The sequence below is a fragment of the Lolium perenne genome, chromosome 4 (genome assembly GCF_019359855.2).
Source record: "Lolium perenne isolate Kyuss_39 chromosome 4, Kyuss_2.0, whole genome shotgun sequence".
Taxonomy (NCBI): domain Eukaryota; kingdom Viridiplantae; phylum Streptophyta; class Magnoliopsida; order Poales; family Poaceae; genus Lolium; species Lolium perenne.
In genome coordinates this window covers 393,970,122-394,042,210 of record NC_067247.2, presented here as the reverse complement: position 1 = coordinate 394,042,210, position 72,089 = coordinate 393,970,122, and the positions used below count along the sequence as shown (strand labels likewise).

Genomic DNA, 72,089 nt, shown 5'->3' with positions numbered 1-72,089 from the left:
TATCACTAACTATGGATACAATAATTTGGAATAAAAAGTAGTAGTTGGTGATCCCCGATCATCTGATTTTCTCTTACATAGTTTAGTCCTACATTTGAACCTCCACGCAACAGATTACTTTTGTGCAAAAAATATGTAAAGTAAGTGCTTTACCCGACGATGACATCTATAAGCGGTGGTTTGTGCAATTTCCTCTAAGGGCCCTAAATATAGATAAGAAAAGACAAATGAGTCCCTCTCTCAAATGAAAAGAAGATGATCACGTCGATGCTATGGCCGACCGAATCAGCACCATGCATGAACATTGAGTTGCAAAACACCTCACTCATAGTACTTTGCAGCTCAAACCCTCCTTCCGAATTTTAAGGGTAATGAAAGCATCACACGAAAGTGATATCATGTATGTTGAGTTTAGCTAGGTTTTTCTACCTAGTTGACTATGTTCGTTGCAAAGTCCATTGCAACTTAATTTATCGTTAATCACCCCTAAATCGGCATATATGAGAATCTAGTCAAGCCAGACAACATCGACAATTACATTGTATGAAGATTTATTATGAATTGTACCTACCTTTGGCTTGATTCCAGGTCGAACTATCGGTGTCTGTTATGTATTCTACTTGGATGCAGCGCACAGACATGTTTGGCCATTAATTGTTTTGGGCTTCCACACATCTTCGATCGGGGCATGTCCACGTATTTACCTTTTTTGAATTGTAATTCATGTACCCTTCCTCCCAATTAAATTTGAAATAAAACTAATTTAGCCCAAAAATAATTCAGTATATGGTTGCACACAAAGATAATTAATGGATCGTTGGAAATTGCCATCGTAGCTACAATGTATCATATGTCTACCTGTGAAAATTGGATTGGTGGTAGGAGTGTGCACATGCACTTCATGCGGTAGCCCCTTGATAGAAAACAACCATTTAATTTAATTTTTCTCCTTTGAGCAATAATCATAAGAAAAAAAACATATATACGAGTGGTAAACCGCCCCTTAAAACTAGTTTGCAACTTGATGGCAATGAAAAAAATATATATATATATATGTGTGTGTGTGTGTGTGCGCGCGTGAAAAAATAGGGTCAGGATTCAAAAGTTTGCCCTAGTTCTTGCAGTAACCATGTGCATATATATGCACGTGGGAAATTGAAGAAGCAAGGCAAACTCCAACATATGAATGGTGAGAGAACCTGTTAAAGGTTCTTCTAACAAATTAAGGTCATGGTTGGTATTATTTTACCTACGTAGTATATATATTGTACATCACAAATGTGACATGAAAAGATGTGCATCTCTATATATAAACCCGGCCTAAACCCTAAACCCCCTAACCCTTACCCTAAACCCTAACCCTAAATCCTAAACCATAAACATATATATATATATATATCACTACCAAAAAATGAGTCATGATTCAAAGGTTTGCCATTGTTTTCTTGTAGTAATATATACATTGCTCCCACACGCTTTTGGGAAGTGAGCGAGGCGAACGTACTTAAACACATGGTACCAAAAACTGTGCAGGGTTCTTCGAAAAAGATTAGAATTGTATATATGCCATGTTTATTTGGTATTATTCATAGAGGTAGTAAGTATGTAAACCACAAATGATATGAATCTCCATGCTTTGTTTCGACCTTAATTTTTCTATCGAGTCCCACAATAACTTTGGCTTGTTTTAAAATTTAGGTCGATCGATCAATCTCATGAGAGCTCGCCCTTATTTTGTGCTCTCTAGTTGGATGCGGCGACGCATGTGTTTGGCCATTATATATTGTACCATGGCTCCACACATTCGGGTCACACACCCATGTATTTTTTCAATTATTTGTTTGAAATGTACTTCATCTACCCACTGCTCAAATTTGCATTTAAGCGGATTTAGCCCAAAAAAATTTTATATGCATGAAACCTTGGAAATGGCCATCATGTCACATGTTTCCCCACAAATGAAAATTGGATTGGTGGCTGACAAGTAAAGGCACATTTATATGTGCGGTAACCCAAAATGCACATATTTTGCAAAGTTTTCATGCGTGCATGAAAAGCTGCAAATATATACATAAAATTGGGCCCTAATTCAAAAGTTTGACATGATTTTTTGAACCACCTTTGACTTGATTTCAAATTTAGGCCAAACTATCGGTGTATGTTATGTGTTCTACTTAGATGCAGCGCACACACATGTTTGGCCATTAATTTTTTTGGGCTTCCACACATCTTCGACCGGGGCATGTCCACGTATTTACCTTTTTTGAATTGTAATTCATGTACCCTTCCTCCCAATTAAATTTGAAATAAAACTGATTTAGCCCAAAAATAATTTAGTATATTGTTGCACACAAAGATTATTCACGGACCGTTGGAAATTGCCATCGTAGCTACCATGTCTCATATGCAAACCTGTGAAAATTGGATTGTTGGTAGTGTGCACATGCACTTCATGCGGTAGCCACTTGATAGAAAACGCCCATTTAATCTAATTTTGCTCCTTTGAGCAATAATCAAAATAAAAAAACATATTTATGAGTGGTAAACCCGAAAAAACTAGTTTGCAACTTGATGGCAATGAAAATTTGTGTATATATATGTGTGCGAAAAATAGGGTCACGATTCAAAAGTTCGCCCTAGTTCTTGCAGTAACCATGTGCATATATATGCACGTGGGAAATTGAAGACACAAGGCAAACTCCAACATATGGATGGTGACAGAACCTGGTAAAGCTAGGTTCTTCTAACAAATTAAGGTCATGGTTGGTATTATTTTACCTAGATAGTATATATATGGTACATCACAAATGTGAAATAAAAAGATGTGCATCTCTATAAACTTGGCCTAAAACCTAATAAACCCCCTAACCCTTACCCTAAACTACCCTAGCGACCCTAAACCCTAGCTAAACCATAAACATATATATATATATATATCACTGCCAAAAAATGAGTCATGATTCAAAGGTTTTCCATTTGTTTTCTTGTAGTAATACATTGCTCCCACGCTTTTGGGAAGCGAGGCGAACATACTCAAACACACGGTGCCAAAAACTGTGCAGGGTTCTTCTAAAAGAATAGAAGTTGATAAACAAGGTCTAGACATATTCAAACCAGAAAAATCATGTATCTACCCCCTAACCCTAAACTCTGTCTTATGAAGTCAAGCATGAAGAGAACTGGTTTTGGGTTTCAAACATGGAAATTTCAAAAACCTCCCAAAAGCTTCATTTTAGAGTGACTAAGAAGGATCCAGGCTTACTTTTTCATTTTCACGTTTTAAACTTGTTTAAATCTTGGTCAAACCTAGGATTTGACCAAGATTCAAATGGGCATAAAAATTCAAAAAAAAACAAAAAAAAATGAAAAACCAAAGCACACAGCCTTCTTTTGTCATATAGTAAGTATTCAAGTTGATAAACAAGGTCTAGACATATTCAAACCAGAAAAATCATGTATCTACCCCCTAACCCTAAACTCTATCTTATGAAGTCAAGCATGAAGAGAAGTGGTTTTGGGTTTTAAACATGGAAATTTCAAAAACCTCCCAAAAGCTTCATTTTAGAGTGACTAAGAAGGATCCAGGCTTACCTTTTACATTTTCATGTTTCAAACTTGTTTAAATCTTGGTCAAACCTAGGATTTGACCAAGATTCAAATGGGTATAAAAATTCAGAAAAAAATCAAAAAAATTGAAAGCCAAAGCACATAGTCTTCTTATGTCATATAGTAAGCATTCAAGTTGATAAATAAGGTCTAGGCATATCCAAACCAGAAAAATCCTGTATCTACCCCTAACCCTAAACTATGTCTTATGAAGTCAAGCATGAAAAGAAGTGGTTTTAGGTTTCAAACATGGAAATTTCAAAAACCTCCCAAAAGTTTCATTTTAGAGTGACTAAGAAGGATCCATGCTTACTTTTTCATTTTCATTTTTAAACTTGTTTAAATCTTGGTCAAACCTAGGATTTGACCAAATTCAAATGGGCATAAATATTCAAAAAAACAAAAAATCAAAAACCAAAGCACACAGTCTTCTTATGTCATATAGTAAGCATTCAAGTTGATAAACAAGGTCTAGACATATTCAAACCAGAAAAATCATGTATCTACCTCCTAACCCTAAACTCCGGCTTATGAAGTCAAGCATGAAGAGAAGTGGTTTTGCGTTTCAAACATGGGAATTTCAAAAACCTCCCAAAAGCTTCATTTTAGAGTGACTAAGAAGAATCCAGGCTTACTTTTTCATTTTCATGTTTAAACTTGTTTAAATCTTGGTCAAACCTAGGATTTGACCAAGATTCAAATGGGCATAAAAATTCATAAAAAAATCAAAAAAATGAAAAGCCAAAGCACTTAGTCTTCTTATGTCATATAGTAAGCATTCAAGTTGGTAAACAAGGTCTAGGCATATTCAAACCAGAAAAAACATGTATCTACCCCCTAACCCTAAACTCTCTCTTATGAAGTCAAGCATGAAGAGAAGTGGTTTTGGGTTTCAAACATGGAAATTTCAAAAACCTCCCAAAAGCTTCATTTTGGAGTGACTAAGAAGGATCCAGGCTTACTTTTTCATTTTCCAAAAGCTCCCAAACATGGAATCAAGTTTTTTGGGGTCCCACAAATTCAAGGTAGCATCATGCCCCCTCCCCCCTTCCCGCGCGGAAAAATTGTGTTAGGTAGGTAGTAGAATGGCATGACCAACAAGGTAAATTTTTTGAATATAACCAAAATGTACCAATTGATAGATGACTTAACTTGGCTTCATGGAAAAAATACTTTCATGTAAATGAGTTAACTTGGCTTTCCTACCCTTGGATCCATAGGAAACTTTGTACTAACACAGTATAATAAGCACCCGAGTTATTACACCAACAGGTTTGTCACTTACGTGTGGTTCCCATGCGTGAGGTCCCACACTTCAGTGAGCATAAGTCACCTGCGGTAGGTAGACAAAATCCCAGCCATCTTCTTTGTCAAGAGAAGACGCATCAAGACCCGATCGCATTTCTTGCTTTCAGCCTGGGGTCCTCCATGTAAAAGTTAGGGATTTAGATGTAATTTCATGTTTATTGTGTATCCTGTTGTAAACTGTGCTCTGATGCGTATTGGAAATATGTGTCCTTCAAGATCCTTCGGTTGTCCCTCTCTCCCGAAAAAAAACATCTCTCTCATTCTCTGCCTCGCTCGCTCGACTCGCTCGCTCGCTCGCACCTCCTGCGCACTGACAAACCATGCACAACAGTCAACATCACCCGAAAAAGGGGAGACACCATAAATAAGAGGGACCCCGTGACTGCTCTCCCTTCATCTCCTTGAGTGTGATCCCTAGGTAAAATAACTTGAAAATTTCAACCCCTTGTATGAATTGCAGAGGGGGTAAATTTGAATCCCGTGGCGGGAATTCTCGCTACCTCACTCCTCCTGATTTATAGGCCCCTGCCGCCTCTCCCCATTCTTCTTTAAAATCCAATATCTTCAACATGTACAGTGCTCGTCGGTGGCTCTACCATCCATAACCTCTGTATTAGCACCTCCCCGCACCCCCAGCATCCGGCGATGAATCCCGCGAGTGGACTAGGGGGCCTGTCAGGTGTGCGGCCCACCATCGTAATCCCCCAGCAGCAACTACAGGACCTCGTCGCTGACTCGCACGCCCCCCCCCCCCCCAGCAGCTGCAGCAGGCGCATGGCGGCCTCGCCGTTGAGTCTGATGTGCCCACCAAGCGGTAGCTGATCAACGACCTCGCCATGGGCTCAGACGTGACAGTCCTGCTGCAGCTGCAAGACAACCTCGCCGTCGCCGTGGAGTCGGTCCTCTCCAAGGAGGAGAGCTTCGAGGTCAGTGGTTCATGTAGTTTAATCCTTGGTTTAAAACTAGTTAGCCCCCTACTGAGTATTATTTGGAGGGGATTTGGTGCAGAATACTTCATTCACCGTGTTTTGGCGTGAGTATTTGTGGCAGATCAGGACAACCTAAGAGATAGCCTGGCCTGGGGCATTATTAGTTTTTTTAGGGGTTCCTCAGGCCTTATTAGTGAAGCCTCCAATTTGTATTCACGTGATCCATGCCAGCATGCCTCAGGACTTGTAATTTTGCATTGGAATCAATCCCTCAGCATGATCCATGCTAGACCAGGGTGGAGGCCTGGAAGGAGAAGCAGCAATCGGAGCACGTATGTGCAATGACCAGAAACGCGAGAGCACAGAGGTGTTGCGGTTCCACGTCAACCCGAAGTGTGTGGAAGTGTTTTCTGGGGATCCCCGCGACTTTGATCATGTCCAATACTCTCCTGCCAAACAGATCAAATGTGTTTTTATTAAGTAAGACCCAGATAATACTCACTGAATCATGTGAAAACACGTCAACCAAACTGTAACATCCCAAATTTTAAAACAAAGAAGAAAATGAATTTCCCTTTTTCCAAAAATTGGAGCCAACAAAAACTTTAATTCCATTGAGTTTGGTGCATAGTGCTCCTACACAATTGTTGTGAGTTTTGCTAAGATGCTTGTGTGAAGTATTTTGAAATGTTTTCTAAACCCTAACCCTACCCTTCTCAAAACCAAAGAGGAACTTTTAGAAAGAAAAAAAATAAAGGGGTGAGGCATATGTGGGCTTAGGGCCATTTCTCTAATAATGGCCTATGCCCTATTTACTTTACCCAAGTAGTGAAACCCTCCATCAACCCAACCCACCTCAATTTAACCCAAAACCATGATCCTTTGGATCAAGAGAAGTAAAGAAAAAAGAAAAGAAAAATAAAATAACAACACATATGGGCCTATGGCCATTTTTGAAAATCTTTAACCTAGGCCATATAAACTTGTGCCAATGGTTTGGAAACTCTTTTAAACTCAAAAGAATCCCTTTTGCACCAAAGAAACCAAAATCAAATCAAAGAAAAATCAAAAACCAAGCCACATATGATAATGGTCATATGTGACAGTTTTAACATCTTACCCACTTTGAGCCCCTGGATTAAGAATTTCTTAAACCAAACAATCCCAACTCTTTGCACCTCATCCAAGACCTCATCAAGATGAACAACTTTGGTCAAGACCACCCCTACAAATTCTTTCTCAATTCCTTAATATCATCAAGCAAAGTAGGAACATCAAATCAGATTCTAGATTATGCCACTTTTGGATTTTTGCAAACCAACTTCATTTTGCACCCCACCACCACCATTGTGTGCCAAATAATATATAAATGAACTCCACCAAAAATCACTACAAATTTCCAAAATTTATTTCTTGCGGCCATTTGGTCGAGCACCTTGCAGGCAAGGGGCAGCTAAGTGCCCATGCTGAGTTTGGAGAGTGGACCAAGTCCACCCTGACCTCCACTGCCTCCCTATGCACCGCACTAGCCCCTCCATGCCTGTGCATCACTGCACCTTGGTCACCACGACCAAGACCTGACCATGCCGAGGCATGACCACACTCCACCATGCCACCCCTCTCTCCCTTCACCTCAGCCGTGCACCACCATGTCCTGGAGACTCTACACGTCACCCTGGTCATGCTCGTGCCAGCCCAGGGCAAAGGAGAGCACCACTTTGGCCGGAACGCGACGCGCCCAGACACGCCCAGACGCGCCAGGACGCGCACGGACACGACTCTGGACGCGCCAGTGCACCACCTCGCCCCGTCGCCTCAGACTTCCCCTCGCCCTCTCCTTTCACCAGTAGCCTCGCCACGACACCAGGAAGCTCCCAGACACGCTCACCTGCCCGCGCTAGCTCTGTAGCCACCATCACCAGGAACGATTGCCGCCACGGTACTGCCAGTCCGGTCACGCTCCCCGTCGCGTCCGACCACCTTTCACTATGCCGCCAAGCGCGTGATGACCTCCATGACCCCAGGAACAGCCCAGCCTCCATACCTTGCCCCTTCGCACCACTAGACGCCGTCGCCATGGAGGACCTCACCGCAGCACCACGGCCTCGCCCCGCCGCTATAAAAGGAGGCCTCCCCTCTCTCAAATCTTCACACCACCAGCATCCCCTCCCCTCAGAACCTCTCCTCGACCATCTCCACCTCGACATTAGCCACCGTCGCCCTCCAATTTCACCGCCGGAGCCGTGGAGCCGCCGCAGAAGGAGGAGAAGATTGGCGCCACCTCCAGCGACGCCACCGGTACCAGGCGAGCCGCCGTCCTCGACAACGTCGCTGCGCACCTCGCCGACCATCGCCGGAGCTCCGGTGAGCTCTCCGACCCCCCACCCACGCCGCCAGTAAGCCCACCTCTCGCCGTCGATGACGATGCACATGATCCGTTGGATCGTGTTCTAATCGTGCGATCCAGATAGAACCATACCGTTTTGGCGTTTAAGTTACGCTGACGGGTGGAGCCCACCTGTCAGGCAGCCCACTCGCGCTGGACGCGTAGCTGGGCCGGCCCAGTTATTTTTCTCCCCTTTGGCCTGTTAGACTATTCCCGCCAAGCCCACGATTTCAAATTTTGAATTTCAGTTTAATCCAAATTCAATGCTGGGTCCAACTTCAAATTTAAATTCAGGAAGATCTACTGAACCAAATTTGGTAAATTTTATATATTTGGAAAGCTTATGAAATTCCCTAAACAACTACACTGGTCTCAACCCTAGATTCATTGTAGATTTAATGTACTCAAAATAACAAGGCAGTAAGTTTTCAGATTTCAAACAATTATTAAAAATCAACCATAAATGCTTTTGAGTTGATTCCAACTCTCAAAATTCACATTTCATATTGTCTACCTGAATATGTAAAAATATTACATGGGTGTTTCATATGATCATGGGCTAGAATAAATAATGGCTATATGGCTATTTCTAGTCCATTTAATTTATCCAAAATTATTTATTAAATAGTATGAGAGATTTTATCTCATTTAAATCTTTGTCTCAAGTAATCCAACATGAGGTAAGGACTTTGGTCTAAATAATCTCATATTGTATTATTTGGAGATTTAAATTATTACTGTGTTAGTGTTAAATTGCATGAGGTGTAATACCTCATTTAAATCATTTTCCCAAGTGATAATTATGAAGTGTTGACCTTGGTCAACATGTGTGCATACATTATTATTTGAGGAGATTAAATCTTAACAAGATTCAATGAGAGGAAATTATTTCTCCAAAGAACTAAATAGAAACCCTAACAAATATTTCAATGAAAGGAAATTATTTTCCTTAACAAGAACACAAAGTCCACCAACATGTTAAGAATGTTGTGATGCTAGAATAACTGGTGTGAACCCTTTGTGTGCTTAGTCTAGCCTTAAGATTGGTTTGGTGATTGTGTACCTCGTATTCGTTTATAGACGCTAGTACCGAGGAGTACCAGGAGGAGGAGGTATTCTACCAAGAAGAAGAGGAGAACTTTGATCACTACACCAATCAAGGCAAGCTATACTCTTGCAAGCTACATGCAAAGCTCTACTAGAGCAAGGCACCATTACAATTTTATTCTATGTCTCAGGATCCCATCCCAAGTTTTATTCTTGCAAAGTTTTTACTTTACTTATTAAAGCTTCCTTTTATAGTTAACTTTGGTCTAAGTATGGAGTAGTACAAGAGCATCAAACTTAGCCTAGATAGCTACAAATTAGTTAGCACCCCTCCTGACTAGTTGCTAGTGCTAAAATTAAAATTGACTACTCTAGATGGGAACCTGTGAAACAAGGATTTTGAAAACCTTAGGATGATGAGTCATTCTATTAAAAGTTTTGAAGGTGAATATGACCTGTGAAGGACATGGTGAATTTGACAAAAGCTGATGGTTGGGTTCGGATGCGATACCATTCCAATTTTTGAGTACCCCCACAGTACCTGATTATGGGTAGGGCTTAACTGGAAGTTTATGTGCGTTAGTATGGGTTCCCTCTAAACAAGCGTCATAGGGGTTATGCCGAGGCTGCCTCCCTAAAAAGTGAAATGACGTGGATTTGAGGTGAATGTCCGACCCAAGCCCTGTGCAGTTCCCAGGTTAGCAGATGGTTATCACTGGGAGACCAAGCTCATGGGGAGAGGTGCCTATACTAGGGTATGTAAGTGAAAGGTTATGGTTGATGATCCGCATACTGAGTATGATTATTCAGGGCGATCCCTGACGGATGTAATCAAAAGTTGTGGCACAAGTGTACAACCTCTGCAGAGTGTAAACCTATTCGAATAGCCGCGTCCGCGGTCATGGACAGTTGGAAAGGCCATACTGTTCCATCATCAGAATTTTTCAAAAATGTTACACGTGACTGGTGACTTGACATTTTGAACTTGAAAGGTGAATTTGACTTGAATCATAATAGAGTTGTGGGAATGACACTAATGTTCCCACTTGAGTTAAGTTAGGCAAATGAAGAGTCTTTTATTACTAAGTGCTTATGAAATAAAACTGGCTTTATGCAAATAAACCTAGAGCTTAGAACCCCTTTACCATTGTTGATAGTGCTTACACTAGTATTAGTTTCAGTACTTTAAAGTACTCATGGCTGTGTCCCTGGCTATTCAAATGGCCAGACTATGAAGAGGAGCACCAGTACCGTGAAGATGGACAGCAGGACGTCTATGATAACTAGGACCACTCCTGACATCAACAGTTGCCTGTGGAACAGATGGACCACAACCGCTACTTCGCTTCCGCTATGTGTTTTGTAATTGGATCTCTAGATCCACTATGTTGTAAGACTGGATCATGTGATCCTTTTATTGTAAGACTATTATGGTTTGTAATGAATGATGTTCTGTGATATCAATCTATTATGTCTCGCAAAAACAATATTCCTGGGATTGCGATGTATGGCATAATAGGCATCTGGACTTAAAAATCCGGATGTTGACAAGTTGGTATCAGAGCCATTGTTTGACCTTAGGAGACCCTAGTTAGAATGGACGTCTGGAAAACTGAGTTTCAAAACAAATGAATTGAATATTTATGAAAACTTATTCTCACTCTTATCCTTGAGATCTTTTCCAAATGAGAAACCCATGCTCTATTTTTCCCTTAGACTACTACATAAAATTTTGACACACTGCTCACTTCTCTAACTTACTCATCCTCATTGCTCACAGATGGAGTACCACTATGAGTCCTACCAGCTTGGCCACGGAGGAAACCTAATGTTTGAGAAAAATTTGGAGCAACTAGTTGAATATTTAGGACGCCCGTATCCCGAGTTCTTTGGAGTGCCACTCAATAATCAGTCAGGAAGACAACCTCAGTGGGTAGTTACTGCAGATCTGAGAGGAAAGCTAGGAGCCCCAATTTGGGAAACCATCTGGTTTTCTCGTCGTGGGAAATACTTGGAAGGAAGGATTAGCTCGAGCCATGCAGGAAGCACTTGCCCGTCTGTGTGGACAGAATGTGAACAAGATCAAGAACACTAGTTTTGTTTACTACCCAAGACATGATCCCATGGGAAGGCCAATAACCATGCCACCGCACACGGAGATGAACCACTATGTGGCATACCTGGATTTCATGCTGTACAAGACCCGCAAGGAGTTGGACAACGCCCGCGCCTTTCGCCAAGCACATTATCCATGAAGACGAAGAACCCATCATTCCGGATGAAGAGCAGTATCACTAGAGCACTCTCGTAGGTGTGAGTTTGTATCAGTCTCCTATGTATCGTAGAACGAATGAATGGTTCTTAAAACCACCGGTGTGATTAGTTATGTAATGTGTGATGTTTGGTATGAATGAAAAAGTGTTGTTGGTTTTACCCCCTCAACACTACTCAAGTTTTCAAGTTTTGAACTTTTTGAACTTTAAACCAAACAAACCATAGAAATTTCCCTCTTATCTTATCATCTACCTCAATGTTCAGATGGCCCCACCAACCCGCAGCACCAACCAAGACGCCATGCTGCAGATGTTGCAGATGATGATGGCAGACCGAGAAGTAGAAAGAGCTGAAAGACAAGCCAATATTGTTGCACTGCAACAAATAGCTCAGAACAACCAAGGCCATGGAAACCATGATCATCCTGGATCGAAGTTGAAGAATTTCCAGAATACTAATCCCCCCATGTTTAGCAAGACTGAAGAGCCGTTAGATGCCGACGATTGGCTTCAGACTATGGAGAACAACCTGGAAGTTGCGGGAGTAGAAGCCGCAGAGAAAGTATTGTTCGCCACCCACTACCTGTCAGGACCTGCCAGAGCCTGGTGGACGAGTGCCCGTGTAATGAATATCGGACAAATGATGACTTGGGAAGACTTCAAACTCAAGTTCAGCAAATACCATGTACCCCAAGGACTGATCAAGAAGATGAGAGATGAGTTCCGCGAACTCAAACAAGGAAGGATGTCCGTGGTGGAATACCGCGACAGGTTCCTTACTCTGTCAAGGTACGCCCCGGATGAGACCGACACCAACGAGAAAAGGAAGGAGAGATTTCTGAATGGACTGCACGATGAGATGCAGACTGTGTTAGTGAACATCCCGTTTGCTGACCTCGAAGCCCTGGTGGACTCCGCCATCCAGATGGAAGGGAAGCTGCATCAAGCCAACGAGAAGCGCAAGCGCAGGATGATGCACCAGAATGAACCCAGCAATACACAGAAGTACCGCAACAATTCATCTGGAGGATTTGCCCCAAGACACAACAAGCCACCTGCTCAGACGTACCGCCCAAACTACACCAACAACAATGGAGGACCCCCGAAGCCCGGAGGCAACAACAACAACAACAACAACAACCACAATAGCAACCACAACCATAATGGTAACAACAACAACACCAATACTGCCCCAAGGACTGGAAGCAATGTTGTTCCCATCACCCCCAAGGACAAGTCAACAATAACTTGTTATGAATGTGGAATTGTGGGTCACTACTCCAATGAGTGCCCCAAGAGGTTAGCCAAGACTGCCCCCAATGCCGCTGCACCTGCTCAGCAGCAACGCCGTGTCTCAACCGGAAGGAATCTGAACAATCGCAACGGTCGTTACTACCGCATGAATGCCACTGAAGCCCAGGAAGCACCCCAGGCCATGCAGAGTATGTTTTCCTGTTAACCCCTCTACCCAATCTCTCTTAGGAACCTAACTTTTCTTAAAATCTCGGGACGAGATTTGTTTAAGGGGGAAGGTTTTGTAACATCCCAAATTTTAAAACAAAGAAGAAAATGAATTTCCCTTTTTCCAAAAATTGGAGCCAACAAAAACTTTAATTCCATTGAGTTTGGTGCATAGTGCTCCTACACAATTGTTGTGAGTTTTGCTAAGATGCTTGTGTGAAGTATTTTGAAATTTTTTCTAAACCCTAACCCTACCCTTCTCAAAACCAAAGAGGAACTTTTAGAAAGAAAACAAAATAAAGGGGTGAGGCATATGTGGGCTTAGGGCCATTTCTCTAATAATGGCCTATGCCCTATTTACTTTACCCAAGTAGTGAAACCCTCCATCAACCCAACCCACCTCAATTTAACCCAAAACCATGATCCTTTGGATCAAGAGAAGTAAAGAAAAAAGAAAAGAAAAATAAAATAACAACGCATATGGGCCTATGGCCATTTTTGAAAATCTTTAACCTAGGCCATATAAACTTGTGACAATGGTTTGGAAACTCTTTTAAACTCAAAAGAATCCCTTTTGCACCAAAGAAACCAAAATCAAATCAAAGAAAAATCAAAAACCAAGCCACATATGATAATGGTCATATGTGACAGTTTTAACATCTTACCCACTTTGAGCCCCTGGATTAAGAATTTCTTAAACCAAACAATCCCAACTCTTTGCACCTCATCCAAGACCTCATCAAGATGAACAACTTTGGTCAAGACCACCCCTGCAAATTCTTTCTCAATTCCTTAATATCATCAAGCAAAGTAGGAACATCAAATCAGATTCTAGATTATGCCACTTTTGGATTTTTGCAAACCAACTTCATTTTGCACCCCACCACCACCATTGTGTGCCAAATAATATATAAATGAACTCCACCAAAAATCATTGCAAATTTCCAAAATTTATTTCTTGCGGCCATTTGGTCGAGCACCTTGCAGGCAAGGGGCAGCTAAGTGCCCATGCTGAGTTTGGAGAGTGGACCAAGTCCACCCTGACCTCCACTGCCTCCCTCTGCACCCCACTAGCCCCTCCATGCCTCTGCATCACTGCACCTTGGTCACCACGACCAAGACCTGACCATGCCGTGGCATGACCACACTCCACCATGCCACCCCTCTCTCCCTTCACCTCAGCCGTGCACCACCATGTCCTGGAGACTCTACACGTCACCCTGGTCACGCTCGTGCCAGCCCAGGGCAAAGGAGAGCACCACTTTGGCCGGAACGCGACGCGCCCAGACACGCCCAGACGCGCCAGGACGCGCACGGACACGACTCTGGACGCGCCAGTGCACCACCTCGCCCCGTCGCCTCAGACTTCCCCTCGCCCTCTCCTTTCACCAGTAGCCTCGCCACGACACCAGGAAGCTCCCAGACATGCTCACCTGCCCGCGCTAGCTCTGTAGCCACCGTCACCAGGAACGATTGCCGCCACGGTACTGCCAGTCCGGTCACGCTCCCCGTCGCGTCCGACCACCTTTCACTATGCCGCCAAGCGCGTGATGACCTCCATGACCCCAGGAACAGCCCAGCCTCCATACCTTGCCCCTTCGCACCACTAGACGCCGTCGCCATGGAGGACCTCACCGCAGCACCACGGCCTCGCCCCGCCGCTATAAAAGGAGGCCTCCCCTCTCTCAAATCTTCACACCACCAGCATCCCCTCCCCTCAGAACCTTTCCTCGACCATCTCCACCTCGACATTAGCCACCGTCACCCTCCAATTTCACCGCCGGAGCCATGGAGCCACCGCAGAAGGAGGAGAAGATTGGCACCACCTCCAGCGACGCCACCGGTACCAGGCGAGCCGCCGTCCTCGACAACGTCGCTGCGCACCTCGCCGACCATCGCCGGAGCTCCGGTGAGCTCTCCGACCCCCCACCCACGCCGCCAGTAAGCCCACCTCTCGCCGTCGACGACGATGCACATGATCCGTTGGATCGTGTTCTAATCGTGCGATCCAGATAGAACCATACCGTTTCGGCGTTTAAGTTACGCTGACGGGTGGAGCCCACCTGTCAGGCAGCCCACTCGCGCTGGACGCGTAGCTGGGCCGGCCCAGTTATTTTTCTCCCCTTTGGCCTGTTAGACTATTCCCGCCAAGCCCACGATTTCAAATTTTGAATTTCAGTTTAATCCAAATTCAATGCTGGGTCCAACTTCAAATTTAAATTCAGGAAGATCTACTGAACCAAATTTGGTAAATTTTATATATTTGGAAAGCTTATGAAATTCCCTAAACAACTACACTGGTCTCAACCCTAGATTCATTGTAGATTTAATGTACTCAAAATAACAAGGCAGTAAGTTTTCAGATTTCAAACAATTATTAAAAATCAACCATAAATGCTTTTGAGTTGATTCCAACTCTCAAAATTCACATTTCATATTGTCTACCTGAATATGTAAAAATATTACATGGGTGTTTCATATGATCATGGGCTAGAATAAATAATGGCTATATGGCTATTTCTAGTCCATTTAATTTATCCAAAATTATTTATTAAATAGTATGAGAGATTTTATCTCATTTAAATCTTTGTCTCAAGTAATCCAACATGAGGTAAGGACTTTGGTCTAAATAATCTCATATTGTATTATTTGGAGATTTAAATTATTACTGTGTTAGTGTTAAATTGCATGAGGTGTAATACCTCATTTAAATCATTTTCCCAAGTGATAATTATGAAGTGTTGACCTTGGTCAACATGTGTGCATACATTATTATTTGAGGAGATTAAATCTTAACAAGATTCAATGAGAGGAAATTATTTCTCCAAAGAACTAAATAGAAACCCTAACAAATATTTCAATGAAAGGAAATTATTTTCCTTAACAAGAACACAAAGTCCACCAACATGTTAAGAATGTTGTGATGCTAGAATAACTGGTGTGAACCCTTTGTGTGCTTAGTCTAGCCTTAAGATTGGTTTGGTGATTGTGTACCTCGTATTCGTTTATAGACGCTAGTACCGAGGAGTACCAGGAGGAGGAGGTATTCTACCAAGAAGAAGAGGAGAACTTTGATCACTACACCAATCAAGGCAAGCTATACTCTTGCAAGCTACATGCAAAGCTCTACTAGAGCAAGGCACCATTACAATTTTATTCTATGTCTCAGGATCCCATCCCAAGTTTTATTCTTGCAAAGTTTTTACTTTACTTATTAAAGCTTCCTTTTATAGTTAACTTTGGTCTAAGTATGGAGTAGTACAAGAGCATCAAACTTAGCCTAGATAGCTACAAATTAGTTAGCACCCCTCCTGACTAGTTGCTAGTGCTAAAATTAAAATTGACTACTCTAGATGGGAACCTGTGAAACAAGGATTTTGAAAACCTTAGGATGATGAGTCATTCTATTAAAAGTTTTGAAGGTGAATATGACCTGTGAAGGACATGGTGAATTTGACAAAAGCTGATGGTTGGGTTCGGATGCGATACCATTCCAATTTTTGAGTACCCCCACAGTACCTGATTATGGGTAGGGCTTAACTGGAAGTTTATGTGCGTTAGTATGGGTTCCCTCTAAACAAGCGTCATAGGGGTTATGCCGAGGCTGCCTCCCTAAAAAGTGAAATGACATGGATTTGAGGTGAATGTCCGACCCAAGCCCTGTGCAGTTCCCAGGTTAGCAGATGGTTATCACTGGGAGGCCAAGCTCATGGGGAGAGGTGCCTATACTAGGGTATGTAAGTGAAAGGTTATGGTTGATGATCCGCATACTGAGTATGATTATTCAGGGCGATCCCTGACGGATGTAATCAAAAGTTGTGGCACAAGTGTACAACCTCTGCAGAGTGTAAACCTATTCGAATAGCCGCGTCCGCGGTCATGGACAGTTGGAAAGGCCATACTGTTCCATCATCAGAATTTTTCAAAAATGTTACACGTGACTGGTGACTTGAGATTTTGAACTTGAAAGGTGAATTTGACTTGAATCATAATAGAGTTGTGGGAATGACACTAATGTTCCCACTTGAGTTAAGTTAGGCAAATGAAGAGTCTTTTATTACTAAGTGCTTATGAAATAAAACTGGCTTTATGCAAATAAACCTAGAGCTTAGAACCCCTTTACCATTGTTGATAGTGCTTACACTAGTATTAGTTTGCGAGTACTTTAAAGTACTCATGGCTGTGTCCCTGGCTATTCAAATGGCCAGACTATGAAGAGGAGCACCAGTACCGTGAAGATGGACAGCAGGACGTCTATGATAACTAGGACCACTCCTGACGTCAACAGTAGCCTGTGGAACAGATGGACCACAACCGCTACTTCGCTTCCGCTATGTGTTTTGTAATTGGATCTCTAGATCCACTATGTTGTAAGACTGGATCATGTGATCCTTTTATTGTAAGACTATTATGGTTTGTAATGAATGATGTTCTGTGATATCAATCTATTATGTCTCGCAAAAACAATATTCCTGGGATTGCGATGTATGGCATAATAGGCATCTGGACTTAAAAATCCGGATGTTGACAAGTTGGTATCAGAGCCATTGTTTGACCTTAGGAGACCCTAGTTAGAATGGACGTCTGGAAAACTGAGTTTCAAAACAAATGAATTGAATATTTATGAAAACTTATTCTCACTCTTATCCTTGAGATCTTTTCCAAATGAGAAACCCATGCTCTATTTTTCCCTTAGACTACTACATAAAATTTTGACACACTGCTCACTTCTCTAACTTACTCATCCTCATTGCTCACAGATGGAGTACCACTATGAGTCCTATCAGCTTGGCCACGGAGGAAACCTAATGTTTGAGAAAAATTTGGAGCAACTAGTTGAATATTTAGGACGCCCGTATCCCGAGTTCTTTGGAGTGCCACTCAATAATCAGTCAGGAAGACAACCTCAGTGGGTAGTTACTGCAGATCTGAGAGGAAAGCTAGGAGCCCCAATTTGGGAAACCATCTGGTTTTCTGTCAGGGGAAATACTTGGAAGGAAGGATTAGCTCGAGCCATGCAGGAAGCACTTGCCCGTCTGTGTGGACAGAATGTGAACAAGATCAAGAACACTAGTTTTGTTTACTACCCAAGACATGATCCCATGGGAAGGCCAATAACCATGCCACCGCACCCGGAGATGAACCACTATGTGGCATACCTGGATTTCATGCTGTACAAGACCCGCAAGGAGTTGGACAACGCCCGCGCCTTTCGCCAAGCACATTATCCATGAAGACGAAGAACCCATCATTCCGGATGAAGAGCAGTATCACTAGAGCACTCTCGTAGGTGTGAGTTTGTATCAGTCCCCTATGTATCGTAGAACGAATGAATGGTTCTTAAAACCACCGGTGTGATTAGTTATGTAATGTGTGATGTTTGGTATGAATGAAAAAGTGTTGTTGGTTTTACCCCCTCAACACTACTCAAGTTTTCAAGTTTTGAACTTTTTGAACTTTAAACCAAACAAACCATAGAAATTTCCCTCTTATCTTATCATCTACCTCAATGTTCAGATGGCCCCACCAACCCGCAGCACCAACCAAGACGCCATGCTGCAGATGTTGCAGATGATGATGGCAGACCGAGAAGTAGAAAGAGCTGAAAGACAAGCCAATATTGTTGCACTGCAACAAATAGCTCAGAACAACCAAGGCCATGGAAACCATGATCATCCTGGATCGAAGTTGAAGAATTTCCAGAATACTAATCCCCCCATGATTAGCAAGACTGAAGAGCCGTTAGATGCCAACGATTGGCTTCAGACTATGGAGAACAACCTGGAAGTTGCGGGAGTAGAAGCCGCAGAGAAAGTACTGTTCGCCACCCACTACCTGTCAGGACCTGCCAGAGCCTGGTGGACGAGTGCCCGTGTAATGAATACCGGACAAATGATGACTTGGGAAGACTTCAAACTCAAGTTCAGCAAATACCATGTACCCCAAGGACTGATCAAGAAGATGAGAGATGAGTTCCGCGAACTCAAACAAGGAAGGATGTCCGTGGTGGAATACCGCGACAGGTTCCTTACTCTGTCAAGGTACGCCCCGGATGAGACCGACACTAACGAGAAAAGGAAGGAGAGATTTCTTAATGGACTGCACGATGAGATGCAGACTGTGTTAGTGAACATCCCGTTTGCTGACCTCGAAGCCCTGGTGGACTCCGCCATCCAGATGGAAGGGAAGCTGCATCAAGCCAACGAGAACCGCAAGCGCAGGATGATGCACCAGAATGAACCCAGCAATACACAGAAGTACCGCAACAATTCATCTGGAGGATTTGCCCCAAGACACAACAAGCCACCTGCTCAGACGTACCGCCCAAACTACACCAACAACAATGGAGGACCCCCGAAGCCCGGAGGCAACAACAACAACAACAACAACAACCACAACAGCAACCACAACCATAATGGTAACAACAACAACACCAATACTGCCCCAAGGACTGGAAGCAATGTTGTTCCCATCACCCCCAAGGACAAGTCAACAATAACTTGTTATGAATGTGGAATTGTGGGTCACTACTCCAATGAGTGCCCCAAGAGGTTAGCCAAGACTGCCCCCAATGCCGCTGCACCTGCTCAGCAGCAACGCCGTGTCTCAACCGGAAGGAATCCGAACAATTGCAACGGTCGTTACTACCGCATGAATGCCACTGAAGCCCAGGAAGCACCCCAGGCCATGCAGAGTATGTTTTCCTGTTAACCCCTCTACCCAATCTCTCTTAGGAACCTAACTTTTCTTAAAATCTCGGGACGAGATTTGTTTAAGGGGGAAGGGTTTGTAAAATCCCAAATTTTAAAACAAAGAAGAAAATGAATTTCCCTTTTTCCAAAAATTGGAGCCAACAAAAACTTTAATTCCATTGAGTTTGGTGCATAGTGCTCCTACACAATTGTTGTGAGTTTTGCTAAGATGCTTGTGTGAAGTATTTTGAAATTTTTTCTAAACCCTAACCCTACCCTTCTCAAAACCAAAGAGGAACTTTTAGAAAGAAAACAAAATAAAGGGGTGAGGCATATGTGGGCTTAGGGCCATTTCTCTAATAATGGCCTATGCCCTATTTACTTTACCCAAGTAGTGAAACCCTCCATCAACCCAACCCACCTCAATTTAACCCAAAACCATGATCCTTTGGATCAAGAGAAGTAAAGAAAAAAGAAAAGAAAAATAAAATAACAACACATATGGGCCTATGGCCATTTTTGAAAATCTTTAACCTAGGCCATATAAACTTGTGCCAATGGTTTGGAAACTCTTTTAAACTCAAAAGAATCCCTTTTGCACCAAAGAAACCAAAATCAAATCAAAGAAAAATCAAAAACCAAGCCACATATGATAATGGTCATATGTGACAGTTTTAACATCTTACCCACTTTGAGCCCCTGGATTAAGAATTTCTTAAACCAAACAATCCCAACTCTTTGCACCTCATCCAAGACCTCATCAAGATGAACAACTTTGGTCAAGACCACCCCTGCAAATTCTTTCTCAATTCCTTAATATCATCAAGCAAAGTAGGAACATCAAATCAGATTCTAGATTATGCCACTTTTGGATTTTTGCAAACCAACTTCATTTTGCACCCCACCACCACCATTGTGTGCCAAATAATATATAAATGAACTCCACCAAAAATCATTGCAAATTTCCAAAATTTATTTCTTGCGGCCATTTGGTCGAGCACCTTGCAGGCAAGGGGCAGCTAAGTGCCCATGCTGAGTTTGGAGAGTGGACCAAGTCCACCCTGACCTCCACTGCCTCCCTCTGCACCCCACTAGCCCCTCCATGCCTCTGCATCACTGCACCTTGGTCACCACGACCAAGACCTGACCATGCCGTGGCATGACCACACTCCACCATGCCACCCCTCTCTCCCTTCACCTCAGCCGTGCACCACCATGTCCTGGAGACTCTACACGTCACCCTGGTCACGCTCGTGCCAGCCCAGGGCAAAGGAGAGCACCACTTTGGCCGGAACGCGACGCGCCCAGACACGCCCAGACGCGCCAGGACGCTCACGGACACGACTCTGGACGCGCCAGTGCACCACCTCGCCCCGTCACCTCAGACTTCCCCTCGCCCTCTCCTTTCACCAGTAGCCTCGCCACGACACCAGGAAGCTCCCAGACACGCTCACCTGCCCGCGCTAGCTCTGTAGCCACCGTCACCAGCAACGATCGCCGCCACGGTACTGCCAGTCCGGTCACGCTCCCCGTCGCGTCCGACCACCTTTCACTATGCCGCCAAGCGCGTGATGACCGCCATGACCCCAGGAACAGCCCAGCCTCCATACCTTGCCCCTTCGCAGCACCAGACGCCGTCGCCATGGAGGACCTCACCGCAGCACCACGGCCTCGCCCCGCCGCTATAAAAGGAGGCCTCCCCTCTCTCAAATCGTCACACCACCAGCATCCCCTCCCCTCGGAACCTCTCCTCGACCATCTCCACCTCGACATTAGCCACCGTCACCCTCCAATTTCACCGCCGGAGCCGTGGAGCCGCCGCAGAAGGAGGAGAAGATTGGCGCCACCTCCAGCGACGCCACCGGTACCAGGCGAGCCGCCGTTCTCGACAACGTCGCTGCGCACCTCGCCAACCATCGCCGGAGCTCCGGTGAGCTCTCCGACCCCCCACCCACGCCGCCAGTAAGCCCACCTCTCGCCGTCGACGACGATGCACATGATCCGTTGGATCGTGTTCTAATCATGCGATCCAGATAGAACCATACCGTTTCGGCGTTTAAGTTACGCTGACGGGTGGAGCCCACCTGTCAGGCAGCCCACTCGCGCTGGACGCGTAGCTGGGCCGGCCCAGTTCTTTTTCTCCCCTTTGGCCCGTTAGACTGTTCCCACCAAGCCCACGATTTCAAATTTTGAATTTCAGTTTAATCCAAATTCAATGCTGGGTCCAACTTCAAATTTAAATTCAGGAAGATCTACTGAACCAAATTTGGTAAATTTTATATATTTGGAAAGCTTATGAAATTCCCTAAACAACTACACTGGTCTCAACCCTAGATTCATTGTAGATTTAATGTACTCAAAATAACAAGGCAGTAAGTTTTCAGATTTCAAACAATTATTAAAAATCAACCATAAATGCTTTTGAGTTGATTCCAACTCTCAAAATTCACATTTCATATTGTCTACCTTAATATGTAAAAATATTACATGGGTGTTTCATATGATCATGGGCTAGAATAAATAATGGCTATATGGCTATTTCTAGTCCATTTAATTTATCCAAAATTATTTATTAAATAGTATGAGAGATTTTATCTCATTTAAATCTTTGTCTCAAGTAATCCAACATGAGGTAAGGACTTTGGTCTAAATAATCTCATATTGTATTATTTGGAGATTTAAATTATTACTGTGTTAGTGTTAAATTGCATGAGGTGTAATACCTCATTTAAATCATTTTCCCAAGTGATAATTATGAAGTGTTGACCTTGGTCAACATGTGTGCATACATTATTATTTGAGGAGATTAAATCTTAACAAGATTCAATGAGAGGAAATTATTTCTCCAAAGAACTAAATAGAAACCCTAACAAATATTTCAATGAAAGGAAATTATTTTCCTTAACAAGAACACAAAGTCCACCAACATGTTAAGAATGTTGTGATGCTAGAATAACTGGTGTGAACCCTTTGTGTGCTTAGTCTAGCCTTAAGATTGGTTTGGTGATTGTGTACCTCGTATTCGTTTATAGACGCTAGTACCGAGGAGTACCAGGAGGAGGAGGTATTCTACCAAGAAGAAGAGGAGAACTTTGATCACTACACCAATCAAGGCAAGCTATACTCTTGCAAGCTACATGCAAAGCTCTACTAGAGCAAGGCACCATTACAATTTTATTCTATGTCTCAGGATCCCATCCCAAGTTTTATTCTTGCAAAGTTTTTACTTTACTTATTAAAGCTTCCTTTTATAGTTAACTTTGGTCTAAGTATGGAGTAGTACAAGAGCATCAAACTTAGCCTAGATAGCTACAAATTAGTTAGCACCCCTCCTGACTAGTTGCTAGTGCTAAAATTAAAATTGACTACTCTAGATGGGAACCTGTGAAACAAGGATTTTGAAAACCTTAGGATGATGAGTCATTCTATTAAAAGTTTTGAAGGTGAATATGACCTGTGAAGGACATGGTGAATTTGACAAAAGCTGATGGTTGGGTTCGGATGCGATACCATTCCAATTTTTGAGTACCCCCACAGTACCTGATTATGGGTAGGGCTTAACTGGAAGTTTATGTGCGTTAGTATGGGTTCCCTCTAAACAAGCGTCATAGGGGTTATGCCGAGGCTGCCTCCCTAAAAAGTGAAATGACGTGGATTTGAGGTGAATGTCCGACCCAAGCCCTGTGCAGTTCCCAGGTTAGCAGATGGTTATCACTGGGAGGCCAAGCTCATGGGGAGAGGTGCCTATACTAGGGTATGTAAGTGAAAGGTTATGGTTGATGATCCGCATACTGAGTATGATTATTCAGGGCGATCCCTGACGGATGTAATCAAAAGTTGTGGCACAAGTGTACAACCTCTGCAGAGTGTAAACCTATTCGAATAGCCGCGTCCGCGGTCATGGACAGTTGGAAAGGCCATACTGTTCCGTCATCAGAATTTTTCAAAAATGTTACACGTGACTGGTGACTTGAGATTTTGAACTTGAAAGGTGAATTTGACTTGAATCATAATAGAGTTGTGGGAATGACACTAATGTTCCCACTTGAGTTAAGTTAGGCAAATGAAGAGTCTTTTATTACTAAGTGCTTATGAAATAAAACTGGCTTTATGCAAATAAACCTAGAGCTTAGAACCCCTTTACCATTGTTGATAGTGCTTACACTAGTATTAGTTTGCGAGTACTTTAAAGTACTCATGGCTGTGTCCCTGGCTATTCAAATGGCCAGACTATGAAGAGGAGCACCAGTACCGTGAAGATGGACAGCAGGACGTCTATGATAACTAGGACCACTCCTGACGTCAACAGTTGCCTGTGGAACAGATGGACCACAACCGCTACTTTGCTTCCGCTATGTGTTTTGTAATTGGATCTCTAGATCCACTATGTTGTAAGACTGGATCATGTGATCCTTTTATTGTAAGACTATTATGGTTTGTAATGAATGATGTTCTGTGATATCAATCTATTATGTCTCGCAAAAACAATATTCCTGGGATTGCGATGTATGGCATAATAGGCATCTGGACTTAAAAATCCGGGTGTTGACACAAACAAGGCCCAAAGGATTTCTATTGCACTAATACTCCCTCTGATTCATATTAGTTGATGCTAATATAGATGTATCTAGACACATTTTAGTTGTAGATACATCTATTTTGGCATCAACTAATATGGATCGAAGTAGCTGCATTACCACTTTCGAACTTCACTGCAAACCTCAAACTTCACTGCAGTCTTTTTCCCCCTTTCGAACTGGAGATCCAGCCTCTCCATCGATTGATGCATAGGGCAAACTTTATTAGTTCTTGTTTCGTTCTTAGTTTGAAACTTTATTACTCCAAGCTCCGCACTACTCATATTACTATTACAATTGACCTTTATGCATATTACTACTACTATTGAAGTTAGTCTTGTATATTACTATGAGTGTTGAAGTTTAAGTCCTGCAAACTTTCGGAGTACTATATTACTATTGAAGTTACACTCTTGCACTTTATTAGTATAATATCATGTTTCAAACAGGGTCGCTCTGTGAATCTACCATCTAAGGAAGGACGACAACATGAAGCGTCTCTGCAAGTAATCCGGCGGTCGCTCCTGGATGAGTCGAGCAAGTTGATTGACCATGCGTCCAAGCTCCGAGATGTGAACGCACATCTGGTAAACCGTCCTCTGAAGCTATGGAATGAGTATGCCGTACTCTTGAATGAGCACTCGTCTGTATCAAAGGAGAACTCATCTCTATCGAAGGAGAACCTCTCCATCGTAAATCAGAACGGGTCTCTAACGAAGGAGAACATCTCCATCCTAACAGAGAACTCATCTCTGAAAACGGAGAACATCTCCATCCTAAAAGAGAATTCATCTCTGAAAAAGGAGCGCACCTACTACAAGTGGCGGAGCATGATAGGAAACTCCAGTAATCTTCTTCGGGTGTGAAGAAGGTGTACCCACATGTGCATGTAGAGAGGGTGGAGACAGTTGCCGAGGAGACATGTGACTAGATTGAGGAGGGCAGCCACGGCCCACATAGCCCACAACGTTTGTAGTTACAAATCTTCTACCATAAAAGTTGTAGTATCAATATGTCTCCCTTAATATATGTGGTGTTTGGCAATATATATAGTTTGCATGCAAGGACTCTGCAATGTAATTTATATCAGTTTGATTGGCTTTCTACCCAGGTGAGCATGTGTCGTATTTGTCCAAGGTTTGATTTTTGTATCTTATCAGATTTTGTTGAATACCATACTAAAAAAATCCATGTGCATCATTTTGATGCAGAGGCTGGGGGTCTCAACCTCTATTACGAAAAGGATGTGTCAAGACATGAAACTTGGGAGAAAATCCTTGATTATACCCTGCAAGTGTGGCACCTAGAAACAATGATTAAAATTCAAAGCTCCATCTCCTACCAATACGAATGGTATATCAGACAATTTTGAAACAAATTGAATCCAAACCGAAATAAATTAAATTATATTTGGAAGAAGATATGTAGAAGTACCCCTGTACAATACGACGCTATGTGCAATGCATGCCATATTGTCAAAATTTAAACCGCATGTACCAAAGGCATGGGCACCGAGATCTGATGCAAATTTGAATTTTGCCAAAGGATGGTACTAGCAAAGATTTTGATTGTGCCAGCGATCCAGACATTCTTATGAAGGAAGGGGAATTTGAGCATCTTGGTCTTGCAAGTAATGAAATGCGGGGACTGCTAAGATCGACGCCTTCAACACTGATGTTTCTTTTTCAGCTGAACAATAAGGAGGTAATTTGATGAATGGTGTTCACAGAAACATTGTATGCCAGTTTATTTTCTGCATTACTCTACTTTCAGATGTATTATTTGCTGATTGATATGTTGTATTGCAATTTGCAGAAGCAAGTGATGATTGCTCGTGTCCCAGCACAGGAGGCTCCAAGCACATATAGTGACCATGATGCAAACATTTCGAGGAACCAAACAGGAGGGTGCAGACACGAAGATAAGATTAGGCTTCTCCAAAAGTATTTGGACATGGCCACTCGGTAGAGCATAGTTCTGAACAATGGATGGAAAACTATAATTGAAGATGGGCTAGTGCTGCTGCTTATATGCAGAAGCTATTGGCTGGCAACTTTGATTCCAATTCGGCTGATGCAGATGTCCATGAGATCATCAAGAGGATCTTGGAACATGTTGAAGCATGTGTCGAAATTATGCACTCGTGTTTGAAGGCAGATGATTTTATTAGGGTGATGAAAGAGCCGACATATGGTCAATAGATTGTTATTATATACAAGGATGATGTTTCTTGGGTCATCATCTAGATCTTTTGTTTTCTTATGTTCTGGCAGTACTTTATGGAAACTATGTTAGTATTGTCTTATATTGAATTGTCGCTATATCTAGACACTGGATGCTTATGTTCTATGACATTATGGAATGTATGGAAAAAAGATGACACCTTTTTAGCTATTCAGAAAAGGCAAAAAAAAAAACAACTTGTTTCCCACAAAAAATGAAATCTTATTGCACCTTTCCCCAAAATGGTAAGGCACATTTTACCTTGGGCATTTTCGTTAAGACCCATGGTTGTTTATATAAAATGCTAGGCCATATTTTGAAGCAAGTTTTTTAAAAAAAACTTATCAAAATTCAAGCTTATCATTTTATGGCCACAAGTGCACTTTTTTTCATTTTTTTTCCGAAACAGGGTGAGAATCGACTTCATGCCATTCCTTGCAAACATTGGCGAATGTCGAAAATAATCTTAGATAGGGCGAACTCTAAAAGAAGAGGTAAAGACCGAAATAGTCCCGAGACATTGTGATGCATGTAATTCTAACGCAATCCCAATAAACAAAAATATATTTTATTATAAGTAGAACCTACGTACCTACCAATTATGTGATCAATGACAAAACTTTAGTTCTTTTGAAAATCATTTGTAATTCGATCGATCGAGAATTTTCAATATCATTTGCTCGATGCACAACTCGGAATTTATGATCTTTGTTGTCGAGAACCCCTTTCAGGCGTCCTTTAAGTCATATCAAAGGAAAAAACATATGTACGTCATGTCTATTTGAATCCTATGGGATTATGAGTTTCTTTGATTGTACCAAAGGGATTTTTCCAAGAGGCATGAACTAATGTTTTGTTCAGATAGGATTTGTAGTACAAGATTTCTATAGGATATGTTCCCTATGAATATAACCAATAGTGTAGAATAATTCCCGTAGGATCTAAATCCTATAAATCAAAGGAGCCTCAGTTGTTTTCGTCACCACATATAAAATCAACGCCAACTCAATGAGGTGATAAATGTTGTCGGATGAAACATGACGTTTATTTCAAATATAAAGAAATATCTGAAGTCTTCAATTCTTTGCGTATGATAATGAATAACTCAAGGTTATTTTACATATACTAAGATCCATGATACATCAATCTTTTTAACGTGGAGAACGAGTCTATGTTTTTTGGTACCTAGTGCATGTTTTGTTTTCGAAATCGGCTTCACGCAGTGTTCACTAAAATAGGCACAACTTTGTCATATGAAGTCCGTTTTAAGCACTCAAATGTTCAGAAAAAACACATATATATGAATGTATATTCACTAAAAATCAAGGTAGGATGGCTGCCGTATCGCCCATGCTTACAAATCAGACCTTGATGGGGTTGGACCGCGTCCATTTTTTTTCGCGCGTCCACCAAACCATTTCAACGAAGCCCCAAAACACCGGCGAAAATTGCTCGAGTTGCCGCCTCCAATTTTCAAATGTTCGAATTTCCCATCTTATCCTTTCATCGAGAAACATACCCAACGGTTCTTCTCTTATTCGGGCCAAGGCCAATCTCACCCCAGCTATTAAAACATACCACAGGCACAGGCGTCGAATCCCACATCTCTCACGCGTCACCCACCGAAATCTCGCCCGACGACGGCCGTGCACCACCGTCCCACCTCGCCACCTCAGCCTCCTGACCAGCTGCTGTAGTGTCCGAGAAGAAGTTGTCAAGCAAGCCGGAGCCGCTTCCCCGACGAAGGCGCACACCGCACCATTTGTGCTCCACTGTAGCCGACGTCCACCGTGCCGGATCCTGCTCAGGGACGCCGTCCACCTCCGCCACAGCGTCGGATCTGCTTCCCGACTCCCTGGTCTACCGCACGGTGAAATGGGTAGACCCCGCGCCCCACCGGCGGTCCACCGCACGAAAGCAAAGCGTAAACCCGTCCACTCCACATGCAAAGGTCGGTGTGTAGCCGCTTCCGTTATGCATTTCATTTCCGAACATCAGTTTGGTGCGATCTGTTTTAGGGGTTTCAAGTTTACTTTTCCTACAATATGTTTGGTGCTATTTGGTATGACTGTAGTAGAAGTCAAGCCTGCAGAGTGATTAGTCGACATTATTAAACTGCATGTTTATAAATATTGTAAATATATGTGTGCCATCTGGTTACCAATTGGCATGCACAGGGAAATCATTTATTTTTGATCGACGCATTATTCCTTTTTGAGCTATCATCTACTTGCTACTACTAATTTGCTCTTCTACTGCTCTACTCAAAGTTCCATGATAAATCTCGTTAGCATTTTTTTCTAATGCATGCTAAAGATACTGTACCAGAGTATAAAGAGGGCCGGAGAGAAAATATAGGCATCACCAGTGAACAATCAAACCCCTCTCCTGTCTCCATCGATAACAATCTATTTTCTCATTCAGAACTTGATCCTAATGAACAAGAGTATGAGGGAGACCTGAGTAAAGAGGATGCCCTTGTCAAGCACCCTACTCCACCCCCAAGGTGATTGCTCGCTCTTTTCATTGGTATTTTTGTTGCATCTTCAATAACTGTGATGTATCCATCCAACCCAGCCCAAGTTATAGCATTATCATCTGCTCAGTTAACACATAATAATAACATATGTTTCATCATGTCTTGGCTTGCTGTTCTTATGTTCCATAATCGTATCAACCATGTATATGATTTTGTTGATTGAATTATCGTTTATCTCTGGCAGGCATCACGGACTTCAGGTAAGGACATTTCAAATACCAACAAGGTGAAGAACATAGTTCAACAGGAAGCTCAATGGCTGACAGCTCACCTAAAAATAAAAAGGGTTCAAGCTGGTCATGTCAGATCACAAACAAATTAATGCAGTGAACAGAGTAAAAACAAGGTATCAGACGCAGAGTCACACTAATCTAGTTGAAAATGATGACTAGGCAAAAAAATATTATAATGCGAAACACCAGCATAAAAAGCTTCGACCTAACCCCACATTGGTTGGTCCAAAAGCTGTAGACGGAGCAAATACCAAACCACATGTTCCCCAGCCACCTGTTGCCAATCCAGTTACCCAAGAACAATTCACAGCAGACCCAGTTTCAACAGCAGGTTCTCAACACCTAACTAAGCATGATCGCCCGCCGACCTTTAGTCCTGCCAGAGACTACTTCTTCCTTAAAGATGAGGGTGGTGCCGAATTAGGTGCGTGTTCCCAGGCTTATAGTTACATGCTCCTTTACATACATACCTTGATAGCTTGATGTAATGCTTAAATTTCCATTTGCACCACGACCAAGAAAATGAAGGGGCCAACGACTTTGAAATCGCTTAAAAATAAGATTGCCCGAATGGGAACAAGATTTCCCATCACATCAGTTAAAGCAGGTGTCATAAGGCCACTGGATCCACAAGAATCATCTAATATAGCATCGATCACAGGCGTTTTTGTCAGGACTCAGATTCCTATCTTTCCATCATGGAAACAACACGTAAACACCCCTTCCCATTTTGAAGGTTTACTGCACATGTTACATGTAAGTCATTTTCGTATACAATACGATGTTGCTCGTTCACATGCCATCTAGCTTGATGTTGACTAGCTATCTAACACATGAACGGTTCCCATTGTTGTAAACAGACATGTCTTGAGTTTGATGATGACATGAAGAATGTAATCACTATTATCAAGAGCATATTCTCTTCAGCGTTGCGCCAGGAGCGCCATAGGATAAAGATGGGATACTTTGCTGGGAGGACTCCAAGCGATATTCCAACAACCTCTCCTATACTACAGATGACTGATGATCAATGGTGTGATCTTGTTGAGTATTGGTCTGCTCAAAAGAATTTGGTATGTTCTGTGAAGACAGTGAGACAAGATCACATTACTGATTCTTATTTAAGCATGTGTCTCACACGTCTTCATTTGTAGTTCATCGCTCGAAGTAACATGCGTGCTCGTAATAATGTACGTTTACAATAACATACAGGATCTCGTAGCTTGATTGGACATCTCTAATGTATGGTAAGGAATGTTATCTGTACAGCTATATTTAAATTAGTAAATCATTTAGAATTTATAGATGCACAATATACATCGTAAATTGATGTCTCTATTTTATTTATAATATTTTTTTTTGAAAACATTCAATTGTCGCATGTTGGCATGTGACATGGTTGTGGGTGCAACTAATTTATATTTTCTCTTACGAAAATATCAGAAGGCAAGGCAAGCATACTGTGAGAGTACAGACAGAGAGATGAGTATACTTGAGCAATTCAAGGTGTGCCAGATGAGCAGAAATGGTTTGACTGGACATTTTGCTCAGAGTGTTATTGTAAGTATTCTCTACTAATATCAGTTATGGGTTTCAATTGTATATAGAAATATCTTGTCATATCTGTCAAGCTTCATGCACTAGCCAACCCAACCAAATGTTCGAACTTGTGGAAAGGGCTAGTACAAGTCACTTATACACTTCTCAGCAATATCATGCACATTAAGAATTCTACACAGGGATCCATGCATATTTTTATAGTCCTGCAATTACGTGTTAGCAATAGAAGACATGTCAATATGATGTAGCATGCTCTTACTAAAATGTATATGCGGTGTAATCATCCATGCCAGTTTGTAGGATTATTAGAGGTAGTTCATACACATGTCTTCACATTATAATCTCTTCTCTTACACATGTGTAACAACTGAAAACTCTTCAGGCTGACATGAAAGTGGAGCTGGCAAAACCAAAGAAAGATGGTATAGAAAAAACCCAGGAAGAATGTATGAATTCATTTTCCAAGGTACTACAATGCTATGGTATAGCCAACAACACATTCCTACGTAATGCTGGGTTCACAACTAACTTGTCAAGGTCCAAGTCCAAGTCAAAGCCCAAGCGCAGGTCGAGGTCCAAGTCATTGCCTGTTTATGTTCTCGAGGAACAACTCAAAGAAGAACGAGCAATAGTGGCTCCACAAAGAGTGGTCATCCACCGTATAACTGCAGGATTAGAAGCAAGTCAAGCCCACCTGGGCAAAATCCTGAGAAAGTGTGGGAGATGCTGAATACGACAGTGAACACTGACAGTCAAAGGCGTCCCTTGGTTGTGTGAAAGGGTTTGTGATGCTGAACTATTTTGTTGGTGCTTCTATCTGCACTTGTTATGTACCTGGTGGTTGTTTCCTTGGTGATGTGGATTTAATGAAAACCGAATGTACTGGATGCACCAATATTTAATCAAGGTTTAATCTGATTTGTAGTATTTTTTATATTGAGCTGCATGGTGAAAAGCATAAGTATTAGTTGGCCCATTTGTGACCATTTTCATACATTTTTTTTAGTTGATGGGTCCTTGTCATTGTATCCCTGAAAGGAGGCAGTACTAGCGCCAGCCAAATTGAAAATCTCTGTCAAGCGCTACAATCTCCCGCCAATAAAATCCAAAATATTCGCTACATGTTTTTGAATTTAAGTTTTTTTAAGAGATAGTACATGGGACTGATTTCGGTTGTGATTATGACTTGATGTGGCCGTAGGCCTTGGATTCTTGAACAGAGGCACTACGCATGTCTACCATTTTTCTAGTACTAATATTGCTTCTACTGTAGCAAAGTTCAAAATCTCAGTCGAGAGGCAAAACCCCCCGTAAAATAAATCCGAAATATTTCAGACGCGTTTTTGAATTGGACTTTGGAGAACTTGGGTGTAAATGATTTTATGATGGCTTGATGTGACCCCTGGCCTTAAATTGCTGAACAGAGCTACTAAGTAGCATGGCCTACCCCTGGCCTTATATTACAATCACGAGTATATTACTTGGACCATAGCCGTATTCAAAATCAATTCTCAGTCAAGCTGCAAAATCTCCTACCAATCCTGAAATATTTCGGAAACGTTTTTCAAAATGGATTTTCAAGATAGATCATGATTATGATCGTGGTAACCGATTTTCAACGTGATGATGACTTGACGTGACACTTGGCCATACTAGTACGGTCTCATATTTTTTGTATTACTTGGACCGTAGCCAAATTCGAAATCTCATTCTAGCGGCAAAACTTCCCGCCAAAAAATAAAATATTTCACACGTTTCCAACTTCCCATTCTACCCTCGTAAAGATGACAGCAATGTCCATGTATAAGTCGGTTGGTGGGGGGTCTACTCGTCATTTTTTCGATCACCACCTCCCTAGCCCCGGAAACTCCCCGAAAAAAATTCATTTCCCTCAGTCTCTCCTCTGAGACCACCCACCGGAACTTCCCAAGTCCCTCTCTCTCCCACCTCCACGACCACCGCACCAGAACATCCCCGCCGGACTTCCCTGGCCTACCCAAGGCCGCGCGATTCTCCTCATCCAGCTGTCTGCCGGAGCCGCTTCATCGACGCCGTTATCAACCGGACCGGATCATCCCCGCCGAACCTCGAAACCATATACTCATCTAGCAGTCTACTACAGTCGCTACAATTGCAGTATCGTCCACCCCACCGGAGCCGCTTCGCCGGATCCCTCGCCCACCGCATCGGATCTAGCTCACCGACACCACTGTGCATGAACCGGATCTGCTTCACCGGCGCCGCGCATGATCCACACCTATCTAAACTCTTCTACTGTCGCTTTTCTATTGCTACCTGCAAGTTCTTGTTTAATCCTGGGGGAACCTGTTTGTGCTAACGACAAGCCGTTACATTTTTGCAGATGAGATGAGTAACCATGAAGTGTAATGGTCGTCTCTCCAACCCCATGTAGCACATGTAGTGTACTTCATCACCGGATTTATCAACCCCAGGAAGATCTGCAGTGACTCCCACAAAGTGCTTCTCCTAATGTAACTCCCTTGTTTTAGCGCCATGTTCTGGGTTTAGATGCTTGTTTTATCTGAAGCTCTTTAAGTTCATTCCTAGCTAAGACAGTAACACCCTGCTATTTTCTAGTTCATTGCTAACTTTAAGCGATTGAACATTTTGGTTTGCATTCCCTGCTCTGTAGATGTAGCCATCATAACTTCTATCTTGCTCAGTCGTCGTTGTTACAAAAATTATAGCCTGCTACTATTTTGCTCATGCCAATCTTGTTCTCCCTGAACTTGTTTGTTTGCATTCCCTATACTACATGTGATGCCATTGTTATTTCTATCTACTTCGTCGTAAGCTAAAAAAGTAACTGACTACTATTAGTTCCTGCATGCTATCGCTCTGCTATCCTGCAGTGCAAATTTATTTAAACTCGTCACACTAACTACTTCGATAATAAATTTGTGTGTCATCGGGTTCTCCAAAAGCTGCAACATTAACTCGCTTCTCTTACTTTGCATGACACTCACACATGGAATGCTGAACATATTGGTTTGCATTCCCTCTTCAGCTCTTCTACAAGTTCACAGGTGATCCCACTATATTCTGTATCTGGTCCATCCTTAGCTCCAGCATTAACTATCCTCTGCGTGTTGTTCATTACAAATTTATGTCCCGAAACATATTGATTTTCATTCCCTTCACTACAAGTTTAGGAATGATGATGTTATAATTCATATCTGGTTCATTCCTATTTATTACAGTAACATCCTGCAATTTTTTAGTTCATGGCCAATTTTAAGTAATTGCACATGTTGGTTCACATTCCCTGCTCTATAGCTTTTGCCATCTTAACTTCTATTTGGCTCATTGTTTGTTACAAAAGTAACAGCCTCCTATTACGTAGTTCGTGCCAAATTGAAGTAACTGAACATGTTACTCTGCATTCCCTGTACAAGTAATACCATTATTATTTGTACCTGGTTCGTCGTGAGCTACTAAATTAACTGCCTGTTATCAGTTCATTCACTATCCTCTATGTGCTGCATATTACGTATTTTAAGTTCTTGAACGCGTTGATTAGCATTCCCTGCACAACAAAGTTCAGATTATAATTCCTTTACGGTTTATTACTAGCTATGACAGTAAAATGCTGCTATTATTTAGTTCATGGCCAATTTAAGTAATTGAGCATGTTGGTTTGCATTACCTGCTCTATAGTTGTTGACGTTATAACTACTATATGGTTCATTCTTTGTTACAAAAGTAAGTGCCTTCTATTATGTAGTAGTTCATGTCAATTTGGAAGTAACTGAACATGTTGGTCTGCTTTTGCTGCACTGCAAATGATACAACTATTGTATCTATCTGGTTTGTCATAAGCCAGGCCAGTAACTGCTGCTCTGGTTCAAGTATGTGTACCATTAGTATTGCTATAGGCATGCATGTGTGTATATATGCATGAACACACATTCTTGAGAGATTTCAGCCACATATATAGTGTAATTATGTAGCCCATCGCTCACTATTTTCGGTGTTTAATGCATGAATACCACTGGTATGAAGGGAGTACATACATACTGTTTATCATGCTGGAACTCGTATGTGCATGACTGATCGTGTCTTGATGCAGAGTAACAAAAAACTTCCTTTATAAATAAGGGCAACATCGGACATCTTCAACGAGTGTATCAACATGGTGAGCTGCATGGGACTTGACAGTAGTAAGTCTGTTGTTTTATTCTGATGTGCTCGGTTATATAAGCCACAAAATAATTCTATTGCTTGTTTATCTTGCACTATCTCAGCTGCTTAATGATTAGAACATCACATTTTTTTTATGTTGGTATAGATTATACACATCAAAAGGAAGCTCACATCTTATTATTTGCCATATGTCCATATTAAAATGTTCTGGCTGTTGCTATGCGCCATACACTCTTTATTTGCTTATTGGTAGTCTATATTAGCCCCATACTGGTAGACTATCTGTGCGCATTACAATGATCTTGTTATAACGAGGAAATGGTGAGTTCCAAATTCTTTGGCAAACAACATTGTAGTGTCTTTGCTTTTCCATTGTTGCTGTCTTAACTTGTAATGTGTTTGTTTCAGATATAGATGGTGCACGGACAACATAAAAGATTGCCGAATCCCTTCATTGTATTGCTAGGTTTAATTACCATTCAATTTCTCTGGGTTCTGTAATATTTTTTCAAAGCCTTGCCGCTGATGTAATATTTTTTCAAAGCCTTGCAGCTGATGTAATATTTAGTTAGTTTCTATGGTTCTTTCGTGCATTCTTTCTATGGTGCTTGTGGTAAGTGAGGCTATCCCACTGAAATCATGTGCTGCGTAAATATCCTCAGTATGTAACCGGCCGTTTTTGGCGCAAACTAAATCACAAATTCCCATCCCGGCAACGACCCAATTAAGCGAAATCACATATGGATCGGCCTGCAAAATCCTAAAGTGCCTTACAGGCCACCATGTTAACATAGCAATTCGCAGATGGGCCGGCCCAACAAGTAACAACGTGATTCACGCACCTCGGCCCATCGGCCCAACAAGACTATTGTGCCTTACTAGGCTCACATATATATTATGTAGTGGGCTAACGGGCTGATCCACCAACTAAATGGGCTGGCCCACTTAATTTTGGGCTAGCCCACTTGCTTTAAGGTGGACCCCACTTACAAACTGGGCCGGCCCGATAACAGGAAAGTGGGCCCCACTGGCTTATTGGGCCGGCCCGTTTATCCTGTTGACCAGTCAAACAAAGACATTCGGCCCGGCCCACATGCTTATTAGGCAGGCCCGCTTGTCTATTGACCGGTCAAACAAAGACAGTTGGCCCGACCCACATGCTTATTGGGCCGGCCCAGTTTGCCTGTTGACCAGTCAAACATAGTCATTCGGCCCGGCCCATATGACTATTGGGCCGACCCGGTTTTGCCTGTTGATCGGTCAAAGAAAGACATTCGGCCCGGCCCACATGACTATTGGGCCGGCCCGGTCTACCTATTGACCGGTCAAAGAAAGACATTCGGCCCGGCCCACATGACTATTGGGTCGGCCCATTTATCGTGTTGAGCGGTCAAACGAAGACATTCGGACCGGCCCACTTGTTCAGTGGGCCCGCCCAGCTATCCTTTTGACCGGTCAAACGAAGGCATTCAGCCCGGCCCACGTGCTTAGTGGGCCGGCCCATTTATGTTTTGACGAGTCAACCTTAGTGGTTAGGCCCGGCCCACGTACCTACTAGCCCAGCCCAGTTATATAGTTGACCGGTCAAACTAAGTCAACTGGCCCGGCCTGCAAACTAAATGGGCTGGCCTGCTTAAGGCGTGGCAGGTCTTGTGTGGGCCTATCATCTACCACGGGGTTTCAGCCGGTTAACGGCGTTAACTAACAGTTAACGGCGTCAGCCACGTGTCAGTTTGCATGACGTCAGCAGTCAACGGCCTACCGAAACCTCTTCTGCAACGGTCCGATTTTCCATGGGTAAAGGCGCCCAAACGCGACGCACCGAAAAATCCGTGGTAGGCCTTTACCTGACGTAGTATGGGCCACAGAACCCATATCGTCGGATTAAGCCCATAGGCGACGAAAAAGTGGCCATACCTAACGAAAATTTAACGTTGAGGATCAGAACTTTTCTTGTAGTGTTACTTCCAGTGTCTTCTTCTGTGTATAAAGAGAACGAAGAAAAATATCAAGGTTAGCCTCCAGCCCTTTGATGATCTTTTCATCCATCTAGTCCAGGTAGCATCGCAAAAGCCGCACATGCTCGGCGGATCCGGGGGCCTTCTCTTCAATTATCTTGATACGCTTGTCTAACTTATCTAGTGATTCTTGCCTGTCTTGGTCTTCCATCTTCAACTTGTTGATGAGGCATATCCCTTCATCCTCCTCGATGCTCATATCGATTTCATCAAAATCATCATCCTTACCTACAACCAACCCGAAAGTTCTTCGACCTCCAATGATCTTCTCTCTAAGCTTGAAACCTTCTTCTGGGTCACTTTCGTCCCTCCTTCGATCAGCCTCCTTCTCCCTTGTGACATCCTTTGAGGCATCATATGCTGATGATGCAATGCTCCAAGGATGAGATATGATGACGGCTATGGAGATTGTGATAAGCTCGGGTGAGATCTATTAGAATATGAGAGGAGACTCGTCTAGAAGTTATGAGAGGTTATGAAGAGGAAAAACTCATCAAATAAAGGTTGTGGTCGCATAGAAAAAGAATCCAAACGAATTGGAAAGAGATAAACCCGAAAAAGGAAATTCTGGGTAAAAAGACGGTTCGTGGTACGGGCGCAGACCGTACCGTTCGCCCGTACCCGATGTCCTGCCAAAATCCGAAACAAACAATGCTGCATCCAACAACAACACCTTGAAATGGTTCTAGACTCATCATATTGAAGATATGTACATGTCGGAGTTTGACCGGCGGCTACCACCATAGCGTGGGGGATGTGTCTGCGTGTGGGATAATATGGTGGGCTTGGAGGTAGGTTGTTGGCTTGTGGAGGGCGGATCCAATGCACTCCTCCCACGAGACCGAATGGAGTTGACGGATCCAGATCTAATGAGCATGGGAAACGATCCTCGGTCAGCGCACCACAACGACTTCATCCCTTGCTCCTGGCGGTCCTCTTATCGAAAAAAAAACTTTGGCTGGCGATGGTTCTTGGTAATAATGTATGCCCGGCAGGTGCATATGTGGCGCTTCGTATCAATGGTTTTCAGTGATGATTTCGATTGCAGCGATCTCTAGGCACTTGGATGTAAATTTTCTTTTTGTGAAGTCTTTTCTTGTAATGTTCCTCGATAATTTCATCCCCCTCTTTAGGTATATCACATGTATGACTTGTAATATTCTTTATGTTTAATATTTAATGAATATGTGTGATTACTAAAAAATAATTAACTTTCTTATCAATTTCTATGTCGCATGTTCTGAATACTGTTAGCATCGAAAAACAGAATTAAAAAAGTATAATCATGCAAGTGTTTTAATAAGCATTAGTACTATCTCCTTGCCACAATGTAGTGTATATAAATTTTTCTAAATGTCAAGCGAGGTAAATTTTGACTAAATTTATTCAAAAAAATATATATCTACAACACCAAATCTATACCATATAAAAATATGCGTCATTATGAATCTAATGGTATATTGATTTAGCATTCTAGATGTTTATACTCTTTTCTGAATATGTGGTCAAACTTTACCTTGTTTGACCTAAAAAAGATTATGTGCACTACATTTGAAAAAAGATTATATTACAGGAAGAAATTAAGCTCGCCAACCGTCATAAATTTCATATCAGTTAATAAATATTATTTCAAAAACACAAATGACATGCACATGCAAGTGTTGTGAAATGATCTTTGTAGTGCAGAAAAACAAATTTTCTAAGCACGATACAATCATAACGAGTGTTGACTGTCATTTGATAATGCCACATTTTTTATTCAATAAAAAAGCCACATTCATATATATAGCTGTAGCAAGTAAACCAACAAAACATGCAGTCTCTTCTAAATATTTGAGTTCGATGTGTGTGACCAATACTCCTTGACCAGCTCGCAGAAGAGAGATCCTTCCATTTCCATGAGCTTTGCAGGTTTGTCAAACTCCATTACTCTCCCTGGAAGCATTCATATATATAGCTCATTAGTTCCACAATACATTTAGTTTCAAGTATAATTCGTATATTCCATGCATATTAATTGGTTCGGGTCCATAACACAATGAGTTCACGAAGTATGCAAATTACTATATTTCTTATAAGTTGCTAGTAAGAGAAAACATACCGTCGCTCATAGCCAGTACCATATCACAGGCCATAACTGTCGGTATACGATGGGCAACTGTTATAACAGTGCAATGTTTGAATTCCGTACGGATCGTTGTTTGAAGGAAAGCATCAGTTGCATTGTCTATAGAGGCTGTGGCTTCATCAAGAACCAAGATCCGGCACCTTCTCAAAAGTGCTCGTCCCAAACAGAAGAGCTGCCTTTGGCCCATGCTCCAGTTTGACCCATCTTCCACAACTATTATGAAAATATCTTGATCAGTACTTTGAATGAAATAGTTTCAAACACTGCGCTAGCAAATAGATATAGCTAGTACACCAAGAAGGCTAGAACACCTAGCAGTTTGACATATTTAGTGGCACATGTGTTTTCACACCTATTTTGAATTCTTGAAATGACTGGAACAGAGTTTTCTGTTTTGCCCATGGTTTAAAAAGCGTCGCTTAGGCGTCACCTAGGCGACGCCTAGGCGTCAAGGCGCTCCCCCTCCGCTTTGGAAAAACGGCCGCTTTAGGCGCCTAGGCGTCCAAAGCGCCCGCCTAGGCGTCGCCTAGGCGCCAAAGCGCCCTCCCTCCTTAAGGCGCCAAGGCGTCGCCTTAAAAACCATGGTTTTGCCCAAAATGAACTCCAGAAACCGAAGTATAGATGAAGTGCAGTTTCCTACCATGTGAATCCAATCCCTGTTCCTTCTCCCGGACAGCTTCACGAAGTTGACATTTTTCAAGAACCTGCACCACAATAACAAATGGAGTAACCCCTTCAGTGATTCTGATTGAAATGTACATATGAGAAAAGGGGGCACTGAGCCTAGCTATGTTGCTGGGGAACTTGAACCTGGGTAACTATTTCTACTAAAAATGAAAAGTTGTATCCTCCCAGGCAATCTAGATTTTTTTATGAGAAAGGTGACCTGTCATCTGAGATTTTGCTTCTTCGGTATATTCACCCCATTTTGATAATGTTCTGGACTTTCTAAAACTGTTAGGTGTATTATAGAACTAAGCTGAATTACCACAATACTAAGAGGACCGCCTCATGATTGAACGTTACATCAAGTTTTTTGTAACACCTTTTCATGGTAATCTTATCTGATCATTGGGTAAGATGAGAAAACAGGTGTGCCCTTACCTCCCATATTTGTTGATCTGAGAATTGCCCAAGAGGATCTAGATTGTATCTTATTGTACCCTGGAAAAGTATTGGATCTTGCGGAATAATACCCAAATGCGAACGCAAGTCATGTAAGCCTATCGTACTGATGTCCACCGAGTCTATAATTATTTTCCCTTCAGTCGGTTCAACAAGACGAAACAACGCACAAATTAATGTTGTCTTGCCACTTCCTGTTCGACCAACTATACCAATTTTATCTCCACCTTCAAACTTGCAAGTGATTCCATTAAGTACAAGGGGGGCATCTTTCCTATACCTAATCTGTTAAATGAAAAACAATCACATAAATTTTTTAGAAGTGTTACTAGGACTTTACCATGTAAATATTTTTATTTGATTACCTTCAAATCTCTAAGCTCCACATTTCCATCTTGGGGCCAATCTGGTGACGGTCGATTTTCTTCAACAACTTCTGCTGCTTCACTTTGTATGTCCATGTACTGGTTCAGCCGTTCCACCGAGATTATTTGACTCGTAAGGATGCATTGGTTTTGAATAGAGAAAACAAATGACGTATTCAGGGAAAGACCATAGGACAATGCCAATCCCACAAAACCTGTGCAAGTATGAAATCAGGGAATTAACTCTACAATTTGTAAGTTAGTACTCATAAACTAAATAGCATCAAATACTTTATTAGTTCACTAGAAAATATACACTGGGACTAAAACTGCATTTTTATAGAAGATATAAACCTACCCATAAAATTGTCAGAACAAGTGGTAGCTTGATAAATGAACTACCTCCATCCCAATTTATGTTGCACATAATTTTGCGTGAAAGTCAAACTTAGTAAAATTTGACCAATTATATAAAAAAATATATCAATTTTTATAATTTTATATCAATGCTATTAAAATCACGCTGAAATATATTTTCAGATATATATATTTCATATCATAGATAGTAATAAATTTTTCTATATAATCGGTCTAATTTTACAAAATTCGACTTTGACTGAAACTTATGCGGAATATATTTTGGGATGGAAGGAGTACGGTGTTTTGTGTTCACCATATAAATATTTCACAGAACATACAATATAATTTTCTTACGATGATAACATCACTACCACAATTCATAAATACAAGACATTCTTGAAAGTGTTGGCTCAAAGTTTTCTAACTTTGAATACTATATAAAATAATTATTTGAACTGGTAAGGTCAAAGTACTATCATTCGAGTTTTCATCAAATAATATTTTCATAATATAATACTCTTCTAGTTTTCTACAAAAATATACATACAAAATACAGTCAAATAAGTTTACTGGAGCTGTGTCATGTCTAAAATTGTAAAATGTCATCTATTTGTATGAAATCAGTATCAGGAGGTTGTCATATAATTACTTACCAGGAGATTGTCATATAATTCATCTATTTGTATACAATTTTGACCTAGATTTTAAGCAACATGGTCTCATATAGTTACTTACCAGGGCTAAATGTTCCTTGAGGAAGAATGGCCATGACAGAGGCAGAAAAAGAAAGAACTGCCGCGCTCATTACTTCTAGACGTAGAATCAACCATTCAGTTGCCGCAAAATTATAGAAATATGGACTTGCATTCTTGTCAACCAGATCTAAATTTTTAGCAAAGAAACGATTTTCTTCCTCAAAGGCCCTTATTGTTACAGTTCCTGAAATCGATTCACCTAAGTGATTCGCTAGAGCAGACTTGGTAGTGCCATTGATCCGCATCAGTTCCTTAGCCGAGGATAGATAGTACCTCTGCATGACCAAGCAAAACAGGTTTCAGTTAATGGGAACTTTGAATGCATAACTATAGGCTCAATCACCCTTGGACAGAAATAGCAGCAGAGCCCATCAATTGCTGAATAAAGTCAGGTAATCCAAGAAATGGGGCTTGCCATAAAAAAATAAAGTCATGCCAATTACCTGCAACCTAATTGCCAAAACTATCATTGGCACCGATACAAAAAGAACTTCCCATGTAACAACAGCTAGTACCCCTAGATTGCTATATGCATTGTAGCCGGCACCAATGGCGAACACGAAAGTAAATGGAACATCAAGGTCAACGAGACTCAAATCCGAAGAGACCTGCATTAGAAAATCTCCGGGTGAAAAATGGAACTGAAATTTATTGTATTTGTCGTTTGTTTAAGATTCTTACCCTACTAAGAACCCTTCCTAGAGGAGTAGAATCAAAAAAGGACATTGGTGCATGGAATAATGAATTGAGTAACTGGGAAAATAAGGATCTTGATGTCTGCATCCCAAGAACAACGACTGATAGAGATCTTGATAGCAAGAAGAACATTGTGCAAGCTCCGATAATAATGTACACAGAAATTAACTTCAATGTACTAACACAAGGATTTTGGACATTAGCAGCCATCCATGAGTTCTGTGCTATTTGCCCAGATGTAAATATTATGTGAGAAATCATAAAAAAAGAGAAATACAGAACACCTTTGTTCTGGCGCAAGTAAAGCATATAAGGCTTAACACCTGCATCCCCTGTTTCTCTTTCCTCTTTCTTGATCAGTTGATCTGCCGGTGATGGATTCACACGCTCTATATATCTGCTTCCATGAGTCTCCTTCATTGAAACTTCCTTAGCTCTGTGAGAGGGTATGTGGTTATCAAAATCTGAAACACCAATAGTATCTTTATGAGCATTAACAAGGTCCTTAAATTCTTCACAATTTGCCAATAGATCTTGATAAGAAGTAGACTGAATAACCTCTCCATCTGACATTAGCTGCCAAAAATCATTACTAGTATTAGATGACATCAACAAATAAATAAAGCTCGCTAGAGATAAATATAAACCATAGAGGAACGGATATAATCATATAGTGAATTTTGCGATGTGGAGTGGAGGGAGATACCAAAATGGAGTCAAATACAGGTAGAAAATCTACTTGGTGGGTCACCAAAACAACGGTCTTGTCTGACAGAGCACTCATGACATATTCCTGCACAACTAAGAGCGTCATATAACAGCTCACAATCTGATAGTAATATAATTTGCATTCTGCTGATATGACCCTTACATTGAAGAGACTTGTTGCTGTATGGGCATCAACAGCACTGAAAGGGTCATCCAGAAGATAGATGTCTGCATTTTGGTATAGTGCACGAGCAAGCTGGACACGCTGCTTCTGACCACCACTAAGATTTACTCCTCTCTCGCCAATTTGAGTATGGTCTCCAAATGGCAGCATTTCAAGGTCCTTCACCAAGGAGCACCTCACGAGTGTTTCTTCGTATCTTTGTTTGTCCATCAAAGACCCAAAGAGAATATTGTCTTGCACAGTTCCTGTTTGGATCCATGCAGTCTGGGAAACATATGCTATTTTCCCACATACTTGAATCTGAAATGTTTATACAGAGATCAATAGTTTCATGTTAAGTTCTCATGCAAAAAGAATAAAAACATACTTTATGATGGTAACTACTGTCTAGCAAAATTTCCACGACAGTTGCGAACAAGATGCGATGCTTTTAAACATGTCAAAATCACTTACTTTAAGAATGAAAATACTCCCTCTATTTTTCTGCCAAAATTCCCTGGAAGAAGGAATGGGGCTAATTTTAACAATAAACCTGCCAAAAAAAAAACCTCCAAGTTCCATGCTCCTGCTCCTCTAATGACGCACTAGATTAATTATGCTGCTGCTGAATCTTGGGCTTCCGCGCAAGCCTTTATCGCTTCTGAAGGGTTTGCCTCCTCTAACAAAGCGCGATGAAAAACTTTGATGGGTGAGTTTGCATGCTTGCAGTACATATGCTAGTGGTTATTTGTCTTATAAATAAACTATTTAATACAAGAACATGTGAATTGTTGCAAAATTGTTGTAATTTTGAGTTATTACATAGACCCAGGAGCGGGGAAGGAAAATTTTCTTCTCCATGGGAGCATGCCTGCGTTTCAGGAGTCAGCATGATGTTTTACAAAAGGCAGTCAGCACTCAGCACCACTCGCCGGGAATATCCTGTTTGGTGGTTGCCATCAAGACAGCTATTGCCCCAGTGGAAAGAGAAAAGAAGAAATTCGTCCTACGCAGTTGTCAACCGGCTATGTTTCTTTTAGAACATGTCTAAATGTATAAATCCTGAATAAGACATATTTCACTAAAGGATGAAGTTAGTAAGAAATAAACATACGGTGCCTTCAGTTTTAGGGACCTCTCCGAGTACAGCAGCCAATAGCGTCGACTTTCCTGATGCTACCTCTCCACAGATTGCAATCTTTTCCCCAGCTTTGACTAGCAGATTGATATTCTTCAGAGTTGGTCTTGATGAATTCTCATCCCACGAGAAGCTACATGAATTCATCGCTATAGGGTAATCAATGCCTACATAGTATTTCTTCCTAACTTGCTCGTTTAGCTCAGGTGCATCAAGGAACTTTGATATCCGAGTGAAAGCAACTTTAGCTTGTATCACAACTGTAATAACATCTGGTATCGTACTAACTGGGTCTTGCACGAGACGCAGAGTAGCCACAAAGGTGAAGACATTGCTTGCATCAAGAGGGATTTTCATAACATAGCATGTTAGAAAGGTCGCCGCCGAAACCATGGCAGGCGATGCCCATAACAGGAAACTGTTGTATGTCCTCCCAACCTGGAATGCTTGCAACCACTTGTACTCAACCTCCCTCAGCCCCTCGATGACCTTCTTGAAGTGATATTCCCAAGCATAAAGTTTCAAGATCTTCATATGAACTAATGACTCAGACATGGCCTTCAATCTCACATCTTGTGCTTCCATAAGTTTACTCTGAAATTTGTGTTGCAATTTGGCCAATGGAGCGTTGCAGAGAACGGTGATAATGATGACAACCATCGCTGAAACCACTGCAGCACCAACGACATTGTATAGAATAGCCAGAGCTATGCAAAGCTGAACACTTGTTGTCCATGTTTGATGGAACCAGTATGGGAATTCCCCAATCCGATAGGCATCGACGGTCACATAATTCATAATTTCTCCAGAAGAGTGCTTCATTTTTGCTGCATTTGATAGCTTCTGTTGTTTCTTATAAATAGCTGCTGACAGGAATGACCTCACCTGCAGTCCTAATCTCCGAGTGCGGAAGTACCACTGTCTCTGTGACAGCGATTCACAGCATTTGCAGACGAACAATGTCACAGCAAGCACATATCCTTCGTATCTATAGGTCCCTTTCCCAAGTGACACGTTGATGAATGCCTTGAGAAGTACTGGGCCTGCAGATAAGGTGAGAACCTTGATCAAAGCAAAAAAAACAGATACCAAGATGGCACGCTTGTGACAAGAAACAATGGTCCAGAAGATTGATGGCGTGGCGTGTGAGGGCGACTGCTTTTTGCTGTTCAGCTTCTCCATGAACATTATGTACTGGTTCTGTGCTCGATCTGTGGCGCCTAAAAGTGGCAAGTCTTTGTCTTCAAGAGGCTTCTGATAGCCCATCTTCAACAAAGGATTCAACCACCAAAACGACATCTCACTGAAATAACCAGCTTTAGCAAAGGGAGTGACCTGACTCTCAGAATTAGGTGCCTCACCTTCTGTCCCTGTGTTAAGGGGCTTGTACAAACCATTCCCATGTCCTCCATCACCCTCTTCATCATGGTGGAGCCGAAATCCGTAAAGGAGTAAGAGTATTGCACCTGGTAGGGACAGAAGATCTAAACAGGCCTTGACGGTGATCGTCTTCTCTGAAACAATATGAACAAGTGAAGAACAACAGACGAATGCTGCGTAGATGGTCAACAAGACCGACCAGAACCGAACAAACATGGCACCAAGAAACGGATAACTGATGCTGAAAGCGAAGCTAGCAAGGATCAAATTCAGTCCTTGAGCTAACGTTACAAGCCACCAATGTGGCAGGTAAGCAGAAGCATCATGACTGAAGTTATTTCCCAGCATCCATAGTCCTATCCCAAGATAAACCAAACCCAAGCTTCCATTGGACAATACAGCAGCCAGATGCAGCGGTGAGCTGAGTGTGACAAGCTGATGCCCAGATGCTCTGCTCTTAGGAATTTTGACAAGCAGTTGGAGTGCGAGGACCACTAGGAAAAGCAAGACAATGCCAAACTCCACTAGATGATTCGTGCAAGCCGAGGAGTCGAGCATTTCCTTTAGAACACATGATGGGGGCACATCTGGGTCTGAGCATATTGGGCTGCCACACAAGTTCATCACCCAAGAACCTGAAGCGTAGCGTATTGGGGTGAGATGAGATTCCCAGATTTCGGGATTAGTAGTCAAACAATAATTTGGTTACTACCTCCATACCGGTTTACAGGGGTATTATGCATTTTGTGAAAAAGCTTTGACTACTAATTTGATCAACAAAATATGAGATATATACCATAAAAATTATACCTTTGGATTTCATATCCAAAAAAAAATTCAATAATATAATTTTTGTGATATATATATCTTACATTTGTTGACCAAACTAGTAGTCAAAGTTCCTTCTCGAAACGCATAATACCCCTAAAAACCGGTATGGAGGGAGTATGTAACATGAGGAAGTTGAGGAGATCAGTAGTTACTTGTGAGGAAGCCCATCTTATTGGCGTTTTGCAGTTCCCGGTGGATCATGAGCTCCTGCTGCAGCCCTGCATGCGGCAATCAAACAAGTTAATAGGACAAAGAAGAGATACTATTTGTTAATGAGGGAGCGGTCAGAAGCAGAAGTACTCGTGAGCGGGCATCAGCTACCTTTCTGCAGGATTCACAATCTAGAGGAAGAATATCAGAGGCGGAGGAGTTGAGCCGGGCAGAAATCCAAGGCAATGCGAGATCACCGGAAGCAAATAGGACTGTTGTATATTTATGGTAATCGACCGGCAAAATACAAACACTGGCCCAGCCATCTGTATGCAAACTAGTCTGCAGATGCCACAAGGAAAACAGAAACTGATACTCTGGCAACTACCAAAGCGTGCTTTCAATGGATGGACCCAGCTGGTACAGGATGGCAGACACTGATCAGAGAAATTACTTCAGCGATTCAAAAGATCTTCCTCTTTTTGCTAGAGATTGCTCCCGTTCCACCTCACTGGCTGGTTCCTTTACCTTCATCCCCCACCTCACCCCAGGGCTGGTGCCTCTGTTGCCTTGCCATCTCGATGAAGAGATGATTTGAAAATTTAAAATAACCTGACACCCGATTTATTGCTATCTGGTTCACCTAGCACGACCATGTGCAATACTTCCATTCAGTTCAGCATTTCCGAAAAACAAGAGTTGAAGTCATGTACAATTCCAATCTTCATCGAAAGTACCTTATGTTAAAATTGTGATAAGAAACAACCAAACAGTACATTAGCTTCTATAAAGTACCCTACAATGTTAGGCATCTAAGGCCTTCTCCAATGCATCGTTTGTTAGCACAGTTTCATAGACGCAATTAAAACTTAAGAAACGACTAGTACAATGCATTGTCTCTTAGTGGTGTTTCTTAGGAATGCTGCATTTAATAGCTACAGGGATCTCAATTGCATGTCAATAGTGTAGCCTATTTGATGGGTATACATTGTCCTGAAACATGTGACAAGAGGATAAATATAAACCTGTTAATATCTGTACAATATAAGGATATGTGAAGTAGGCATATGAATCTAGTAAAATACTAACACTAGTGAAGCACAGTGCATGGAGCTGTAAGAGGAAAAACATAAACCGTTGCTTGCCATATGGAGCCATGAAATTACTGGAACGGAGTTGACATATTTTTCACAAACAGGTAACTATATATAGATGGCCTTCTAAAACTCAGTAACAGTGTGCAGCAGCTCATAATGCAGTACAGTAGTGTAGATCAAGCTAGCAAATCGCTACTATACAACAGTGAAGGTCTCATATGCAGCAACTGATAGGACAAAAAAGTAGATGAAACGAGAGCAGACTGAATATTCAGTTAATTTTAGTGTGCTCCATCATGTCTTAACATCGAATTTACAGAAAAGTACTGAATATGCACATAAAAGTTAACCAAACGAATCAGATTAGTACCACTGATTTGGTGGAAGAGCTAACAGCGGTGGTTGAATTGAACTGCGCCGCGGCACCCGCGGCCCCCGACTGAACTGGGGCCTTCTCCCTGCTTCGGTCCATGGGGTGGGGGCACAAGAAGCTGCTAGCTGAGGGAGGAGGCTGGCGGAGGGGACACACCCGCGGCCGACGGGAGGCGGCGGCAAGCGCGAGCGAGGTTGCCGGCGGCGACCTCGAGGGAGAGGGCCGGCGGCTAGGGCCCAATCCCATCCACCTCCACTGCCATCCAACGGTTAACGACAAGCTCAACTCAGGGCATCTCCAACTAGGGCGATGCAAATGGAGCTTGATCTGCGGGGAGATTCGCGCTGTCGAAAAATGCGTATGGGATCAGCCCAGCGGCCCCACGCATAATGATAGGACTGTTTGCGGAGACGTAAGCCTAGGCTAAATATGCGTCTCGGATGTGTCTATGCGAACGCTAGACGCGCCAAGTGTCCGCTCGCGTCTGGCAAATATTTCGTCGGGCCCACCTGGCAGCGACCCAGGCTCGATGCGTCTTCTCAGATGCGTCAGTGACTAGCGCTGAGGCGTCGCTTCGGCAGTCTGCGCCACGTTAATGATGATGCCTCGCATGCCGAGCAGCCGCCGCCCACCTCTGCCAACGAAGTAATGGCGATGACACGCGTGCCACGCCCCTCGCCTGCCTCCGGCGTATATAAAGAGGGCGCGCGCTCGTCTTCCTCATCCACTCCTCCACACAAACCCTAGCCGCCACAACCTCCACCACAGCGCCGCCTAGCTCTTCCTGCGACGCAACCAGCCCCACGAGGAACTCCATGGCAGGTCCAGGTGGCCGGCAAGGTGGTCGAGGCCGCGGACGTGGCCGCCCCCGGGGCCGGGGCCATCGAGGTGGAGCAGCTACAGCCCCACGGTCACCGTCGTCTGCGCCGTCGACGTCTTCGCAGGAGGACCGGTGCTCCGAGTTCCCCCTCCGCATCGACCAGGACCCCCTCGACATCAAGCGGCTCCCGAACAAATTCACCGAGTTCATCGATGACGTCGAGCCGGCCCAGTTGCAGCTACGGGAGGCCAGCTGCAACTTTTGCCAGTGGCATGTCAAGGTCTTGTTCGATGGGCAGGGCAAGATGTACCTGCACACCGGGTGGGACAAGTTCGATCGCGACCTCGCCCTCGAGCTCGGCTGCCAGCTCACCTTCCCCTACGAGGGGGGTGGCGAGATGATCGTCAAGGTGTTCGACGACACATCCTGCCGCAGACACTACCACACCGGCGAGTCCGGCTCGAACACCGATAGCTAGTGTTGTCAGAGTGTTCTTTCTTTGCAGCGAAGATGGCCACCGGCCAATTGAAGCACTAGTGTAGGTTTCTGGATGTTCTTTCTCGATAGGAACAAGAGTGCTATCATTGCCAGCTGGATTTTCTAGTTTGGGTGATTGAGTGTGCCCGAGAGTGTTTTTTCTTGGCAGCGAACATACGAAATCTGCGAAGCCAACACTAGTTAGATTTCCTCATTTTGCAATGTTTCAACTATGTATTAGTTTGTGTAAACCATATTTCAAACTATGTATTAGTTTGTGTAAAATCATGTTCCCAATTATGTATTAGTTTGTGTAATGTTTGCAACTATGTTTAAATGAAAAGGAGAAAATAAGTAGGAAAAATAATATGTGTCGGGCCACTGGAGTCACTCCAGGCGCAAACGGACGCGCGGACAAAAACGACCATATATTTCCATATCCGCGAGGCGATGCAATTTGAGCATCCGAAATGCATCGCACCGTTGGAGATACCCTCAACAGAATAACTTGGTAGGAGTATTTGCACTGTGTCTAGCTTCACCCTTGCAGTTTTCCCGGTGAATCTGTAAAACTGAACCATTTATAAACGGCGAAAGGAAGCATTTGTACAAGGAAAAGCTGAAAACTTATAACATTTAAACATGTGGTCAGCTTGCCGCGCGTGGACCGAAGGAGCTGGCACTTAACATCCAAACAATCGAGTTTCAGTTTTCGTCAGCTGCCGTGGACCGTTGGATGGAAAGTAGAGGGTGGATGAGAGGGGGCCAAAGTAACTGAATCCCAGTCCACCTGTGAGCATGCATGCATATTCTGTATAATGGTTAACTGAACATTGAGCCATAAGAGCATCTCCACCGCCGGCCTCCAAATAGGCACCGGGGCCGGCACTGCCATATGGGGGGCGCCGGCACACCGGCGCCCCCAATTCCGCAACCCCAATAGAAATTTAAATTTAAAATTAAATTTAAAAACCGAAATTCATACGAATATTGACTATTTTTATACAAAAGTGACTCAAATTTAAACTAAAAACTTCAAAAAAAACTAGCGGCAGCGTGCGTCCAAGGCGCTGAAGTCGAGTTTGTTGTCGTCGTCGTCGCTGGACGTGTCGAAGAACCAGTCGACGTCCTCCTCCTCCTTTGGCGCCGGTGGCTCGGAAGGTCCGGCGAGGTCGACGAAGTTGGCGCCGTGGTCCCTGGCGGACCGCACCGCCGCCTGCCGCGGGTCCATCGTCAGTTGTCGGTAGTCCTCCTCGACGTAGCGGCCGAGGATGAAGTTCTGCCCGGGGAATTCCTCCGGGTCGTCGCCGCCATGGAGCCCTAGATGTGTGCCTCGCCCCGTCGTCGATGACGACGCCACCCGAAGAAGGTGCGCCTGACGACCCGGTGCGCGATCTCCCAGACGTCATCCTCCTTGCCGGCGGCCTCTGTAGAGGCGGCGCCACCGGACCCGCCTGCGGGTAGTACAGCGGAATGAGCGGCAGGTCGCCGCAGACGCGCTGGCGGTAGCCGTACTGCTGCGGCGTGGCGTCGATGTCGCGGCCGAGCCACCAGGCACGGCGGCCAACGTTGTTGAAGCGGCCGTTCACGTGGCCAGCCGCCTGCGCGAGCTCGATGGCGCACTCCTCTTTGAATCGCCGCGGCCACGCCGGGCTGTTGAGCGCGTTCGACGGCAGGCTCCTCTCCGCCCGCGTCATCTGCTTCCGCCGCTCGGTGATGAGGGCGCGAAGCTCCGGTCCTACCGGTGGCGGCGGTGGCACGGCAAAGCCGGCGTTGGCGATGTGCCACCAGTGCGGCAGCTTGTACTGTACTGGCACGGGGATGCACTGCCAGTACAGTACATCCGCCTCATCGTACGTTAGTTGCAGCGAGCGGAGCACGCCGCCGCCGCCGGCCTCGTCGTTGTGCGCCATCGCATCGGTGGGGTGCATGGGGGAGGTGGGTGTTTGGCGCGGCGTCTGCGACAATGGCAGTGGCGGCGGCTAGGGTTGGAAGACGGGGAAGAAGAGAGGTACGCACCGGTGGGGTTTTAAGGGAGGCGGCGGACGCGCATTGAATGCGTGTGGGGGAGGCTGGTGGACGTCGCGTGGCCAGTCGCCGCCCTCGTCGCCGCTTCGGTTTCCGCGCGGGAGGCCATTAACACCGACGACCAACCTTCCCACGTCGTTTCCAACGTGAACCGTCACGTCCTCTCGCTGCCAAGGTGGCCCCACCCGCGAAAACCGACGTGCCAAGAGGCGCTGGCGCGCCCGATTCGCGTCCTTTGCGAAGGGGCCGGCACGGGGTTGCCGGCGCTTCTACCGGCGCGCCCCAAAATATATGCCATCACTATCTTTACTATATTGCAGCATCGCAAGCCCGCCTAATTAAAAACCTTTCAGCCCCACTCGGTGCCCTGAAAGGAAAAGAGTGCGTCTGGAAACTTGCGAGCTCTCCAGTACAATGTATGCTTACATAGTTGATACTATATTGATCTCTAAGCGTAGAAACACCGTAGCTGTGCCACGTTCCACGGGTTTGGCTCGTCCTTCCCTGTCTTCTTGTCCTTCAGCCTGTAGGATCCTCCTGGAATTACTTCAGTAACTATGTATGGCCCCACCCACGGAGACTCGAATTTTTCGTGGCTTTCTTGCTTGAGTCGAAGTACTAGATCACCGACTTCAAACGACCTGGGCCGCAGACGTCGACTGTGATAGTTCTTGAGATTTTGCTGATACGTGGTTACTCTTGAAAGTACCTCGTCTCTAGCTTCATCGAGTGTGTCTACATCGTCTTCGAGTGCCTTCCGTGAGGTTTCTTCATCATACTCTGCAACTCTGGGAGAATCATGCTCTATTTCTATCGGGAGCACCGCCTCGGCTCCGTGAACCAGAAAAAACGGAGTTTCTTGGGTCGCTGTGTTTTGTGTTGTTCGTATGCTCCATAGCACATTGGGTAACTCATCAACCCAAGTGTGCCGTGCTTTCTCCAGTGGTGTCAACAATCGCTTCTTGATACCATATCAAATAATGCCGTTTGCTTTTTCGACTTGGCCATTGGTTTGCGGGTGCGCCACCGATGCAAACTGTAGTTTGATACCTACTTCTTTGCAATACTCTTTAAATTCTCGGGAAGTGAAGTTGCTGTCATTGTCTGTAACTATGCTGTTAGGGACGCCAAATCGAAAAACTATCCCCTTGACGAAGTTCACCGCTGATGCTGCATCTGCCGACATTACTGGCACTGCTTCAATCCATTTTGTAAATTTGTCGACAACCACCAGTATATACACGTGTCCTCCGGGCCAGGACTTGTGTAACTTCCCGACCATGTCTAAACCCCATTGCGCAAAAGGCCAGGCCAATGGTATGGGCATCAATTCTGCTGCTGGTGAATGAGGTTTCGACGCGAACATTTGGCACGCTTCACAGGTTCGCACGATTTCCTTCGCGTCCTCTATTGCTGAGAGCCAATAGAATCCTGCCCGAAAAGCTTTGGCTGCTATTGCTCGGCTGCTCGCGTGGTGGCCGCATATTCCTTCGTGTATGTCTTTCAATATGACTCGCCCTTCTTCGGGTGTGACACACCTCTGCAGTACTCCTGAAATGCTTCATTTGTATAGTTCTCCTTTTATCACGGTGAAAGCTTTGGATCGTCGAATAACTCGCCTTGCTTCGACCGGATCGTCGGGTATCTCTTTCTTTGTGATGTACGCCAGGTATATTTGCATCCAGGGGATTTGGATCATCATGACTTTGTCTGGTTCCTCCTCATCTTCCGATGTGTGTGCCTCAGGAGCTGCTGGAGCCCCCGAGTCTTTCTTGGGCTTCTCCTTTTTCTTCGGCTGCTTTGGTACCTTCTTCACCTTTGTTGACCTCTCGCTTATTTCCTCCCAAAAGACTCCAGGTGGTATTGGAAGACACTGCGAGCCGATGTTTGCTAAAACGTCGGCTTCATCGTTGCTGAGCCTGCTGATGTGATTAACTTCACAGCCATCAAAGAGTTTTTCGAGTTCATTGTATACCTCCTTGTATGCTATCATGCTGCCGTTGACTGCATCGCACTTGTTCATCACCTGTTGAGCCACCAACTGGGAGTCGATGAATATTTTTAGGCGGGTAGCACCGCACACCTTTGCCATCTTCATCCCGTGAATCAGAGCTTCATATTCTGCTTCATTATTTGATGCATTGGGAAAGGTCATCCGTAGTATGTACTTCATTTTGTCACCTTGGGGTGAGACCAGTATTACGCCTGCTCCTGCTCCTTCCAGCCTCTTGGACCCGTCGAAATTCATGTGCCAGGTATGCGATAAATCTAAGGGTCCCGTGTTTTGCAACTCCATCCACTCTGCGATGAAGTCAGGTAGAATTTGCGACTTGATCGCCTTTCTTTTTTCATATGTGATGTCCCGAGGGGAAAGCTCGATTCCCCAAAGGGAGACACGTCCCGTAGCTTCTAGATTGTTCAATATATTTGAGAGAGGGGCCTCGTTGACCACTATTATCGGATGTGCCGAAAAATAGTGCCTTAGCTTTCTTGCTGACATGAAAACTCCATACGCCAGCTTCTGATACTGCGGGTAGTACTATTTGGATGGTGATAAGACTTCACTAAGGAAATATATTGGCCGCTGCACCCCGTGAATCTTTCCTTCTTCCTCTCGCTCTACCACGAGGACTGTGCTGACCACCTGAGGTGTGGCCGCGATGTATAACAGGAGAGGTTCCTTATCCTTCGGAGCCACCAGTATTGGTGGTGTCGAAATTGTGCGCTTGAGATGCTCAAAGGCTTTGTACGCTTCTTCGTTCCACTCGAACTTCTCTCCTTGCTTGATGAGCGCGTAGAAAGGCAGCGCTTTTTCTCCCAACCTTGCGACGAATCTGCTTAAAGCTGCGACTCGCCCAGTCAACTGCTGTATTTTTTCTCATCGTCACGATGGCTTGTATTGGTTTCCTCATCGTCACGATGGCAGAGCTTGGTTGGTTTCCTCATCGTCACGATGGCTTGTATTTTTTCTGGGTTGGCCTCGATTCCCCTGGCTGATACCAAGTATCCGAGAAGTTCTCCCGCAGGAACTCCAAAGGAGCATTTCGTCGGGTTCAGCTTGAGGCGGAACTTGTTTAGGTTGTCGAAGGTTTCCCGCAGGTCATCGATGAGAGAAGACCCTGTCTTTGTTGTGATGACGACATCGTCGATGTATACTTGAACGTTCTTGTCAATCTGCGTGGCGAGACATTTCTGCATCATCCTCTGATATGTGGCTCCCGCGTTTTTCAACCCGAAGGGCATTTTCCTGTAGCAGAACACGCCATAAGGGGTTATGAAAGATGTTTTGACTTCATGTTCTTCTTTTAAGTGAATCTGATTGTAACCAGAATACGCGTCCAAGAAGGAAAGACGTTCGCAACCCGCTGTGGAGTCGATAATTTGATCGATCCTCGGGAGGGGAAAGTGATCCTTTGGACAATGTTTATTGAGACACGTGATGTCGACGCACATGCGAAGGACCTCAGTGTTTTTCTTCGGGACCAGCACTGGGTTGGCAACCCATGTGGCCTCGGTGTGCAGCTCCTTGATGAAACCCGCTTCTTTAAGTCGACGGATCTCAGATAGCATAGCTTTGCGGTTTGGCTCAGAAAAACGCCGCAAAGGTTGTCGAATTGGTCTGGCTCTTGGATCTAGATTGAGAGGGTGCTCGGCAAGTTCCCTGGGTACTCCTGGCATGTCAGCTGGACACCATGCGAAGATTTCCCAGCGCTCACGGAGGAACTCGACAAGCGCGCTTTCCTATGCGCTATCCAAGTTTGTTTCGATGGCTGTCATCTTCTTGGGATCTGTCGGGTGAATCTGCACTTCCTTAGAGTTCTTGGAGGTGTCGAAAGCTTGCTACTGCAAGGATCTTCCTCCGTCAGGTAACACGTCATAGTTGGTGGTGAGCTTGGATGCTTCGTACTCAGCCTGCATCCCGAAGGTTTCGGAGACCTTATGGAAATCCTTGTCGCATTTATCTGCCAGAGCGAAGCTTCCTTTCACTGTGATTGGGCCCTTGGGTCCAGGAATCCTCCATAACAAGTATGTATAATGCGGCACAGCCATGAATCTGGCGTACGCGGGTCGTCCCAAGAGAGCATGGTACTGTGATGGAAAATCGATAACTTCAAACTCCAGCTTCTCCCTCCTGAAATTTTCTCGAGTTCCAAAATGTATGTCGAGAATGATCTTTCCCGGAGGATAGTTCGGCTTCTCAGGTGTAATGCCATGGAAACGCGTGTCCGTTGGTGTCAGGTTTGCCAGAGAAATATTCATCTTCCTCAACGTATCCGCGTACATGAGGTTCAGGCTGCTTCCTCCATCGATGAATATGCGCGAGACCTCGAATCCCGCAATCACCGCTGGTAAAATCATGGCTGATTGTCCTGGTCGTGGAACTTGAGGCAGGTGGTCCGCTTGAGTGAATCCTATGTCCTGTGCCGACCAATTAAGGTACTCGATGGTTGGTGGAGGCATCTTCTCTGCCATGTAGACCTGTCACGAAATTAACTTCTGAGCCCTATTCGAGGGTCTGCCTTTCTGAATCATCGACACTGCCCCTATTGTGTCAATGTAGTCGCCATTGTTGACTGGGGGTGCCGCCAATTGCAACTGATGTTGGTTTGCATTGGTAATTGCGGGTGGTGGTGGCAGGTGAATTTCACTCCTTGGCCCCTGTGCATACCCCATGTTTGCTGCTTGTGTATTGGCGCTCTCCGCATACCTATGTAAAGCTTGGAAAGTTCGGCAGTCCTTCTGAAGATGGCCTGACTGTCTTTTCCCGTCACTGTCGAGGAAAAAATGCATCTGACACGGTCTGTTTAGAAGTTCTTCGGGTGATATATTGTATGGCCTTGGGAACCGTGGTCGATTATTTTGTCTGCTAGAGCTTGGCGCGTCTCTATGATCATTGCACTGGTCGTTGCTTCTCTGATAATCATCTCGATGATTTCCCCCATTGTTTCCTCGGAAGCCAGCCGCAACTTGGCTGGGACCGTCATTATCGGAGAAGTGGCGATAACGCCGCCTATTTTGATTGTTGTTTCTGTTGCGATCCTCTTCGGGTGACCTCTGTCGTTTGTTTTGGATAGCGCCTTCGCCATCTGCCCAGCGATTTGCTATCTCCATGAGTTCTGCTATTGTTCTTGGGTTGGATCTACCCAAGTCTTCGATTAAATCTCTTCTTCGGATCCCTGCGACAAATGCATCGATTGCTCTTTCATCGGATACGTTTTCTGCCGAGTTTTTTATGATGCTCCATCGCTGGATATACGCCCTCATCGACTCATCGTACTTCTGCTTGCAGGCCCTTAGCTGCTCTATTGATGCAGGCTTCTTGCATGTGGAACGGAAATTTTTCACGAACATGTCCTCAAAAGTCTCCCAGCTGTCGATGGATCCCCCTGGTAGCTTCTTCATCCAAGATCTTGCGGCTCCACTGAGGTGAACTTGGATGCTTTGCATGGCTGTCGCTCTGGTTCCGCCCATCAACTTCACTGTTTCAAGGTAGTCGACCAACCAGTCCTCTGGATCTTGCAATCCATCAAACTTTTTATAATTATCAGGTAGCTTAAAGCCAGAGGGGACCCAAGTTTTGCGAACCCGTCGGGTAAAGCAAGGGAGTCCACACATGTCTTCTTCGCTAACTTCTAGAGAGTGCCGGCGCTCTCTTCTATTTTCACGGTCCCTTTCCTGTCGTGCTCTGTCGATTCGTGCTTGCGTTACTGTATTTCTTGCGTCACCATCTCGCGGAGGATCTCGTTCCGCCGTAGTTGGTCGAGGACTATTTTGCCTTGGACCACTCTCGGGTTGCGGTGTACTTGATCCTTGTATTGCTGACCCCATGATTCCAACTCCTGCCATGGCCATGTTGTACAATGCTTCCCTGGGATCTCCCGCATGTGGTGTGGATGCTAACATGAAAGCATGTGTCACCAGATATCCTGCTTCCGGCATTTTTGGAATGATGTGCCCCCTCGTGTCTATTGACATAAAGGACATATCGAGGTTTTGGATCAGGTTCTCTCTTTCATGCTCGGGCACGTTTGCCAGCCGAGATCTTCCTCTTGCACGGGCATCTCTGTGATTGTCTCCCGACGTTCCTGATTGTCGGCTTAATTCCGCCCTACGCGCACTTGACACAGATGTTGCGGCTTTCCTTGCTTCGAGTACTCTTCTCTGTTTCTCTAACTCTCGTCCAGCGCGCGCGAGTTTATACTGGTATGCTTGCAATACTTCTGGTGTAGCCGTGGTAGTCATCGGCTCCGTGCCATCCATAGCCCTCTGAGCTCTATCCCAAGCTGCTTGCGATAGCTGTACCTTCTCTCGCGGCGTGGGGCCGACCTATTTGGGGCCTGTTCCGCGCGTGAGATCTGCAGGGTCGATGTATGGGTTGCCCAAGTCATCAAAATCTTCCGACGCTTCGTCCTCCTGTCGGCTTGATTCCCCGATTGCATAGACTTGATGGTATATTGCAGTTGTGTTTTCATCGTCTTCAGGGTCGGTAACACCGTCGTATCGATCGGCGAAGACCTCCCGAATAGAAGTAGATATGTCGATGAAGTCGACATTGTCGACGCTTTCCGAGTCGCTGCTCAGATCGGAGCCCGTGAATGACCCGAAAGACATGCCGCTGAGCAGATCGGCGAGTTCTCCGCCGATGGCGGGCTTGATGAAGCTTGGCGGCGAAACCTCGTCGCCTGACTCGATTGATGATGATGATGATCCCGAGAAAATCGGAATCGGCCGCTAACGGTCCCGAAAAAATCGGTGCCGCCAGGCGATGCGATCCTTCCTTCCTGACGCGGAAGTGGAAACTCCCAAACGTCATCTCCATCGACTCCTCCAGATCGGCATATGCATGCAAACGATTGGGAGGGTGAGGAACAAAATCGACGAGATCAGGTTTGGCCTGTTTACCTCCGTCCATCACGTTGCTTGCTGTTGACGATGTTGATGATGCCATAGAGATCACCTCCTTGTCGCCTCTATTTCCCACAGACGGCGCCAATTGACAAGGGATTAGCTTGTCAATGCCTACAGATTGTAGACTTGGGTTTTCGTAGAAAGTAGAGGGCAAGTAGATCTCGAAGGTTCAGCTGAAAAAGGTGCTTGACTATGAAAAACTAGGGTTATGTTGACAATGGATTCGATCCCTTCTTTCACCCTCGGCTCCCCTTTATATAGGAGGTGGAGCCAAGGCTTTTCGTGTCGTACAAGTTACAAACTCCGGGAGACTTATCCAAGTCCTCCCCATACAATTACATGACTCTTTATTCCTAATCTAGCTCTATCTTCCATATCGACAGTTATTGGGCTTCCGAGCCTTAAAAGCTTCGGGTCGCAGGACTCCAAAATATCCCCGGGTACCTTATTCGGCAGGCCCATTGGGGATGCCTATGTCACCGACGATGACGGCAGGGGTCGAGGAAGAAGTAGACAACGACAGCAGGGGTCGAGGAGGAGGACGCGCGGCTCCTCTTCCTCCTCGATGCTGCAGCTCGCCCTCCTCCACGCCGAAGCGGCGGCTCCTCCTCCTCCTTGATGCGCGGCTCCTCCTCCTCCACGCTGAAGCGGGTTCTGCTGCTGGTGGCGGGGATGCGTGGAGCGTGGAGGCATGCGGCCGTCGCGGAGGAAGGCGACGGCGGCAGCGCACTCCATTGCCGTCGCGGAGGAAGCAGGCGGCGGCGGCGCGCGATTTGCCGTGGGGGAGGGAGGTGTACGGGGGAGCAAGGGGTACGGGATGATATAAGGGGTTTTTATTTCTGTGGCGCACCAGGCTCAGTGCGCCACAGAATGTCTTGTTTCTGTGGCGCACCAGCACCAGTGCGCCACAGAATGTCTTATTTCTGTGGCGCACCAGGACCAGTGCGCCACAGAAATAGGGAAACCAATTATTGGGGCTGGCAGGGTGTGGGCCCCACTGAGTTTCTATGGCGCATGGGCATGCGCTGCGCCACAAAAATAAGCTATTTTTGTGGCGCACCTAGTCTGGTGCGCCACAGAAATTGTTTCTGTGGCGCATGAGTAGATGGTGCGCCACAGAAATAGAATCCCACCTATAAGGCTTTTCCTACTAGTGTAAGTTGGATTTTAGTACGGCGTATCATCCACAAACCGGAGGCCAGACGGAAAGAACAAATCAAATACTTGAAGACATGCTTGGAGCTTGTGCTCTAGACTTCGGAGGTTCATGGGAAGACCATTTGCCACTTGCAGAGTTTTCATACAATAATAGTTATCAAAGTAGTATTCAAATGGCACCATATCAAGCACTCTATGGAAGGAAGTGCAGATCCCCAATCTGTTGGTTTGAAATAGGTGAAAACAAAGAGTTTGCACCAGACTATATCAAGGAAAGACAAGGAGTCATAGAGGTTATCAGGGATAGACTGAAAATAGCTCAGAGTCGATAGAAGAGTTATGCCGACCAGAAAAGAAGGTTGTGGGAACCTAAGGTTGGAGACATGGTTTACTTGAAGGTTAGTCCGATGAAAGGACTAAAGAGGTTCGGAGTTAAAGGAAAACTGAGTCCTCGGTATATTGGACCATTTCAGATACTCAGTCAAACTCGAGAGACAGCTTTTGAGTTAGAATTACCCGAGAAGATGAGTTTGATACACAATGTATTTCATGTATCTCAACTCCAAAAGTGTTTGAAGGCACCAGATGATCCAGTATCACATGAAGAATTAGAGCTGCAGTCAGATTTGACTTATGTTGAAAGACCAGCAAAGATACTTGAAGAACATTGGAAGAAGCTTAGGAATCAAGCAATCAAATACTGCAAAGTGCAATGGAAGCACCACCCCGAGCGAGAATCAACTTGGGAAAAGGAAGAAGATCTGAGAAAAACCTACCCCGAGCTGTTCAGGGGTAGATTTAGAAATGGGTTGTGCATTTCATCGCAAAACGGGGGAAATTTTCGCGCTTAACTGTATAAAACCTAAGAGTGATCGAGGTTTCTCTCTTGTTGCTATTAGGGTTAGAGTAAAGAGAGTTCTATAAACTTCGACCTGACCTCTTTTGAAACTAGGATTTGGGTGAGGCATTTGATTTAACATTTGAATTTGAAATTCAAACAAATATAATTGAAGTAAACAATAGTTCAATTGAATTCATAATTCATAACTCAAATTCAATGTCACATTAATACAACACATATCATAAATAAAATATAAGTATTACAAGAAGATCATAAGTAGAATTTTTAGCTTTATTGATTTCACACACATAATACATTGTCATTACAGAATTCTTTTATATTACAAGAATTGGAACATATATAAAACATAAATAAAAATAAATTGGAAGATTACAACAATTAAATATTTCCTACACTAAAGTCTTCCAAGATCTTCAATTGATCTTCTCCAAGTCTTGTTCAAAGTGAAACCTGCATAAGAAGCAACAATAGAAACTAGTTTGCCCAGTAACAAGTGTCCATGACACTTGGGCAGTAGAAATAATAAGAATGGCATCAGATAAGCCTTGGCTGGGGGAATCAAGTCCCAACCAAAGCCAAAGGGGGAGCCAAGATCTTTTCTCCATCATAAGCATGGTGAAACAGGGAAGGACACCACAGCACACAGCCACATAGGTGCTGTCGACCAAGGAGAACATCAGCCAGTACTATAAATAGCACAATAGCTTAGAGATAGAGATGAATCTCCAGGATAGCAAGAACAACAACAAGAACAGCAGCAAGAACACACCAGTCACTAGTAGAAAAATGGGCTTCCGTCCATACCTTTAGTACCGGTTCCCTTACGAACCGGTACTAAAGGGAGCATTAGTACCGGTTGCACTGCCTAGGCCGCCGAGAAACATCAATACCGGTTCGTTGAGGGCCTTTTGTACCGGTTCGTGTTACGAACCGGTACGAAAGGGTTTCCGTCAAATTTTGAGGCGGAGGTGGGGCCAGCGCTACACCTTTAGTACCGGTTCATATGAAGAACCGGTACTAAAGGGTCCCTGCCCTATTTCTTCACCCGATCGGGCTACCCTGCATCTCAATTTTCCTTCTCCTCTCATATTTGCAAATATTTTCCACCTCTCACACTCCAACAAATCTCCATTTTTCTCCACCATTTTGTCAAGATTGACGGCACCCATCTATCCAAGGGTTAGCAATATCATCCTTTCTTCCGACGTTCCTAATTTAGCTCATTTCTTTGCTAGTTTAACTCGTATTATTTTTCTAGTGCTAGCAAGGTGTTCGATGAAATGCCTAAGTTAGGGATTTCATTCTTTTTATATGCAATTTGAGCTCAAATTAAAGTATGATTTGTTGGTTTTAGTATCGTCCCCGTCCTCATAGCCGTCGATCGCCAGCGTCGTCCCCTAGCCGGCACCACCTCGGTGAGCCTCTTCTTTTTTATAAAAAAAACTTAGTTTTATGTGATGAACTTGAATATTAATTAATTTGGTCACTCATATATCCATGATGTTGTGTAATTAATGATTTTTTATATACCTATATATATAATGCAGATGAATCGACAATGGATGTACGGTGACCGATGCCATCCCGAGTTCATTACTGGCATGCATTATTTTCTCAACGTGGCTGAGGCAAACAGGCAGTCGAATGGTTTCATTTGTTGTCCATGTAGTTCCTGTAAGAATACGAAGGATTACTCTACCTCAAAGACCCTTCACGTCCACCTGCTTGAGAACGGTTTCATGCCCGGATATAATTGTTGGACCAAGCACGGAGAAAGAGGGGTTATAATGGAAGACAACAAAGAAGAAGAGGATAGTGACAACTATCCTATGTTCACTGAAGACGGTGATAGTGACATAGGCATCCCCAATGGGCCTGCCGAAGAAGGTACCCGGGGTTTACTGAAGGCCCACGATCCGAAGATTATGAAGCCTGGAAGCCCAATAAAGCGTTGATATGGAAGTTAGAGATATATTCGGAACTGACTTGTAATTATACGGGACGAACTCAAAGAGTCTCCCGCTGTTTGTAACTTGTACATCACGAAACTCTCGGCTCCGCCCCCTATATAAGGGGGAGTCGAGGAAGAAAGAAAGTATCGATTCATTGTTAACACAACCCTAGTTTTTAGCAGTCGAGCACCTTTTCGGCTGAAACCTTCGAGATCTACTTGCCCTCTACTTTCCACGAAACCCTAGTCTACAACTTGTAGGCATTGACAAGTCGATGCCTTGTCAATTGGCGCCATCTGTGGGAATTGGAGGCGACAAGGAGCTGATCTCGATGGCACGTTCAACATCGTCGACATCATCAGTGGCAAGCAACGCGATGGACGGAGGTAAACAGATCGAAACTGGTCTCGTTGATTTTGTTCCTCACCCTCCCGCCCGTTTGGATGCATATGCCGATCTGGAGGAGCCAATGGAGATGACGTTCGGGAGCTTCCACTTCCGTGTCGAAAAAGAAGGGTCACATCATCTTGTGGCACCAATTCTTTCGGGACCATTGGTGGCCGATCCCGATTCTTCGGGGTCATCGTCATCGTTCGAGTCAGGCGACAAGGAAATTTCGTCGCCAAGCTTCACCACGCCCGCCATCGGCGGGAAACTCGCCGATCTGCTCGGCAACTTGTCTTTCGGGTCTTTCACGGACTCCGATCTGGACAGCGACTCGGAGAGCATCGATAGCTTCAGCTTCATCGACAGATCTACGTCTGTTCGGGAGGTCTTCGCCGATCGTTACGACGGTGTCACCGACCCCGAAGATAAAAATACAATGACAAAATATCACCAAGTCTGCGCAATTGGCGAGACAAGTCGCCGAGAGGATGAGGCGTCAGAGGCTTTCGATGATTTGGGAAATCCATACATCGATCCCGCAGATCTTACGCGCGGATTAGGAAACAAGTACGTCGGGCCTACACCCCTCCAGAAGTTACAACTTCCGCAAGCAGCTTGGGACAGGGCGACAAGAGCCATGAACGGCACAGAGCCGATGACTACCACGGCCACGGTGGAAGAGCTGCAAGCATATCAATATAGACTCGCACGTGCTAACCGAGAATTGGAAAAACAAAGGGTGATACTCGAGCAAAGAAAATCCACAGCCTCCGTGTCAAGCAGGCGAAGAGCTGAGCAGAGTCGACAGTCAGGAACTTCGGGAGACAACCATAGAGCAGCTCGCGGTAGAGGAAGGTCTCGATTGGCTCATATACCCGAAGGCGAACGGGAGCATCTGATCCAAAACCTCGATATGTCCTTCATGTCGATAGATACAAGAGGAAATATCATCCCCAAAACACCGGAAGCCGGATATATGGCGACTCAGGCTTATATATTGGCATCCAGGCCACCTCCTGGAGATCCAAGAGAAGTGTTATACAACATGGCTATGGCAGAAGTTGGAGCCATGGGAACAGCGTTCGCAAGTACAAGCGCACCACCTGAAGGTGCCCCAAGGCGAAATAGTCCTCGACCCGCTGTAGTAACACAAGATCCTCCAAGGACAGGCGACGCGAGAGATACAACGACGCAAGCACGAGTCGATAGAGCACGACAAGAAAGGAGAGAACGTCGGCATTCACCAGAAGCAGACGAGGAAGATATGTGTGGACTCCCATGCTTTACCTGATGAGTTCGCAAAACTCGGGTTCCGTCTGGGTTTAAATTACCCGACAACTACAAAAAATTCGATGGCTTGCAAGATCCTGAGGACTGGTTAGTCGACTACCTAGAGACAGTAAAACTGACAGGTGGAACCAAAGCAACTGTCATGCAGAGCATCCAGGTCCACCTAAGCGGAGCCGCAAGATCATGGATAAAAAAGTTACCAGCAGGATCCATCGACAGCTGGGAAACTTTCGAGGACATGTTTGTGAAAAAAATTCTATCTACATGCAAGAAACCCGCATCAATAGAGCAGCTGAGGGCCTGCAGGCAGAAGTTCGATGAGCCAGAGGTGGAATATTATCAAAAATTCGGCAGAGAACATATCTGACGAAAGAGCAATAGATGCGTTTGTTGCGGGGATCCGAAGAAAGGACCTAATCGAGGACTTAGGAAGATCTAACCCGAAAACAATAGCAGCACTCATGGAAATAGCGAATCGCTGGGCAGATGGAGAAGATGCTATTCAAAATAAACGATACAGGTCACCCGACGACGACCGCAACAGAAACAATCAAAATAGACGACGTTTTTCTCGACAGTTCTCAGACTACGATGGCCCCGGCCAAGTAGCGGCTGGTTTCCGAGCAAATAGTGGAGAAAATCATCGAGATGACTATCAGAGGAGTAATGAGCAGCGCAGTGACTATAGGGATACTCCCCGCTCTAACAGGCAAAATAGTGGACCAAGGTTCCAAAGGCCATATGTATCACCCGAGGATCTTTTGAATGGACCATGCCAGATGCACTTCTTTCTCGATAACACTGGGAAAAGATAGTCGGGTCATCTTCAGAAGGACTGCCGAACTTTCCTAGCATTGCATAGATACGCAGGACATACCAATGCACAGGCAGCAAGCAGGAACCCCCAGGGGCCAAGGAGCGAGATTCACCTTCCACCTCCACCCGCAATTACCGACGAAAATCGACATCAGTTGCAATTGGCGGCAACCCCAGCCAACAATGGTCCTTATATTGACACAACCGCAGCGGTGTCGATGATTCAGAAGGGCAGACCCTCGAATAGGGTCCAGAAGGTGATTTCGCGACAAGTTTACATGGCAGAGAAGATACCTCCACCAACGATTGAGTACTTGAATTGGTCAGCACAGGACATCGGGTTCACCCGAGCGGATCACCCACCTCAAGTTCCTCGACCAGGGCAATCAGCTTTGATTCTGCCAGCGGTAATCGCAGGATTCGATGTATCACGCGTGTTCATAGATGGAGGGAGCAGCTTAAACCTTATGTACGTAGATACATTGAGGAAGATGAACATATCTCTGACAAATTTAACACCAACCGACACGCTCTTCCACGGCATCACACCCGAAAAACCAAGTTATCCATTGGGAAAAATCAATCTCGACGTTCAGTTTGGAACTCGAGAGAACTACAAAAGAGGGAAGCTGGAGTTCAAAGTCGTGGATTTTCCGTCACAGTATCATGCCCTACTGGGACGACCCGCTTATGCCAGATTTATGGCGGTACCACACTATACATACTTGTTATGGAGGCTCCCTGGACCCAAGGGCCCAATTACGGTAAAGGGGAGTTTTGCTCTGGCAGATAAGTGCGACAAGGATTTCCACAAGTTGTCAGAAACCTTCGGGATGCAGGCAGAATACATGGCGTCAAGGTTAACAACTGATTATGATGTGTTGCCTGACGGAGGGAGGCCGCTGAAGGAGCAAACTTTCGACACCTCCAAGAATTCCAAGGAAGTGCAGATTCACCTGACGGATCCTAAGAAGATGACAGCTATCGCAACAAACATGGATAGCGCATAGGAAAGCGCGCTCGTCGAGTTCCTCCGTGAGCGCTGGGAAATCTTCGCATGGTGTCCAGCTGACATGCCAGGAGTACCCAGGGAACTTGCCGAGCACCCCCTTAATCTGGATCCAAGGGCTAGGCCAATACGACAACCTTTGCGGCGTTTTTCGGAGCCAAACCGCAAAGCTATGCTATCAGAGATAAATCGCCTTCGAGAAGCAAATTTCATCAAGGAACTACACACAGAGGCCACATGGGTCGCTAATCCAGTTTTGGTCCCGAAGAAAAACACTAATGTCCTTCGCATGTGCGTCGACTTCACGTGTCTCAATAAACATTGTCCAAAGGATCACTTTCCCCTCCCGAGGATCGATCAAATTATCGACTCCACAACGGGATGCGAACGTCTTTCCTTCCTGGACACGTATTCTGGTTATAACCAGATCTGCCTAAAAGAAGAGGATGAAGTCAAGACAGCTTTTATAACTCCTTATGGTGTGTTCTCCTACAGAACAATGCCCTTCGGGTTGAAAAACGTGGGAGCTACCTATCAAAGGATGATGCAGAAATGTCTCGCCACACAGATTGGCAAGAACGTCCAAGTATACATCGATGACGTCGTCATCACAACAAAACAGGGGTTATCTTTGATTGACGATCTTAGAGAAACCTTCGACAACCTCGACAAGTTTCGCTTCAAGCTAAATCCGACGAAATGCTCCTTCGATGTTCCTGCGGGAGAACTCCTAGGGTACTTGGTATCAGCCAGAGGAATTGAAGCAAATCCCGAGAAAATACAGGCCATCGTAACGATGAGGAAGCCCACGAAGATCAAGGAAATACAGCAGCTAACAGGACGTGTCGCAGCTTTGAGCAGGTTTGTCGTCAGGCTAGGAGAAAAAGCGCTGCCCTTCTACGCGCTCATCAAGCAAGGAGAAAAGTTCGAGTGGAACGAAGAAGCAGACAGAGCTTTCGAGCACCTCAAGCGCGCAATTTCGACACCTCCAGTTATTGTGGCTCCGAAGGAAAAAGAACCACTCTTGTTGTACATCGCGGCTACACCTCAGGTGGTCAGCACAGTCCTTGTGGTAGAAAGGGAAGAAGAAGGAAAAATTCATGGAGTTCAAAGGCCGGTATACTTCATCAGTGAAGTTCTATCGCCTACAAAATAGCGTTACCTGCATTATCAGAAGTTAGCATATGGAGTGTTTACGACAGCACGAAAGTTGCGACACTATTTCTCGGCACATCCGATAATAGTAGTCAACGAGGCGCCCCTATCAAACATCCTAAACAATCCAGAAGCTACATGCCGTGTCTCCCTTTGGGGAATAGAGCTTTCCCCTCGGGACATCACGTATGAAAAACGAAAAGCAATAAAGTCGCAAATCCTACCAGATTTCGTTGCGGAGTGGATGGAGTTGCAAAACATGGGACCCCCTGATTTGTCGAGTACCTGGCATATAAACTTCGACGGGTCCAAGAGAGTAGAAGGAGCTGGAGCAGGCGTGATACTGGTGTCACCCCAAGGCGATAAAATGAAATATATATTGCGGATGACATTCCCCAATGCATCAAATAACGAGGCAGAATATGAAGCACTCATACATGGGATGAAGATGGCAAAAGCGTGCGGCGCGACTCGGTTAAAAATCTTCGGCGACTCCCAATTGGTAGCTCAACAGGTGATGAACAAGTGTGATGCAGTCAACGATAGCATGATAGCATACAAGGAGGTATACAATGAATTCGAGAAACTCTTCGATGGATGCGAAGTAAACCATATCAGCAGACTCAGCAATGACGAAGCAGACGTTCTGGCAAATATCGGGTCACAGTGCCTACCAATCCCACCTGGCGTGTTTTGGGAAGAGATAAGCGAGAGATCAACTAAGGCGAAGAAAACACCGAAGCAGGCAAAGAAAAAAGAGAAGTCTGAGAACGACTCGGGGGCTCTAGAAATAAACGCATCGGAAGATGAGGAGTAACCGCAAGAAGTTATGATGATACAAGTTCCTTGGATGCAGGTTTATGTGGCATATATAATGAGGAAAGAGATACCCGAAGATCCGGTGGAGGCAAGACGAGTCATCCGACGATCTAAAGCCTTTACCGTGGTCAAAGGAGAGCTGTACAAGCGAAGTATATCGGGAGTCTTGCAAAGGTGCGTTACACCCGAGGAAGGAAGAGTCATACTGAAGAATGTACACGAGGGAATATGCGGCCACCACGCAAGCAGTCGAGCGATAGCAGCGAAAGTCTTCAGGGCAGGTTTCTATTGGTTAACAGCGGTAGAGGACGCAAAAAACATCGTGCGCACTTGCGATGCGTGCCAAAGATTTGCGACAAAGCCTCATTCTCTGGCAGCAGAGCTGATGCCAATACCTTTGGCTTGGCCCTTCGCCCAATGGGGTCTCGACATGGTGGGGAAACTACACAAGGCTTGGCCAGGAGGATACGTATATCTGCTCGTGGCTGTTGATAAGTTCACCAAGTGGATTGAAGCAGTACCAGTAACTTCGGCAGATGCAGCATCGGTGGTGAGCTTCATCAAGGGCATAGTTTTTCGATTTGGTGTCCCTAATAGTATAGTTACGGACAATGGCAGCAACTTTACTTCCAAAGAATTCAAGGCATATTGTGCAGAGGTAGGCATCAAACTGCACTTCGCATCGGTGGCGCATCCGCAAACCAATGGCCAAGTCGAAAAAGCGAACGGCATCATCTGTAACGGTATCAAAAAACGGCTGTTAACACCATTGGAGAAAGCTCGACAAACTTGGCCAGATGAGTTGCCTAGCGTGCTATGGAGTATACGGACAACACCCAACACAGCGACGCAAGAAACCCCGTTCTTCTTGGTCCATGGAGCTGAGGCGGTGCTCCCGATAGAAATAGAGCATAACTCTCCAAGAGTGGCGGAGTATGATGAAGAAGTTTCGAGAAAAGCGCTGGAGGACGATGTCGACGCACTTGACGAAGCCAGAGATGAGGTGTTGTCAAGGGTCACCAAGTATCAACAGGACCTGAAAAATTACCATAGTCGACGTTTGCGACCAAGGTCTTTTCAAGTTGGCGACTTGGTTCTTCGGCTCACACAGGACAGCCATGAAAAATTCGAGTCTCCTTGGGTAGGACCATACATTGTCACAGAGGTGATCGCAGGAGGAGCATACAGATTGAAGAACAAGAAGACAGGGGTCGCAGAACCAAACCCCTGGAACGTGGCACAGCTCTGGCGTTTTTACGCATAGAAGCCAAAATAGAGTTACATATGTAAGCACACAATGTACTGAAAAGCTCGCGAGTTTTCAGACGCACTCTTTTCCTTTCAGGGCACCGAGTGGGGCTGAAAGGTTTTTAATGAGGCAGGCTCGCGATGCTACAATATAGTAAAAATATTGGTGATATATATCTTTTTCGTCAGGCTCGGGGGCTCAAACCCGCAAAATTAACAATATACACTTGATCCTTACAATATATCTCAGAAACTATTCGCCCTGGTTCAAACACCTCGCGAATAATAAACATACATACACCCACCGAAACACTCAGGGGCTAGAGAAAAAGAAAAAACAAACTTGCTGACTATACACGGTTCTCGCAATATACAAGATCTCTCCTTTGTTTCAGATAAAACTCGACAGCAGAAAAAAGAAGACAGGGTTCATATTAAGTCATCTATATTTATTCTTTCATCCTCCGCAGAAGCACCCATGGTATCAGCATAATGGTATTCCTCGAAGAAAGCAGCGTCTATCCTAAGAAGATCCTCAATCATTTTCTCAGCTACGGGTGTCACCACGTCATTGATCTTGTCGACGTTCCTTCTTCTTTTTCTCAGTTTGGCGTGGCAGAGGTCAACAACGTTGGACATATCCAACTTTGGGTAGCAGATTTGCAACATGATCATAGAAAATCTAGCACCAGCCATTAATTGGGCCTTCACAAATCCATGGATTTGACAAACACTTTTGAATTTGTCCATCAAGTCAGGAAGAGTTTTAGGCTGAAGATTCCGAGGAAACATGGCATTGTAAACCATGGCCAGTGTCTTCGTGCAGAATTCAAGATACTCCCGAACCTAAATGGCACGATCCTGGAATCGAACAATTCGTTGGGTGCGATCCTCGCTAGCCCAAAAATCACTGCCATTCTGTCTGGCAAGCCGCAGAAGGACTTCAACTCACGAGTCAACGCGTTGATCTTCAGCAGCAGCATCAATAAAGGAACCTAGAACCCAAAAAAGAAAAGCAACATGACAAAAACGTACGAGCACTGTCGAGGAAACAGCAAGATGGAACGTAACGTACCCGCCATATCTAGACTTGCGTCGGTCATCAGGTCAAGCATATAATTTTCTCGGGAGGTAGCCTGTAAAGCCTCGGCCACTACAGTTTCCTTCAGTTCTAAAGCTTCCTGAGCTTGTCGGAGAGCAGTTTTTTCATGTTCGGAAGATTTGCGGGATTGATCCATGACAGTGATGGCTTGTTTTTTCATGGCTTGGAGTTGTTGTCGAAGTTCAGTCAGTTCTTGCTGAATCGAGTCAGCGCACGAAGAATCATCCAAGAAAACATCGATAGGCATCCGTTTAGAGGGAGATGCGGCAGGAGCAGAGGACGGTCCAGCGGTCTCAGAATAATTATCAAATACAAACTGAAAGAAAGAAATGTCGACATTAATCATTCAGCAAGGATCAACTTTTTCATTAATAGTCAAGATATTTACATAATCGGGGCCCCTTACAAAAGCTGACTCCTAACGAGTCGACAAAGATAGTCGCAAATCATAAGGACAGCGACAACTACAAAATAAAAAAAGAAAAGACAAAGGGACATGATTGGTCTACTTGACCTCCGGCTTGGCAGTGCTAGCAGATGCAGCAGGTTTGTGCCCCAAGAAGGCAAGGATTTTCTTCGAGTGAGGCTTCGCAGCCTTCACCAAAGTCTTCCATTTTTCCTTGTTCATTCCCTTGGGGTCGCCAACCTTTGCCCACTCAACATCTTGGCGGATGTCGGCAACCAGAGCAATGGTTCCTTCAACTCCGACCTTCAGATTTTCCTGCCGATAAGCCAACGCAAGGTCTTCATGAGGAAGGAAGCGTCTGACAAGTTTGGAGAAAGTTTGCGGCTACGTCTGCCTGGGGAAGAAATGGGGGAAGAGGCGCGTAAAAGCAGCCCGCGCATCGGAAATATTGGTGCGCGCCAAATCCCCGTGCAGCTCGAGGATTGAGAGGGTGTCGAGAAGACGATCCTCCTCAGCCTCATGCAAGGTGAAATCTTCACCCATTTTTCCTGCTGGAACAAAATTCGAGTTCATCAAAATATGCAGAGAACCAATCCCACAGGAATCTTGGAAGATAAGAGTAAAAACTTACTAACAAACCGTCGGTTTTGAGTTTCCAAACGAGCTATGATGGCCTCTTCGCGCGCTATCTGTTGAGAGACCTTGTCACTCAGAGCATTTTCAGCTTTGTGAAGCCTCTGGCGAAGATCTTCAACAGTAGCGGCTTCCTTTTCAGCTTTCTCGTGAGCCTTTTCGCTTTGCTCAAGCTTTGCAACGAGCTCTTCAGCGCGTTTCTCGGCTCGGTCGAGGCTTTCTAAAAAGAAGGTCCAAAAGTGAAAATTTGTCGTCAAAAACAAAAGGATGTTTGCCGAGGAAATTGGGAAATACAGAATAAAGAAGGGGATACCTCTCATATCTTCGGCTGCATCGCGGTACCCAATAAATTGGGTCCCAAGCTTGATGAGATGCTTCATCATAGGCTGCAAAGAGCATCAAAAAACAAATTCAGAAGGGAGATAACTCGACAAATGATCAAGGATAGACTAGCAAAGCAAAATAGTAAATCAAGAAAAAGAACTTACATCGTCCATAGCAGAAGTCGAGGAACCCCCCGCGACAATCGCATGACTATCGCCAGCCCCAATCCTTGCTCTCTTCGGCGAGGGGGCTCGGGGGCTGGCCGTAGGAGTCGATGTTTCCACATTTTGTTGGGGAGGAGGCGAAGATTCCTCGGCAGCTCGGCGTTCTTCAGAAAGAACCAAGGTGTGGGAGGTACTCGTTAGAGCCGTCCCATGAACCTCGGGTTCCTCTTTTTCCTCTTCCTCAC

General features: G+C 44.4%; 1 protein-coding gene across 5 annotated transcripts; it reads right to left on the bottom strand.

The window, feature by feature from the left end:
- Positions 1 to 38,615: 38,615 nt before the first annotated feature.
- On the bottom strand, positions 38,616 to 48,629 carry LOC127297540 (ABC transporter C family member 10-like). Of its 5 annotated transcripts, XM_051327867.2 has the most exons (14): positions 48,283 to 48,625; positions 46,987 to 47,552; positions 46,818 to 46,883; positions 44,431 to 46,469; positions 43,317 to 43,637; positions 43,152 to 43,238; positions 42,431 to 43,021; positions 42,193 to 42,357; positions 41,730 to 42,024; positions 40,635 to 40,849; positions 40,249 to 40,554; positions 39,785 to 39,848; positions 39,118 to 39,357; positions 38,616 to 38,951 (listed from the first exon to the last, which is right to left on the bottom strand). In XM_051327867.2, exons 3-14 carry the CDS (start codon positions 46,864 to 46,866, stop codon positions 38,842 to 38,844), a joined length of 4,482 nt encoding a protein of 1,493 aa, XP_051183827.1. In that variant the 5' UTR covers positions 46,867 to 46,883; positions 46,987 to 47,552; positions 48,283 to 48,625; the 3' UTR covers positions 38,616 to 38,841. The 5 variants fall into 5 exon arrangements, with proteins under 5 accessions (XP_051183827.1, XP_071675644.1, XP_071675645.1 ...); XM_071819543.1 differs by having other exon boundaries at positions 43,152 to 43,637; positions 48,283 to 48,626; XM_071819544.1 differs by having other exon boundaries at positions 43,152 to 43,637; positions 46,987 to 47,537; positions 48,283 to 48,626.
- Positions 48,630 to 72,089: the final 23,460 nt, after the last annotated feature.

What these genes read in the sequence shown, in the direction of transcription:
- LOC127297540 (XM_071819543.1), bottom strand. Translation starts at nt 46,866, where the DNA reads ATGATCCACCGGGAACTGCAAAACGCCAATAAGATGGGCTTCCTCACA. An exon ending in TCCCTAAAACTGAAGGCACC is followed by an intron (nt 43,638 to 44,430) that starts GTATGTTTATTT and finishes TAAACATTTCAG; the next exon opens with ATTCAAGTATGTGGGAAAAT. An exon ending in ACAGGGATTGGATTCACATG is followed by an intron (nt 39,358 to 39,784) that starts GTAGGAAACTGC and finishes TTTTCATAATAG; the next exon opens with TTGTGGAAGATGGGTCAAAC.